This window comes from Apium graveolens, chromosome 9 (genome assembly GCF_009905375.1).
Source record: "Apium graveolens cultivar Ventura chromosome 9, ASM990537v1, whole genome shotgun sequence".
Lineage (NCBI taxonomy): Eukaryota > Viridiplantae > Streptophyta > Magnoliopsida > Apiales > Apiaceae > Apium > Apium graveolens.
In genome coordinates, this window is record NC_133655.1 from 287,270,927 (window position 1) to 287,340,222 (window position 69,296).

At 34.5% G+C, this 69,296-nt stretch overlaps 2 protein-coding genes across 12 annotated transcripts; both read right to left on the reverse strand.

Moving 5' to 3' along the window:
• Positions 1 to 31,460: 31,460 nt before the first annotated feature.
• On the reverse strand, positions 31,461 to 33,358 carry LOC141687124 (uncharacterized). Its single transcript, XM_074492291.1, has 2 exons — positions 32,155 to 33,358; positions 31,461 to 31,840 (listed from the first exon to the last, which is right to left on the reverse strand). The coding sequence occupies exons 1-2, from the start codon at positions 33,314 to 33,316 to the stop codon at positions 31,803 to 31,805; spliced, it is 1,200 nt and encodes a 399-aa protein (XP_074348392.1). The 5' UTR covers positions 33,317 to 33,358; the 3' UTR covers positions 31,461 to 31,802.
• Positions 33,359 to 33,934: 576 nt separating this feature from the next.
• LOC141684589 (uncharacterized) lies at positions 33,935 to 46,560 on the reverse strand. 11 transcript variants are annotated; one of them, XM_074489635.1, is made up of 20 exons: positions 46,451 to 46,550; positions 46,143 to 46,207; positions 45,993 to 46,070; positions 45,700 to 45,768; positions 45,566 to 45,623; positions 45,421 to 45,477; positions 45,252 to 45,336; positions 44,427 to 44,798; positions 43,893 to 44,068; positions 43,565 to 43,760; positions 43,345 to 43,484; positions 40,975 to 42,713; positions 40,463 to 40,676; positions 39,716 to 39,856; positions 38,283 to 39,103; positions 37,624 to 37,747; positions 35,815 to 36,502; positions 35,643 to 35,720; positions 34,538 to 34,707; positions 33,935 to 34,460 (listed from the first exon to the last, which is right to left on the reverse strand). In XM_074489635.1, the coding sequence occupies exons 15-20, from the start codon at positions 38,303 to 38,305 to the stop codon at positions 34,257 to 34,259; spliced, it is 1,287 nt and encodes a 428-aa protein (XP_074345736.1). In that variant the 5' UTR covers positions 38,306 to 39,103; positions 39,716 to 39,856; positions 40,463 to 40,676; positions 40,975 to 42,713; positions 43,345 to 43,484; positions 43,565 to 43,760; positions 43,893 to 44,068; positions 44,427 to 44,798; positions 45,252 to 45,336; positions 45,421 to 45,477; positions 45,566 to 45,623; positions 45,700 to 45,768; positions 45,993 to 46,070; positions 46,143 to 46,207; positions 46,451 to 46,550; the 3' UTR covers positions 33,935 to 34,256. The 11 variants fall into 11 exon arrangements, with proteins under 11 accessions (XP_074345736.1, XP_074345737.1, XP_074345738.1 ...); XM_074489636.1 differs by having other exon boundaries at positions 43,893 to 43,949; positions 46,143 to 46,560; XM_074489637.1 differs by having other exon boundaries at positions 43,565 to 43,778; positions 43,893 to 43,949; positions 46,143 to 46,560.
• Positions 46,561 to 69,296: the final 22,736 nt, after the last annotated feature.

Sequence of the window (69,296 nt, forward strand, 5' to 3'; positions counted from 1 at the left end):
TAGAATTGGATTTTAACCGTTGTAATTTGTTGAGGTTGTTTCAAACGTTAATGTGTGTTTAAATATGAGGTTTCTTGCAGTTTTTATGACTGGCGAATTGCAAGCAAGAACACTCACAACTCCTGAACTTATTGATTAACATATACTCTCTTGAGCTCTAATTATATACACGTTTTGTTATCTTAGAGAGTCTATAGTTTGAGTTGTAAATTCTATCATTGATTTGTATTGTTCAAATTGTATTGATTAGTTGCTGAATAAGTTGGATAAGGGAAACAAGGGTTTAGTGGTACTTGCTAGAGGAGTTTGTACTACGGGGTAGTATAGTACTCAGAGAGCAGGTTCTTAAACAGGGTTTCAGCAAGCCATTATCAGCAGCTCGGATAAATGGAGATATATTATTGTATCTTGTAATTGTTAACTTATTGTGATTCAATAATATATTCTCTTACCAAGTTGGTAAGGGACCAGGACTTAGACCATAGGGGATTAGGGGTCGAACCTGGCTAAAATTCTTGTGTGTTCTTATTACTTTTCTGCAAACTATTTTCTGCACTGCATTTAGTCATCTCAACTTACTATCATTGTCAGATTATTGAACTGTTTATAAAATCTCAGTAAGCTATTATCGGGTAATTTTTAAAACTAATCTTAGTTAGCCATATTCACCTATTTACCCCCCTCTAGGTGTATTTTCAGTTGGTATCAGAGCTTTGGTATACTAATCTTTCTGTAACAGAAATAGTATTCGATCGAAATGGCTGACAAATATCTCGAAGGAACCTCAGACTACCGAGCACCTCTTTTGCTCGGTACAGAAAACTACAACTGGTGGAAAGGCCACATGGAAGTGTATCTATCCAGGGAGCCGCTAGCTTTGAGAGTTGTTCAGAAGGGTCCATTTGAATTCAAGGACAAAGAAGGCAAAGTGAAAGACATTGATGATCTCACGGAGGCTGAACTACTCAAATACAGTTTCAATGGAAAGGCTAGGAATTCTCTCATGAATGGATTATGTCCCCGTGAATGTGATAAAGTCTCTTCATACAAAACAGCTAAAGAGATATGGGATAGTCTGGAATTGTATCACGAAGGATCCAAGAGCTTAAAGAAGGTGAAATTGAGCAAACAAATGAATGAGTTTGAAAATTTCAAGCTTCGAGATGAAGAAACTATTCCAGAAAGTCAAGCTAGATTCCAGACAAATCTGAATGCCTTAAAGCAACTTGGCAAACATATCCCTCAAGAGGAAATTAACATGAAGATACTTAGTGTTTTGCCATTTATCTATGAACCAAAGGTAACCGCTTTGGAATCCTCTCCAACCATAGATACTATGGATCAATTGGCTGTTTTTGCAGAATTAGAACAATTTGAAAGCAAAATCAAGGAAAGCCAATCAAGTTCTATGCAAGCTCCAGTTGCTCAGATGAAGCAGTTAGCTCTTCACACTAATGACAGCTTACCGGAATCTGAAGATGAATCAGATGAAGAACTAGCTTTAATATCCAGGAAGATCAGGAAGATGATCGAGAAGAAGAACAAGCTAAAAAGAGATAAAGGCAGATTTTCCAATAACAAAAAGGTCAACAAGGATTCTAAAGATCAGACATGCTTTGAATGTGGAAAGCCAGACCATTATAAGCGGGACTGCTACAAATTGAAGTCAAAACAACAAACTGTCTTCAAGGATAAGAAGAAAGCTAAAGCTCTAATGACTTGGAGTGATGATGACTCAGTTTTCAGTGATGATTCAAGTGGAGACATGGTTAATCTTGCCCTAGTTTGACTTGATGATGATTCTGTTCGAGGAAATTCAGAAAGTGGCTACATAGAAAGAGATTCAGAAGAAGATCAGAGTGAGGTAAACTCTTTTAAATATAATTTATCTTCTGAAAATATTATTTTGGAACCACTAACCATGCAGGAATGTGGAGATGTATCTATGGGAGAATATTATTCTCTTAAAGCTGAAAATAACAAGCTAAAAGAGAAGAATAATTATCTCAAGGCCATGGTTCAAGATTTGATGATCAAAGTGGATACCTGGATTGACAAGAAGGTACCTACACAAGCTGACAAAGAGGCTGAAATCAAGGATCTTCAAGCTAAAGTCAGTCATGTGGAAAACTTCAACAAAATTCTCCTCAAAAGAAACAAGACTCAATTAATGGAGATCATAGAGCTAAAGAAGGAGATTGAAGCAAGAGATGAATGTTTGGAGTTGTTCAAACTCAGAGAATCAATCAATGCAGAACCTACAAATCAAGCAGAAGAACCATCTCAGCAAGCTGAAATCATAAGTCAGGAAGCTGAAAAGATTGATCTGCTCACAAAGGAAGTTGAGGATCTGAAAAGGGGCATGAGATCTTTTGTTCAAGGAGAAGAGAGTCTCAAATCAATGATGAACAACACAAATATTCCATTGGTCAGAGAAGGAATTGGAATGAATGCAAACAAGGACAAAGCTCTAAGATATGAAGGAAAACATGGCATACCCTATGATTATGCTATGCCTTGGAAGATATGCAACAGATGTGGGAAGAAAGGGCATCTGGAAAAATATTACAGAGTTCAGAATGGACAGAAAATATACCATGGAGGAAACAAACAAAAAACAGCTTACTATGGTCAGAATGGCAGAAGAAAGACAACTTACTATCATCAGGGTGGCAGAGTTAAATCACCCATATTTATCCAAAAATGGATAAAGAAATATGATTTACATGTTTTATATGTTTTATCTGCTAACCATGTTGGACCCAACAAACTTTGGGTACCAAAAGGTTGAGTTGTTTTATTTATTTTGTAGATGTGTCTTGCCGCTCGAGTCAAATCAACACAATGGATCTTGGATAGCGGATGTACTAGACATATGAGTGGATACAAAGCACAGTTCTTGAGTCTTCAGATGAAAAAGGGTGGAAGAGTGACTATTGGTGATAACAAAACTCTTCAAATCCTTGGAAAAAGTAAAATAGGTAATAAACACATTTCAATTGATAAAGTTCAATATGTTAAAGGCCTAAAATATAATCTGCTTAGTATAAGTCAGTTATATGATGATGGTCATAAGGTTGATTTTGGTATTGAGAAGTGTATTATTACTATTGGTACTAACAAATTCCCCCTAGTTGCTAGAAGGGAAGGAAATATATATATATATATATATATTTTGGACTTTGAGTTGCAGAAAACAACTTGCTGTCTTGCTGCAATAGACACGGATCCTTATGTTTGGCAGAGAAGATTGGGTCATGCTCACATGGACTTGCTTAACAAGCTTTCAAAGAAGAAGCTAGTCATAGGTTTACCCAAAATCAAGTATGTCAAGACTGAGGTGTGTTCGGCATGCCAATTAGGCAAGCAAATTAGAAGTACTTACAAAGCAAAGAAGATGGTATCTACTTCTAAACCCTTAGAGCTTTTGCATTTAGACTTATTTGGTCCAGAAGCTTATAAAAGTATTGGAGGTAAGCAATATGGTTTTGTAATTGTTGATGATTATTCTCGTTTTACATGGGTATTGTTTCTTCGTACTAAAGATGCTGCTTTTATTGAGTTTGAGAAACTAATCAAGTTACTTGGGAATAAGCTCAATACAAAGCTTGTAGGTATAAGGAGTGATCGAGGTGGTGAATTCCAAAAAGACTTTATTTCTTATTGTGAAGAAAGAGGAATATCACATGAATTATCGGCTCCAAGGACTCCACAACAAAATGGTGTGGTAGAAAGAAAGAATAGGTCATTGCAAGAAACAGCAAGGACATTGTTACAAGAAAGCAAGCTACCTAGAAGTTTTTGGGCAGAAGCAGTCAACACAGCATGCTATGTTCTGAATAGAGTATTGATAAGACCTATTTTGGACAAGACTCCATATGTATTGCTAAAGAAAAAGAGGCCCAACATCAGTTACTTCAAGATTTTTGGCTCAAAGTGTTTTGTGCTCAAGTCAATCGGTAATGATGGTAAATTCGATGCTAAATCTTATGAAGCTATTTTTCTTGCTTATTCTATGAATAGTAAAGCCTATAGAGTTTATAATTTGTCTAAGCATATTGTTGAGGAATCTATAGATGTTACTTTTCAAGAACCTAACAATGATCTTCCAAGAGACGAGGAAGATGATGCAGGTGAAGTTGGACAACAGCAAGCTGAAACAGAGAAGGCTACTCCAAAATAGCAAGCTGAAACAGAGACTGATTCTGGAAAACAGCAAGCTGAAATTGAAACTGCTTCTGGAAATCAGCAAGCAGAATCTTCTACTCCAATTGATGATGCAATTGTAAAGATGGCAAAGATGACTCTTGATGGTCCTAGAGGAAATAGAGCAAATGATAAAATACCAATCTATGATGGTGAAGACTTAGCTCCTCCATCTAAGATAAGGAAGACCTCACATGAAGATATCCCAAAACATTCATTGCCAAAAGCTACACGGACAGTGAAGAATCACCCTCCAGAACAGGTTATTGGTGATATTTATGATGGACTCAAGACAAGAAAAGGCACTGCAAATGTTTGTGCTTATGCTGCATTTCTAGCACAAGAGGAACCCAAGAATGACAAAGAAGCACTCGAAGATGAAAATTGGATCACGGCTATGCAAGAAGAACTCAATCAATTCGAACGATGTGATGTTTGGGAACTTGTCAAGCCACCAAAGAATGCTTCAGTCTTTGGTACAAAATGGATTTTCAAGGATAAAGTGGATGAATTTGGTACTATTACTCGAAATAAAGCAAGGCTCGTGGCATAAGGGTACAATCAACAAGAAGGCATTGACTTTGATCAAACTTATGCTCCAGTAGCTAGATTGGAATCAATTAGGATGCTTCTTGCTTATGCATGCTACAAGAAGATCAAGCTATATCAAATGGACGTTAAAAGTGCTTTTCTTAATGGATTTCTGGAAGAGGAAGTTTATGTCAAGCAACCCCCTGATTTTGAACATGAACAACATTCGAACTATGTTTACAAGCTCAAGAAGGCATTATATGGCTTAAAGCAAGCACCAAGGGCTTGGTACAAGAGGCTTAGTAAGTTTTTGATAAAAAAATGGCTTCATTCGAGGTAAAATCGATCCTACTTTATTTACTAGGCAAAATGGTATTGATATTTTGATTGTTCAGATATATGTAGATGATATAATTTTTGGATACACTAACGATTCTATGTGTGAGTGGTTTTCTAAGTGTATGCACAGTGAATTTGACATGAGCATGATGGGTGAGCTCAATTACTTTTTGGGGCTCCAAATCAAGCAATCTAAAGATGGAATTTATGTGCATCAATCAAAATATGTCAAGAATTTGCTGACCAGGTTTGGTTTTGACAATGTGAAGCCAAAATCTACTCCAATGAACCAAAACAACAAGCTGACATCGGATGAGAAGGTAAAGATGTTGATATCAAGAAGTATAGAGGTATGATTGGTAGTCTTTTATATCTTACTGCTTCTCGACCTGATATCATGTATAGTGTATGTGTTTGTGGTCGTTTTCAAGCTAAACCTAAGGAATCACACTTAAATGTAGTCAAAAGAATATTTAGATATTTAAGTGGGACTATTAATCTTGGGTTATTTTATCCTATTACAAGCACATTTGATATTGTGGGGGTATAGTGATGCAGATTATGCAGGATGTCAAACTGATAGAAAGAGCACAAGTGGTGTGTGTACATACTAAGGACAAAGTCTCGTATCTTGGCAAAGTAAGAAACAAACTTCAGTTGCATTATCCACAACAGAAGGTGAGTATTTGGCAGCTGGTAGCTGTTGCTCTCAAATTTTGTGGATGATTCAGACTCTACGAAATTTTGGAATCAAGTGTGGCAAAGTTCCAATTTATTGTGACAACACTAGCACCATCAATATATCAAAGAATCCGGTTAATCACTCAAGAACAAAGCATATTGATGTTCGTCACCATTTCTTGAGAGATAATGCTGCTAAAGGTAAGATTGAATTAGTTTTTGTGCCTACTGAATATCAATTGGCAGATATTTTTACAAAACCCCTTGGCGAAGCAAGATTTTCTACCATTCGAAGGGAACTTGGCATGTGCAGTGTATAATGGCAAGCTATCTTTGGAAATTTGGTAATGTTAGCTTACTATCAATTTTCATGTTAGCTTACTTTGATTGTTTATTAAATGTCATAATTTGTGTTTAATTTGATTTATTAATTTTGACATGCCATTATCTGTTTATTGCTGCTTACTTGTTTGTGTGTTTTGATGCTCTATCTTATCATTTTTTTAAACTGATAACATGTGGTAGTTTTTAATAGATAGACATTATTTTATTTTATTTTTGGATAATTGTTAGATTTAGGATAACATCAGCCTTCAACCTAGATCTTTTTTATGCTTTAAGGAAGGAGAAATTTAGGAGAATTCTGTTTGGTTTTTAAAAGACTTGTTTATGATTTGGTTTCTGTGTTGATTTGGTTTCTGTTATCTTATGTCTGTGTTTGCTACTTTGTTTATAATGGTTGTTAAGGCTTGCTACTGATTGTTTTTGCTTTAATTGTTGATTTTTAAGACTTGGTGATATATGCTGGTTTGTTAGTTATGTTTGGATAGGCATGTGTGTCATTTATATTTTTTTAATTACAGTAACAGGTTATAAAATTTTGAGATATGCATAGATTTAGGGGGAGTTTTTATAATTCTCCTAAATGCGTGTAATCATCAAAAAGGGGGAGATTGTAACTCCTTAGTTTTGATGATCACAACACAGCAAGCCATCATGTTGTTATTTGAGAATGTTTGCAGGATATAACAGCTTAATGCCATTGCTGTATAAGTATCATGACAGCAAGCTGTCATTAGATAGTGATCTATTTCAGCAAGCTATGATCACAATTTTCAGAATAACAACAAGCCAGGATGCACAATCCAGATTCAACAAGGAAGTCGAATTTCATGGAGATATTATAGGAACTTCTTTTATATTAGTTGTAAGGACTTATCTAATATAATATACGTGCATTATATATATAGAGCTCAAGTATAAATCGTTTTAACTTATTCAAATTGATTTCCTAATTTATAGGAGTTGGTTTTCTATCAAACTCTATCTTCTTCTATCTGTTAAAACGTTTTATACTCTACAAAATAGAAGAGATGTTTTCTGAACGTTAAACTTCTTTGTTTCTCTTCTATCTAACGTATACATGAACGTTGGAAACCATCCCAATGATCTTAAACGGTAAAATTGGATTCTAGCCGTTGTAATTTGTTAAGGTTGTTTCAAACGTTAATGTGTGTTTAAATACGAGGTTTCTTGCAGTTTTTATGACTGATGAATTGCAAGCAAGAACACTCACAACTCGTAAACTTATTGATTAACATATACTCTCTTGAGCTCTAATTATATACACGTTTTGTTATCTTAGAGAGTCTATAGTTTGAGTTGTAAATTCTATCATTGATTTGTATTGTTCAAATTGTATTGATCATTTGCTGGATAAGTTGGCTGAGGGAAACAAGGGTTTAGTGGTACTTGATAGAGGAGTTTGTACTACGGGGTAGTATTGTACTTAGATAGCAGGTTCTTAAACTGGGGTTCAGCAAGCCATTATCAGTTGCTGGGATAAAGGGAGATATATTATTGTATCTTGTAATTGTTAACTTATTGTGATTCAATAATATATTATCTTACCAAGTTGGTAAGGGACCAGGACTTAGACCATAGGGGATTAGGGGTCGAACCTGGCTAAAATTCTTGTGTGTTCTTATTACTTTTTTGCATAGTATTTTCTGCACTGCATTTAGTCATCTCAGCTTACCATCATTGTCAGATTATTGAATTGTTTATAAAATCTCAGTAAGCTTTTATTGGGTAATTTTTAAAATTAACCTTAGTTAGCCATATTCACCTATTCACCCCCTCTAGGTGTATTTTCAGTATATAATTTCTTTTACATTTTCTGAAAAAATGACATATATATTTTTTGATTTCCTTTGAGTTTATATTTAGTTGCAAAATCGTATTTTTGGAAGAAGATTTGAAATATCGTATTTACAATTTAAAACATATAAAATTGCAGAAAAATCTTTAAAAATCGTACTATTTTTTAAAAAACCTTATAAACTTTTTACTCTTAAAACATCTTTAATAGGAATTGTCTAAGAAATTACTAAAGTTAACGTGATAAGCCATTATGGGTCACGTACGTGTTGGATTGGTGTTTTGTGTTCCAATGTTGGCCACTTTCAAAACTGTTAAATTATATGTACAAGTGTCGAAAAATATATCATTCATTATTTTTTAATTCAAGAATCATTTATAATTTAATTTATGAGTTCATACAATAATTTTTAAAGATTACTAATCATTAAAATATAATGTTAAAAAGTTTGATATGAAGTAGTGTCAAAATTAAAATTATTATATATAATAATATGATAAGGGTTGGGAAACATTTTAACATCCCCGAGCTTCTCTTATCTACTCTAATCAATCACCGTAACTTTTATTAAGTTGCAATTTAACCTTCAGCATAATTAAAACAATGTTCTAAATATCCCGATAAATTCCCGATTCAACCGATTAATCCCCGATTCAACCGATTAATCCCCTACAAAGTATCTGACCGATTCGATCCTTGAAATCCGATTTATTCTTATGATTTTTTTATTGGAGTATATATAATTATTTATTAAAATTAAAATACTAGATATTAATTTAAAAATAAATAATTATAAAAATTATGATATAATAAATATATATTTGTCAATAAATAACTAATATAATTATAATAATATATTAAATATAATTTAATATTATAATACATCCGATTTTTACTCCGATTAATCCCCGATTTTCAATTAATCCTAAATCGGTAGCTCGACCGATCTTCCCCGATTCCCGATTTTTACCGCACTAATTTAAAAAACGTGTAGCTCTAGCTCATACTATGACCCGAATTCGTTGTTTGCTATATTATCAAATTGATGTATGATTTTTTATATAAATGGAAATTCGCCTTTTTTCAAGATAAAAAAAGTCGGAAGCTAATCTGAATAAAGTTCAAATGTAATTTAATATTAAAATATTATTATAATTAAATTAGTTATTTATTAATAAATATATTTTTATTATATGATAAATTATATAATTATTTATTTTTAAATAAATAAAATATTTTAATTTTAATTACTTATTATATATGCATGACAAAGAAAAATTTATAAAATTTAATTGAATTTTAAAAACTGAATTGGTGAGATACCTTGTAAATTATTAATCAGGAATTAATCAAACGCTCACAAATCACTGAGGAATATAAATATAATACCTCTGCTTCACTAGACGATGGACATAAAATTTCTAACGTATTAATATGTATAGACAGTATGTTTTTTATATTTTGTTATTATTAAGAAAAAAAGTTTTTTTTTTACACCTCTTTTATAAAAAAAATTAAAGCATAAATTCTAACAATATTTAAACAATATTTTCCAACCCGTGGATTTGAAGAAATATCAGTTAAACAATTTTTTAATTACAATAAATATTTAAAACAAATTTTATGGGATGTCCATGGACACACAAGTATAAATTTTTTGATTGATTCCTGTATTCATATTAATTTCATCAATAGAAAATACTCCCGATTTATAACATAACGATTAACGAGACTCGAGAGTCCGAGGGTGCCATGAAAGCTTAGATAAGGATAAGCGTTGTTTGGCCGCAAATAATAAGTGGCTTATTCACTTTTAAGTTCGTAAGTAGTTATCGACGATTATCTGTCGCTTATAAGTTTATAACAACACATAAGTTAAATGTTAACAGTAACGTATTTTTTTCAATTTATTTTTATTTTTCATTTTTTATTAAATTTTATTTTAAGATTTATATTTTTACATGGCACTTTACTTCTGTTCAAATGCCGAAAGATAGGAATTTCTTATTCAACGTATAATGGAGCTTTCTTAATTTAATTATCTGCTTATGTAATAACCAGAGCTTTGACATTTTTTTTAGTCCGGTGCTAAACCAAGAACAATAAGTATATTATTAAATAATAAAAATTATTAATAATAATATTAGTAATAATTTATATTTATAAAATATTATAGTAAATTAGAGTTGGAAAAAAATCTTACAAGTACATAAATAGTAAGATATAATTATTATAAACAAAAAAAAAATCACATACAACCTAATTTATATGTAAACTTATATAAATTTATATATAAATATTAATTAATAGTCTTAAATAGCTCTTTTCATTGAATATGTAAATAATAAATATAAATATAATTTAAAATAAATTGATAACCTAGAAATTGAATTATTAAAAATTAATATATTGCACAAATTGTCAAAAAGAAAACTAATATTTATAATATTTTATAGTTAAGAATAGTGGTAGTCTAAACTAGTTATCAAAAAATTAATTTTTTATTAAATACATTTTAGTAATTTCTTTTTCTAAAATTTAATAACTTATTAAATTGTTAAAATTAATATAACATTTTTTTTGCTAAATAATATAACATTTTTACTTTAGCTAAAAAATAATTTATAATCATTTGACATTTACTAATAATTTACAATAACTTACCTTTTATTTGTACATTTTTTTCATTAAAAAATATATTATATTATTTTTACAAATAAATATATAATATAGGCATTTATTTAAAAAATGTGGCCTTATAAATTTTAGCATAATGTTCCATTTTAGTAAGTCGCAAAAATTAACAGAAGTCATTCCTCCACAAATTGAGCAACTAGAGTTTACCGTAAATATGTTGCAACAGGATGTAAAAACACAATAATTACCTTGCAGGTATGAACAAGGGCGGATATATGTATGAACGGACACGAACACGCAAGGGTTGGCTCGGCTGGTTAAAGAAAGGAAAACTATCCTCTTGGTCACAGGTTCGAGTCCCACGGGAGGAGAATTTATGATTATGCCTCCTGAGTCAGAGCCTGTCGCTTAAATGTGGTTTATCTTGGTTCACGTGTTTTGCAGGCTATTGCGTGAGCCCGTAGGATTTACCCAGTGCGCACCCGAAGGGTAGCGGCTGCGGGTTACCTATGATAAAAAAAAAATGCAACTAACATAAATCAAAAGGTCAATCTATTATGATACTAAGTTCTCGAACTACAATGTTATCAAAGTCAAATCCTGAATTAATTCTGAAATTTGTAAAAATGAGTTATATTACCTATCAATAAATCAATCGATTCAACTAGTAGGCCAATTAACATATACATGTATAATAAATTAAGATAATTTATACTATACGATATTCAAAACAAACACTTTCGATAAAGTTTCATTTTCTTATTCGATACACACAATACGAATAATCACACAGATGACAATAATTCATGTCACGACCACTACAACCCGATGATAACGATCCTAAATTTTTAGAAAACCGTCACTATAAACCGAAGACTACATTTCTAAGTTTTTATTCGATATTTTCATAAAATATGACATAAATCAGAGATTTGAATTTATCGTTTAGACACCAACATATACATAATATTTTCAAAATATATTATCACTTAGCCCATATTTTGATAATTAAATATACACACATAGCACATAATTTTGAAAACACTAATAACATCGATCGAAAACCTATATCAAAATCTGACCAGATCTGTTTTTAGGCTTTTGACCCTCTAAACGATATATTTTTTTGGGAAATTAAAAACATGAAAGTTGTAGTTAACGAAAAGACTTTTTCGAAAAATCCAGAATTAAAGTATTCCTATTTATGATGAATTTAATACAAATTTTACAAGACTGCTGATTTTTAGGTGAAAAAACTCAACAAATTTTAACAATAAATATGAGAAAAACGAATATGGTGTATTTATAACATTACAAAATCAAATTTTTTAACTTAAAAGTTATCTAGTTTTAAAATCTAATCCAAATTTTACTGCCACTTGTCTAACTAAAATTTTAAATCGTTATTTAAATCCAATTTTATTCATTTTTTCTATTATTCTTTAATTATTATTATTCCAAAAAATACGGGATATTATAAATATACTCTCAATTAAGTATACCCGAGAAGAAAAAAAATTGAATTCGTCATTATAGATAAAATATATATACCATACAAGTGTATTTTTAGAAAAAAAACACTATGCAAGCCAATTTATTTTCCCACAACAAAAATATTTTTTGCGAGAATCAAGGTACCTAATTATTAAATCAACGAAACCGGCCAAATGGACGATGACTAACGATTTCAACTCGGAACAGGTGGGCCTGTGGGCCATACCAGAACTTTGTATGCACGAAGTGGCCCACAGTCTCTTTAAATCTTTTGTTTGTCATTTAGAAATTCTAAATGGAGTCAATATCGAAGACAATGGCTTGGCAGCGCTGCAGCAGCCACCTTATTTTACATGTCATTTATTAATTAAATATAATAAAATTTAATAAATAATTATTATACTAATATACAGTGAACTTTAATATAAAATTAAAGTTAGTTGACAGTAACAACCAAATACCATCATAATACTTATTTACATTAGTAACTTTTTAGATATTAAAATATATGTAAATATTTTAAAATTATATTTGTTATTTATGGATATTTCCAATATTAAAATAATTATTAAAAAATAAAAAAAATAGTAAAAAAGCATGCCGAATCATAAAAAGGTGTGGCGAGTTAATTGACGTCATAACATGCCCATCTTGGCATACCCGTACCGCCGTGAAATGCACCATAATCGGCAGCCCTGCAGCAGCCACATTATTCCATTTTTGCTGCATCTACCAAACTTTTGATTTAAGTACTAATCCATTTTAACTTGTAGTTCAATCAAAAGTTAAATCAGAATAATTTATATGTTTAAATATATTTTGATATGAGGGTTTGGTGGCTATTTAGTACTCCCTCCGCCCATAAAACAATTCCTATTTTGACTCCTAACACTATTCATGGTAAACGATTGACTATTAATTTACGTCTAATCTATAAGATCAAATATAGTCATGAGTGATCTCGTTGGATTCGTATTTATGAGTATTTTAATACAATTAAGTTTTTATATTTAATACTAATACGAAATTAAAGATATTAACAATCAAAAGTGTGTATTGGCAAACGTGTCCAACACAAATAAGAAACGATTTTAGGGACGGAGGGAGTAAAAAACTAGCCCGTACTTTACCTACATCTCAATATACAATAATACTGGTATATAACTCGTGCGATACACGGTTATTTTTATCATTATATATTTGAGATTTTTTGAAAAATACCCAACAGTAAAAATATTTTTGCAAAAATACTGTCATTTTTTAAAAAAAAATGCAAAAATACTTTTAAATTTGCAAAAATACTATTTCAATTTTTTTTTTTGCAAAAATACATTTTTTTGGCATCTGGAATCAACTGGATGCAACTTTGACGGGTTTCTGCAACTACATGCAACCTCTAATCCACCAAAAAAAACTTTATTCAACTAGTTGCATATCTGGTTGATTTTTGGTTGATTCCGTATTTTTGCAAAAAAAAATCAAAAGATAGTAAAATCGCAAAAAAAAAATCAGAAAAGTTGGTATTTTTGGTAAATTCTCTATATATTTTAATTTATATTTTTAATATGTTATTGGTTGGTTTCGAACCTTATACCTCTTTAATAATGATTTTAAGACTATATCTAACAATTTTCATCAATTTAATATAACGGTTCTGAATTGAGTGAACAAGGACCAATAACCAAATTTTTAATGTTTCGTCTTTAATATAATAGTATAGATAACGAGGAAATTTCGGGATCAAAAATTGCTCTCCAATATAGGATAGTTTTTAATTCAGGAATGTGTATGTATGTTTGATATATATATATATATATATATATATATATATATTATTTTATTTAAAATTTTGAGATATAATTTCCATATTTTTGCATTGAAATTCCTTTGTAACATACTATGTTAGATATATTTGATAATGTCATGGTTAATATGATTTATGTTTAGTTTTCAGATCTTACTTAAACAGGATAAATCAGTATTTACTAGAAGTCAGGACTTAAGGATATCAGTACTTATATTATCAGGAGATAATCATCAGAAGATGGATATCAGAACTTAAGTGCTGAAGGACGTTCAGATAAGTATAGTAGCTGATTAAAGAAAAGAAGATCGAGATAAACATAAGAAGAGATATGCATGAAGAAGGAGTTCTATGAAGAATAGAATACTTGGAAGAAAAGATATCTGATTGATATATTTTAGGAAGCAGAATTATATTCCATATCAATTAGCGATTATCTTGTAACTGTGTAGTATATAAACACAGACATAGGGTTTACACTATAAGTGTTATCATATTCGAGAAGATTATTCATTGTAACTCTAGCAGCTCTCGTGATAATTATTCATCACTGAGAGGTAACAGTTCCATACTGTAACAGAGTTTATTATTTCAATAAAGTTTATTTTCCAGTTACTTGAGATATTAAAGTTCGATTTGATTGTACTTTACACTGTATTCACCCCCTCTACAGTGTGTGTGACCTAACAAGTGGTATCAGAGCAGATTTGTTAACGCACATACAGTTTAGGATCCAAACACAATCATGTCTGACACAGAAACTCCAACTAAGCCTACCAAAAATAAGAACCACCAAAGACACAAATTCAAAGTCGGTATGAGACCATCAGAATTCCCATACTGAGACCATCTGAATATCCCATATGGAAGGTGAGGATGACCATGTTCCTGGAAGCAACAGATCCAGAATATCTTGATAGAATCAAGGACGGGCCTCACAAACCAACCAAGCTCGCTGTTGCAGTTGCAGGTGAAGCAACAAAGACCGTACCAAAGGAGATGAGTGATTATACTGCTGAAGATATCGCATCAATTGCTAAAGATGTTAAGGTACGACACTTACTGCATAGTGCCATTGATAATGTAATGTCAAACAGGGTAATTAACTGCAAGACTGCTAAGGAGATATGGGATGCTCTGGAAACAAGGTGTCAGGGAACTGATACAATTAAGAAGAGCAGGAAGACAATACTCACTCAAGAGTATGAACACTTTGACTCAAAGTCTAATGAGTCATTGACTGATTTATATGATAGATTTGTCAAACTCTTGAATGATTTGTCATTGGTTGATAAGGAGTATGATCTTGAAGATTCAAACCTTAAATTCCTGTTAGCTCTTCCTGAATGATGGGATTTGAAGGCAACAACAATAAGAGACAACTACAATCTTGATGAAACAACTCTTGATGAAATTTATGGAATGCTCAAGACTCATGAACTTGAGATGGAACAAAGAAGCAAGAGGAAAGGAGGAAAGTCAAGGACAGTTGCTTTTAAGGCTGAAGAAGAATCCACCAAAGCAGCTACCTCAAGGAAAGACAATGGTAAAGCTCTTTTCACAAAGTCTGATACTGAGTCATCAAGTTCTGAAAGTGATGATGACTCATATTCTGAAAGCTTGCCTGAGACTGATGCTGATGAGGAGATGATGAAGCTGTGTGCTCTTATGGTGAAAGGGATCACAAAGATTGCATACAGAAAGTTCAGGAAGGGAAAGAAGTTTTCCAGGAAAGACACAAGTTCTGATAAGAAGAATTTCAGAAGATCTGAGGGCAGAGGAGGAAAGTCTGATAGAGGAGATTATACCAATGTCAAATGCTATAACTGTGGTGAGAAAGGCCACATATCTCCTGATTGCAAGAAAGTGAAGGGTGACAAAGGCAAGGCTCTTGTCACAAAGAAGAAAAGCTGGACAGACACCTCAGACTCTGAAAGTGAGGAGAATTATGCTTTGATGGCAAATGCTGATAAAGAAAGTGCTGAGAGCAGTTCTGAAGCTGCTGAAATAAAGGTACCTCAGACTACTTATGCTTTTCATACTGATGATATTAATGAGTTGAGAAGATATCTTAAAACCATGTTTGTTAGTTATAGAGATCAAACTTTAACATGTGAAAGATTAACTTCTGAAAATTTTGCTTTTAAGAAAAGAAATGATTTCTTAGAAAAAGAGTTAGTTATGTTCCATCAAACTCAGAAAAATAGAGATGATGCTTTTTATGTTAGGGATGAAGTGCTAAAAATGAATCTCTAAAAACTGAGTTAGAAAAGAAAAGAGAGATTATCAGGACTTGGACTAACTCTGGCAGAACAACTCAAAATTTGCTAAGTAGTGAAAATTGGAAAGAGGGCTTAGGTTATGGAGATGATAAGAATGATAAAGGAACTGTAGAAATTAAGCATGTTGTTGTTAAGCAAAAGCCAAAGTTAAAACCTGTTAAGTTTGTAACTGTAAAGTCTGATAATGAGAAATCAGAAGTTAAAGTGGAATTAACTTCTGATAAACTAAAACAGGAAAAGACAGCTGAAGTAAACATAGGCTTAATGACTAAGAAGCAGCTTAAGCATAAGCTGAAAGATGTTAAGAATGCAAACAAGGTAAAATCACCTAGGAAAAATAGGAATGGAAAGGAAGGTGTGAATAAAAGCAATGATTATAAGCCTGTTCCTGATGCTCCTAGGAAAACGTGTCATAACTGTGGAAGTTCTAATCATCTGGCTTATTTTTGCAAGAAGAATAAGAACATAAACTCCTTACCTTCAAAATCAGGAGTTAAGAGTCAGTCTGTTAGATATAAACCACAAAATCCTTGTTTTCATTGTGGTAGTTTATGGCATTCCATTTATACTTGTAAGGAATATCATAGTTTGTACTATGATTATTATCAAATAAAACCTTCTTTGAAGAAAGTTTCCATTGTTCCTTCTAGTGTAAATTCTGATTCAAAGTCTGACAGTGTAAGTTCTGATAAGAATAATGTTAACATAAACTCTGATGCTAAATCCGCTGCAAATGTTAACAAACTTGATAAGGCCAAAGGATCCTAGCAAGTCTGGGTCCTTAAAACTAATCATTAGTGGTCTTTGTGATTGCAAGGCAACATGAAAAATATTATAGTTCTGGACAGTGGATGTTCAGGACATATGACTGGAAATAAGGCCCTGCTATCAGACTTTGTGGAGAAAGCTGGCCCAAGTGTTTCTTATGGAGATGGCAACATTGGAAAAACATTGGGATATGGCAATATCAATTTTGGGAATGTCATCATTAAAGAAGTAGCTCTGGTCTCAGGACTTAAGCACAATCTGCCGAGTATAAGTCAAATCTGTGACAGAGGTTATCATGTTGATTTCTTTGAAGAACACTGTGAAGTTGTGAGTAAATCTAAAGGCAAAGTTGTTCTGAAAGGATACAGGCGTGGTAACATTTATGAAGCTAAGCTTTCAACAAGTACTGTGGTTCTGCAATCTGTCTGATGAGTAGAGCATCAATTGAAGAAAGCTGGAATTGGCACAAGAAACTCTCTCATTTAAATTTCAATAATATAAATGAACTGGTCAAGAAAGATCTTGTGAGATGACTGCCAAATTCAGTACTTGCTCCTGATGGCCTGTGTGATTCTTGTCAGAAGGCCAAACAAAGAAAATCTTCATTTAAGAGGAAGACTGAATCATCAATTCTTGAGCCTTATCATATACTACATGTTGATCTATTTGGTCCAGTGAATGTCATGTCTATTGCAAAGAAGAAATATGCGTTGGTCATAGTGGATGAGTTCACCAGATACACATGGGTGTATTTCTTGCACACAAAGAGTGAAACTGCATCTATCTTGATTGATCATGTCAAACATCTGGATAAATTGGTCAAAGATTCTGTGAAAATCATAAGGAGTGATAATGGCACTGAGTTCAAGAATTTGATAATGGAAGAGTTCTGCAAAAACCATGGAATTAAGCAGGAATTTTCTGCTCCTGGAACTCCACAGCAAAATGGAGTTGTTGAAAGGAAGAATAGAACTCTCATTGAAGCTGCACGAACAATGCTTGAAGAAGCAAAGCTTCCAACCTATTTCTGGGCTGAAGCTGTGCAGACTGCTTGTTTTACTCAAAATGCAACACTCATTAACAAGCAAGGAAAAACACCATATGAGATGGTGAAGAAAAAGAAGCCAAATCTGAAGTATTTTCATGTATTTGGATGCAAGTGTTTTGTTCTCAAGACTCATCCTGAACAGCTATCCAAATTTGATCTAAAAGCTGATAAAGGAATCTTTGTTGGATATCCACTTTCCACAAAAGCCTTCAGAGTCTATAATTTGAGAATAAGAGTGGTCATGGAATCTATCAACGTCTCTTTTGATGACAAGAAGATTACTGGTCTTGAAGATTTTTTTGATCATGATCAGCTGAGATTTGAAAATGAAGACTCAAATTCTGATACTGAAAATCCTGACAGTCTAAGTCCTGATACTGTAAACTCTGATGGATTAAACTCTGATGTTATTGAAACTATGGTAACTAAGCCAAAGGAAGATGCACCTATACAGGGGGAGCATACTCAAGAACATATCACATCTCAAGAAGCATCAGATACATCTGGCTCTTCAAGTTCTGATTCGTCAAGTTCTGATAAGCCAAGTTCTGATAGTTCTGAAAATCTAAATTCTGTAGAATCCAACTCAGAGAACATAGTTTCAGGGGGAGCATCAGAAAATGAAAATGAAGACAACATGGATCATGGGGGAGCATCCAGTTCTAGAAAAAACCTTCCATCTGCAAGGAAGTAGACTAAATCACATACACCTGATTTGATAATTGGAAATCCTGATGCGGGTGTCAGAACTAGAACAGGTACTTCAAACGAATGTCTTTACAATTCTTTTCTCTCTCAGACTGAGCCAAAGAAAGTGGAAGAAGCTCTTCAAGATGCTGATTGGGTGCATGCAATGCAGGAAGAGTTAAATGAATTTGAAAGAAACAAAGTCTGGACCCTAGTGCCAAGACCAAAGAATAGATCTGTTGTTGGTACAAAATGGGTATTCAGAAACAAAACTGACAGTGATGGCATAATTACAAGGAATAAGGCAAGGCTGGTTGTAAAAGGATATTCTCAATATGAGGGAATTGATTATGATGAAACATTTGCACCAGTTGCTAGGTTAGAAGCCATAAGGATATTTTTGGCTTATGCTGCTCACAAAAAGTTTACTGTCTTTCAAATGGATGTGAAAAGTGCTTTTCTCAATGGAGAATTGGAGGAGGAAGTATATGTTGAACAACCTCCAGGCTTTGTAGATTCCAAACATCCAGATTATGTCTACAGGATTGATAAAGCACTTTATGGACTTAAGCAAGCTCCTAGAGCATGGTATGAGACCTTAGCTCAGTTTCTTCTGGAAAGTGAATTTAACAGAGGAACTATAGACAAAACATTGTTCTACCTCAACCATGGGAAGGACTTACTTCTGGTCCAGATTTATGTTGATGATATCATTTTTGGGTCTACAAATGACAGACTTTACAAGAAATTTGCCAAACTGATGCAGTCAAGGTATCAGATGAGTATGATGGGGGAACTTAGCTATATTCTGGGCCTTCAAGTCAAGCAGAATGAAGAAGGCACTTTTATTTGTCAAACTAAGTACACCAGAAACTTGCTGAAGAAATTTGGAATGCAAGATTGTTCAAGTGCATCCACTCCCATGGCCACTGCAATAAATCTGGATAAGGATACTGGTAAATCAGTAGATATTACTGATTACAGAGGTATGATTGGCTCTCTACTCTATCTAACTGCTAGTAGACCTGATATCATGTATGCTACCTGTCTTTGTGCAAGATTTCAAGCAGATCCAAGAGAACCTCACCTAACAGCTGTGAAAAGAATTTTCAAATATCTTAAGGGAACAGCTGATATGGGATTATGGTATCCTAGAGAATCAGATTTTAAACTAGTAGGTTACTCAGATGCAGATTTTGCAGGTTGCAAAATTGACAGGAAAAGCACAAGTGGAAGCTACCAATTTCTTGGAGGCAGATTGGTTTCTTGGTTTAGCAAGAAACAAAAGTTAATTTCCACATCAACTGCAGAAGCAGAGTATATTGCTGCAGGAAGCTGTTGTGCACAGATTCTTTGGATGAAGAATCAGTTACTGGATTATGGGTTAACATATTTCAAAATCCCTATTTACTGTGATAATCAAAGTGCTATTGCTATGACAAGTAATCCAGTTCAACACTCTATGACAAAGCACATCAACATCAGGTACCACTTCATCAGGGAACATATGGATGAAGGTACAGTGGAATTACACTTTGTTCCAACAGATCAACAACTAGCAGATATCTTCACAAAACCATTGTGTGAAGCTACTTTAACAAGATTGGTAAATGAACTTGGAATGGTTTCAGGTTCTTTCTCTAAATCTGCTTAGTTTTGTTTTGATGCATCAGACTTTATGATCAGTATTTACATAATTTAATCTCTTTGTGTATTCTGTGATTAATTGAAAAATATGTTTAAGTACTGATTGTTGTCTGATATATGTTTCTAAACTCTGATAGTTATATGTCTATTTAGGTAACTATTCAATCCTATGAGGATAACTGTGCTAGATGCTGACCTAGTAGTCTTCAATAAACAAGGGATCCCATGTAAGAAGTAATTATTTCTGTGGAAATCTATTGACACAAGCAAATTCCGATAATTGAGCTTAGTTGAGTTTACTTTATCTATCTTATTACTAAGTCACAAACTAGAATATTGCTTCTCATCTGTTAAGTTCTGATGCTAGTAAATCTGTTGAATGTACTAAGTGCTGATAAACCTCTCTTATCAAAAGAAAAAGAAGGTAATCATGGATTAAAATCAGGTACTCCTTTGAGATCTAGAGTAAAAAATGTGGAAGGGACGATCCAAGTGCATTGCTGGTATTAAGTAAATATGCATTAGAAAAGCAAAATATTTTCTTGGTGACTTTTCACACTCTATGATTACTGGAGAAATACTCTGATAATAGCATAAATTCTGATAAGCAGTCGTGACTCACTTACACTGAGAAGCCACTGTAAAAAGGGAATTTAAAAAGATGCACAAAATTAGCACAAAATAGTTGAGGTGGACTCAGCATGAACTCATTCAACAGTAGGTTTCAGAATAATGACAGCTCTTTAACAAAGTCTTAGTTATGCCTTATTTCTAAGATGTACTGAAGTGAATCAGACTTTACTCCTTGTCTGATATTTAGCTTAATGCACACACTAACCACTCCATATGAATGATGAAAATCACTGTGGTGATCTATGTTGTTTTAGATGAACAGTCATTGTGTCACATTGCCCAAATTCTGAGGACAAGTTCTGATTGCATGTTCTGATGATTAAGTTCTGAAGAATATAAATCAGAATTTGTGTGAGGACTTACTAAGATATGCATTCCTTTTCGAGTTAAGAAGTTATGTTCTGATGACTGTTTAGTTCTGATATAAGTCTAAGTTCTGATATTAACGTATGATTCTTCACTTGACTTATTTGTGGATAAAATTTGGAAACAGTCTTAGTTTAAACCAGAATACGTTGAAGTGGAAGATTAACAGTCACTATATTTAGGGATAGTGGTACTCGTACATGAACAGTCAACTTTTACTTGCTTCTTGTGTGAATTAAATCATGTTTTCCCTTTCCAATGAATGTTTTTCTTTTTCCAAGTCTGGGGAGACGAGGTAGAATTAATTCTACCTGTAAGCATTAAATTTTTTTGCGTCTCCTGGCATTCTCTTGCCTATATAAGCAACCACTTCACATCAGCCTTCCCATCAAATCTTTTATCACAAACTCACCTTCATAATCCTTATATCAAAAACACCATGGTCAATTACAATTTGTTTTTGAACTACGAAACATTCAACATGGAGCTGAGTTGTGCCGATTGGCAGCAGGAATGGCACGTTACTGCCATTCCTGATGAGATATGGGACTCAGTTCCCCAGGAGGTACTCACCCACCTCCTGTTCTTCTACATGGACTACCATCGCCATCTGGAGCGATTGGAGGAGGAAAGGCTGGAAGCTCTCCACCAGCAAGAGCGAATCATTCGACTCGCTATTCTGTTTGTCGAGAGTAGGAAGAAGAAATGATTTATTTTTTTCTTCCTGTTTTTCTTCATCATCAGCCTTGCCCCGCTTCTTGAGCTAGGACAAAGGCTGTTGACGTTAGGTTTAACAGCTTAGGGAAATCTTGTACAAGTTCTGATGTAATTTAAATTTCATGAATGTAATCTCTTGATATATTAATGAAATTTGTTTTTGTTTCAAGATCTTGTCTCTGAGATATTTTGTAATGCATTGATAAATCCTGATACATATTCATATTCTGATGACCATATAAATTCTGTTTTAACTTAAGTTCTGATTTTATTTTATCAGTACTTGCTCATATGATTTATTATGGTCATTTTCACTCGAATTTTTTTCAGAATATTGATGTTGCAGTGAAAAATAATTAAATAAGTGGGAACGGTTTCAATTTTGAATTGAAACTGTTTCACCTTGATTAATGGAATAACTTGGTAAGTGGAACGGTTTTTTCCTTGAAAAACTGCAAGTGGGTAAGTAATGATTACTGTTTTCTCGTGCCCATTAACTATTCATTTTTACTGCATGTCTGATAGGTGTCCAACGGTTACATTTTTTTTCAAAAGTATAAGAAAGACAGAGAGAGGATTTTTTAATCTTTGATTTCCTTTCACACTTTTTCTCTCTATTTGCTTTTACTCTCTTTCTTCTTCTAACATTGGTTTTTCATATAAACATTCTATCAAACACCTAATAGGCACTTATACATCTCGATTAATTTCATGGCACCTAAGGATTTAATCATTGATGAAGCTAAATTTGTTCCAAACAACTATGCTGCAATTCTTGATAATGCTAAAGCTCCGTCTGAATTGTATTTTGTGCAAGATCTTCTTGCACACAGTGAAATCGGGTATGCATTGACCCAACCTTCAGTATTCTCAAGCCAACAAATTATGACACTTTGAAGGACTGGAAACTTTGATAATGGTGGTCAAAATGGTACTCCTAGTATTATTTTCGAAGTGGGTGATTCTCCTTATGCAGTCACTCCTGGTACAATACGCAAGGCTCTACATCTCCCAGAAGGATGTACTTTTTCAATTCCAGAGGAATCGGCTCTTCAGGAGTTAATGGCCAGTTTGGGGTATGAACAGAGTTTGGCAAAGCTTGGGCTGTTGAAACAGGCTCATATCAGAAGGGAATGGAGTTTCTTCTTCGATTGCATCACTAATGCTTTTGGGAACAAGTGTTCGAATTTTGATGCCATCCCCATAATGAGTCAGCACATCGGGTATGCCATTATAAACCAAACTCATTTTGATTTTGCAACGGCTATAATAGGTTTTATTGGGGATAGGATGACAGAGGATAGGAATGTTGTCTACTTTGCTAGATTCTGTTAACTTATATATACTTTTTGTACTGATGAACCTCACTTAGTCAGTACCTTAACTCCACCTTTTAAGGTTGCAAAATAATACTTTAATGACCTGGTAAATGCTGACACTAAGAAACCAGTGGTTAGACCTTTACAGATTCCTCAGTCTGTAAAACAGATTTTAGTAAATGCTGATCCTGATTCCTATAGATCTGTTTATCATGATGTCCAACCAACAACCACCTCCCATACACCACAACAACCATCAGAACATACCACTCATTCTACTCAACCAACCCTCAGGCAATATATCAAATCCTATCTCTCCACTTCACAGACAGTTCAACCCCCATCCTCAGCACTTACTGTGAAGCCTTCATCTTCCAAGCCTAAGAGGACAAAGACTGTTCCTCAAACACCTCAAAAGAGAAGGAGGATTGCTTTGAGAGATGAGTCAGACAGTGAGGAACATGTTTCTACATCAGAACCTGTTGTCAAAGAAGCTGAGAAAGTGACTTCTCAGAAGGATTCTGGAATTGGGGGATCTAGGCTTCTCAAGAGGCTTAGAAGAATGACTATTCCTGAAACTCCCAAGAAATCCATACCTACAAAGAGATACAAGAAACAGAGGGCAAAAAGGCCAGTTTCAGATGATGAAGAAGCTGCAGCTAAGGAAGGGGATCAGGAATCTCTGATCTCACAAGAAAAGGAATCTACTCCAGTCACTACTTCTCCATCAACTCTAACTCAGGAAGCTATTACTGAAAAGGCCAACACACCATATGTGTCTCCTGTTCAAAAATCTGTATCTCCTGTTAATACAGGCACAAGTGCTGATATTGATATTCAGACCTTGGTTGCGCCTGAAGTAATTCTCTTAGAAGCTCCAACAACAACTAATCCATCAATAACACCTGTTACTGATGCTGCTCAAACTCCAGAATTATCTACTACACCTTCTCTGCATCTAGATGCTGATGATCAGAATATAGGTGAGCATCAAGATATGGCTGTTGATCAGAACTTAGAACCAGATCAGCAATTAGAGGATGCAGAAGCCTCCATTGCTACTCACACTGTTGTTCTATCAGAAGATTCTGATTCTGTAAGTTCTGATGCTGCAAATGCTGGAGATACTGGTGATGCTGCTCCAAATGAAGATGCTGATGAAGCAGGTCCTTCAGGACATGCCCCTCAACAAAATGTTCTTAAAACTGAAATTGTTAGGAAGTTTGTTACAAGAGAAGCACCAGTGCCTTGGAGTGAAACTCCTGCAGGACAGGAGTGGACTAAGTAATGGAACTCAGTTACCTGTGCTCCTTCTGCACAGAATCTGGCTGAGCACTTGACAAAAGCTGATGAAATGTTAAATACTGATGATTTCAAAATACAGCTTAGAGTCACTGCATTGAGTACTAAACATTTACAAGGTCTTCATTCAAATACTCATGCAGAGTTACATCTCTTAAGGGAAGAATTAATGAAGCAAGAACAAGTTCAGAAGATTGACAAGAAAAAATTCTTTCAACCTACCTTTGACAGGATTGCTTATATTGAGAAGACTCAAGAGACACAACAAGCTCAGATTGATGATATTCTGAAAAATCAAGCTTCTCAGCAATCTCAACTTACTGAAATCCAAGCCTCAGTGGAATTGCTTGTCTCTCTTCTACTACCGGCTGATGCCAAAAAGGGGGAGAAAGTAATTAAGTCCAAATGCAAGACTGACAAGACACTGAATGGGAAGGATGATGAAAAGGATGATCAAGGAAACTTTGGAATGGGTAGAGGTCATAGTCAAGGTAGAGGTTTCTCATCAAGAAAAGCTGAAATCACAAGTCACAGGACAAGTTCTGATACTGGGAAGAGAATTAGTTCTGCTACTGGTAAAAGGATAAGTTCTGATGAACTTTAAGATCTTGATGAAGAAATGTCAAGACAGTTATTTCTTCAGGAAAATCCAGGAATGGACTTGGAGAGTTTAATGGAAGAAGAAGCCAGACTTAAATCAGAAAAAGTCACATCTAAATCTGAAACTTCTGGTAAAAAGACACTTCCAAAACTCAAAGGCATTGTGATAAAAGAAAGGACAAATACTGAAGCAACATTGGCTAAATCACAACCGCAGATAGATCCAAGATCCAAGGGTAAAGAAAAGGTTGGTGAACCTATCAAGGTTTATGTGCCTCCTGAGAATGAAGAAATCACTGATGAAAAGGATGATCTTGCTCTGGCTTCAAGAAAAGTTCTTAAAACAACCTCTGACATGACTCAAGTTGTTCAGAGTCAAGAGATAGTAAGTTCTGATATTCCAAAGAAGCAAGTAACCTCTGACACAGCTCAAGTTAACTTGATATCAGAAGATAGATCAAAGACACTCCTACCAGGATTCACTAAAGCAAAACAGACTCAACCTTTGAAGACTGCTGCAAGTGGTTTTGAAGCAAGAGTAGTTACTGGAAAGGAAGCAAGAGATAAAACTGGATTGGGAAGTGCTGATGAAAGAAGAATACAGAACACTACCAATGATCCAACTTCCTTGAGTGAACCAGGTATTGGAGCAACTCCTGAGAGATCGAATCAACTGGAATATGTACAAATGGTTTACCATACCTACTTGAAAGAACACATCTTGTTGTACTTCATGACAAATGGTAGGGTTTATCATATAAGGCAAAATTCCATTCCATTGAAGTATTTTGAAGAATCGGAGCATGTACTATTCTTACTTCAAGTGGATGACAGATTGACAGAAAGTGCTGCAAACTATTTGAAGGATCAGATTCAGAGACAGAAAAGACTTTATTCTGTTAAGTCTGATAGCACATATGTTCCAAAGTACAGAGATCACAAGGGTGATATAGTTGAAATGAAGCCCAACACTGCTCAAATTATAACTACCTTTCTGGGTTACAGGGCTGTGGAATTCAATCTTGAGTCTGATAAAGCTTATTTGATCAGACTGGATCAGGATATAAGAAAAGCAAATATTAATGATCTCAGGGCTGCAATCTTTCAAATTGGTGAAGATAATGCAAAGCTTAAAGATGCTAAAAGGAGGATGATTGATGAACTTAGATATGCTGAGAGATGATTGTTGAAGAACTATCTCAGAACAACTCCTGACATCAGAGAGATCAGAAGATGAAGCCAAGTCAAGATCTACAACTGCTTAAATTCTGATATTTGTACAGACTGAAGCTGTTATCAGAAGTTAAATATTGGTAAAGCTTTAAGGACTGTAAGTTGTAGTTATCTAGTCTAATTCTCATGCATTTGTACTTAATGTTTTTGACATCATCAAATATCTATTAAACTTGTATATTATGCTAATTTACAAGTTGGGGGAGATTGTTAGATATATTTGATAATGTCATGGCTAATATGATTTATGTTTAGTTTTCAGATCTTACTTAAACAGGATAAATCAGTACTTACTGGAAGTCAGGAAGGAGATAATCATCAGAAGATGGATATTAGAACTTAAGTGCTGAAGGACGTTCAGATAAGGATAGTAGCTGATTAAAGGAAAGAAGATCGAGATAAACATAAGAAGAGATATGTATGAAGAAGGAGTTCTATGAAGAATAGAATACTTGGAAGAAAAGATATCTGATTGATATATTTTAGGAAGCAGAATTATATTCCATATAAATTAGCGATTATCTTGTAACTGTGTAGTTTATAAACACAGACATAGGGTTTACACTATAAGTGTTATCATATTCGAGAAGATTATTCATTGTAACCCTAGCAGCTCTCGTGATAATTATTCATCACTGAGAGGTAACAGTTCCATACTGTAACAGAGTTTATTATTTCAATAAAGTTTATTTTCTGTTACTTGAGATATTAAAGTTCGATTTGATTGTACTTTACACTGTACTCACCCCCTCTACAGTGTGTGTGACCTAACATACTATATATTACTCCAAGTACCCGTAATTTTACCATGTAATATCCATCATGTTATGAATAGTTAAGTAATTTAAATATTAGAATATTATTAAATAACAACACTCGAAGTTCATTTAGGTAAATGTTATTTTCAGAATAAATATTTAATTTCTAGAGCAAAATGAACTGAAAAGGCTATAATATCATCATATATAGTGCTAATTTATGTGCTTCAAGAGGATAATTTTATCTTTTCGCATCAACTTTGCTATGAAAATTAAAATTCTGCTATGATGTTCCCTTCAGTTATCAATATCTTATATAAATAGTTAAATACTCTATTAAGCATGACATATACATATATTGGGAAACAATTTTGTTTTATGTTTTTTGAAATCTGAGATGGTCTATAAATTAATTTTAACTAAGCCCATGTATAATGCTTCAGGGTCCACCTGAAAAGCCCACGTAAATTTATCCTGATACAAACTCCCCCAGCCCACTGACAAATTTAAGAACCGAACTTTACTTTTGTTATATATAGAGTAATCTAATAAATCCACGTACAAACTTTTCTAACCCACTACAAAATAAATGACTGCTATCTACAATTTAAACCTGTTAATCTATTTTTTTATCTCTTAATTTTATTCGATCAATTAATCAACCGTACCTAATATATACGGCCTAGGGCAGTATTTGAGAGATATATTGTACGCAACTTTACCCTCATTTCAAAAAAAATGAAGGGACTATTTCCTTAAAAGATCTCGGCTTGTATGGGCACATATATGAGTATTTAAGGTACAAAGTGATATACAATAATACATAAAAGTACGTAAAAATAAATGAGATAATACATTGACCCATGATATTCTTCACATGAGACTTATCTATATTGTAAGAATCATCTTTCCTCAATTTTTATTGTCCTGACCAAAAACTCACTCGTTGACAACATTTTCTCTATAATTATAATTAATACCGGACACATGAATAAAAAATTCGCTCAACCCCTTGTGATATTTGGAATCAGCACCGAAACCGAGATGAAAATTGGGATAGGGCTAAAGGACCGACATTTATACATTCAAATTGAAGGGCGTATATGTCTCTATAATTAAAATTACCAATTAACAGAGAAGTCATTATATGTGATGTCCGCGAAACCCTAACCGTTGGTATAAGTTAATATCGAAGCAAAGGCTGCCAAGATTTGACGGCCAAATCCAGTCGATCGGTTCTTTTTTTATGAATCTAATCTAATCAGAGATATATTGATCTAATCTGCTAATTCAGAGATATATATATGATAATTGATACATCTAGCAAATCTCCGTGATGAGATGACAGACAAAAATTACTCGCAAGAGGCCACTATGTCATGGTATCTCTTAATCCTATTATTTAGCAATATGTCATGCTATATTTAGATACCGAGCCACTATCGGAATATTTAATGACATTGACAGGTATTAAACTTAGCTTTCTTCTTTACTAAGTAATGAAAATGCAGAGTTGAATGAAATGAATTGCAGAGAACAAGGACATGATTTAGAGAGAGAAGGTGTTTTGAAATGTTTAGAGCAGACTTCTGAAAAATTACATTACAGTTGTGGTACACAATGACTATATATATAGAAGTAGTGCTAAACTCTAACTAACTGATTAGCTGTCATTTCTGTTACTAGTAATGCCAACTGTTTAATCAGGTGATGCAACCTCCTTATGCTCAATATCCCCCCTCAAATTGGGAAGGGTAAACATGCCCAACTTGTGAAGCAAATCATTGAACTGAGGAGAAGGAGAAAGTTTGGTAAGCACATCAGCTAGCTGAGATCTGGCCGGCAAGTAATTGAGCTGCAGAAGACCTTCTAGAACCTTATCACGGGTGAAATGACAATCAAGCTCGATATGCTTGGTTCGTTCATGAAACACCGGGTTCTTAGCAATGTGTAGAGCCGATTGATAATCACAATGAAGCAGCACAGGTTTCAATTTAGATAAACCAAGTTCATCCAGCAAGCGGACAAACCATGTGACCTCTGTAGCTGCAGAAGCCATTGCACGATATTCGGCTTCTGCAGAAGATTTAGAAACTGTGTGTTGTTTCTTAGACTTCCATGAAACAGGTGAATCTCCTAACAACATAACGTAACCTGTGATAGAACGTCGAGAATCCAAACAAGAACCCCAATCAGCATCAGAAAAAGCCTGCAACTTGAGCTGGTCTGAAGCTTTTAGCATGATTCCTTGATGAACAGTACCAGCTAAATAACGCAAAGTGTGATGAAGAGCAGCCAAATGAGTGTCACGAGGGGCATGCATATATTGACTCAGTGTTTGAACAATATTGGAAAGATCTGGCCGAGTATTAGTTAGATAGTTGAGCTTACCAACAAGAGATCTGTACAACTCATGATTTGAAAGTAAAATCCCTTCAGCATTGGATAGTTTGAGATGGACTGGTAAAGGGGTACAAACAGGACGAGTAACATCAAATGCAGCTTCGGCTAGCAACTCAGTAGCAAACTTTCTTTGACACAGAACAATGCCATCAGGTGAATGAGTTACCTCAATTCCCAAAAAATAATGTAGCTGCCCAAGATCCTTAATTCTAAACAGGGCATCTAAATGAGATTTAAGACGAGAAATGGCCTGAACATCATCCCCAGTTAATATCACATCGTCAACATAGACGGCAACAATACAAATACGACCAAGTTGTTTCTTAATAAACAAACTGTAGTCATTACGAGATTGAGTAAAACCCTGACAAAGTAACTCTTCCACTAATTTCTCATGCCAATCCCGAGAGGCCTGTTTTAAACCATACAGAGATTTTCGAAGCAAACAAACAAAATTGCAAGGATTAGGAACCCCCTCTGGTACTTGCATATATACCTCTTCCTTCAAATTGCCATGGAGGAAAGCATTGTTCACATCTAACTGATGTAAATCCCATTGTTTAGAAGCTGCAACTGCCAGAAAAGAGTGCGATCAGTACTCATTTTAACAACGGGAGAAAACGTTTCAGCATAATCAATACCAAAACGTTGATTGTAGCCCTTAGCTACCAGACGAGCCTTGCAACGCTCAAGTGATCCATCAGATAATAGCTTTACCTTAAAAACCCATTTTGAAATGATAGGTTTCTTGTGAGGAGGAAGTGGAACTAAGTCCCATATATGATTAGCATGTAAAGCTTGAAGTTCAGTCTGCATTGCTTGAACCCAAACCGGTTGTAATGTTGCTTCTTTGTAAGTTCGAGGTTCAACAATAGCACAAGATGATGAAGATGGAAGGAGAGGTGCACGCTAAACAAGATTGCACCGATGTTTTGGTGTGGACACAGTATTACAGTGATAAGAACTAAGATAGGCAGTAGACTTCTGAACACAAGTGGATCTTCTCAATGGAACAGAAATACTAGGTGTAATATGGGGAGAAACACTAAGATCAAGTAAGTCAGAATCAGAAGAAGCCACATGACTAGAATCAGATTCACTGGTTGAGTCAGATCTAGGTGTCATAATAGAATCATCAGTTGGTGATATTGTGGAACTGGTTGAATCAAAAAATTCATTAAAACAAGAAGAGGTGACAGATGGAAGGTATATATGTGTTAGAAAAGAAGTAGGAGCATCATATGAATGAAAAGGAACATGAGATTCATGAAAGACAACATCCCTAGAAACAGAAATTTGATGAGTACTAAGGTTCAAAACTTTATAACCTTTCTGAGATACTGAATATCCAAGAAAAACACAAGCAGCAGATCTTTGATCAAATTTGCTTCTATGATCAGCAATTGTAGAGACAAAACAAAGACTACCAACAACTCTTAAATGATCACGGGAAGGTTCTTTACTAGTTAATTTGTAGAAAGGTGTTGCATTTTGAATGCTTTGGAGAGGAAGTCTATTAATCAAGTAAGTAGCACATAACACACTCTCATTCCAATATTGTTGTGGAAGTTTAGACTGGAAGAACAAAGCCCTTGAAGTTTCAAGCAGATGCCTATGCTTCCGTTCCACCACTCCATTTTGCTGAGGAGTGTGACTACAACTTGTCTGATGAAAAATGCCCTTGCTAAAAAATAATTTATGCATTAAGCCTTGACATAATTCTGTTGCATTATCAGATCTGTTGAACTTTGGTTTTATATTGAGTTTCAACATAAGTGAAAAAATCAGCCATAATATGAACATAATCAGTTTTGGATTTGAGCATATGAACCCAAGTAAAACGACTGAAATCATCTACTATAGTAAGAAATTGATTACATCCATTATGTGATTTAACTTTGTAGGGTCCCCATACATCAATATGTAGCAATTCAAATGGAGACTTAGTCTGAATGCTGCTATGAGGAAAGACTAATCTAGTTTGTTTAGCTAGAGGACACACTTGACAAATAAGGTCTGAACATGAAGACTTCAGACTTGATAAAGCTGGTATGAGCTTGAGTCTATGAAAAGGAACATGACCCAATCTGAGATGCCAAATGCTAGCATCCTCCTTAACACTGAGAATACTGGATCTGGTAACTGAATCTTGAGTAAAAGAAGTCCTGTAAAGCCCACTTTGATACTTACCAAGAAGAATTGGATTCCTTTTCTGCAAAGAGTCCTGTAGCAAACAGTCAGTTCCAGTAAAAGTGACTGAACATTTCTTATCAGTACATAACTTGTGAACTGAAATCAAATTGTACTGAAATAAAGGAATATGCAAGACATTATGCAGAACCATGTCCTGTATTTTGACAGATCCAATATACATTATGGGAATCTTTCTTCCATCTGGAATTATAATGAATTCAGAGGGACCGGTAACTGGTTTATAGGTAAGAAACATGCTCAAGTTTGAAAAAATGTGGTCAGTTGCACCACTATCAAGCAACCATTCAGTATTAAAGATGTTGTCAGCTAGCAAACAAATCTTACCAGCTAACATAGCGTGATGAGAAGAATCCTGTGATTCTGTAGAAATAGTCTGTTTATTAAGAAGCTCCATAAGCTGTTCATACTGAGCCACAGTAATGGTAGGATTAGCAGAAGAGGATAGAGATGCATTTGATGGGTCAGCACCAGGATGAGTATGAGAAACTGCAACAAATTTTCTATCCTTATTGTTCTCGAAGTTTGGAGGATATCCATGTACTTTAAAACACCTTTCAATACTGTGTCCAACAATGTTGCAATGAGTGCAAAAGTAATTGTTTCCCTTCTTAAATCCAGAATTAGGGCCATTTCCAGTTGAACCAGTACCACCAGCAGAGTTGATGTGTGCTTTTCTTGTATAAGTTGACATTTGAGAATAAGGTACTCCTGGCCTAGAATTCCTTTTATTATCAGCAACAAAAGCCAGAGATTCAGTTTGTGCACTTAGAGTAGACAACTCTTGATGCCTTTCTTCTTGAGAGAACATTTTAAAGGCATTTGAGAGGCTAGGCAATGGTTGCTGCATTAAGATATTGCCTCTTACAGTAGCAAATCTATCAGTAAGTTTCATCATAAATTGCAATAACCTTTGATCCTGTTGCATTTGCAGCACTTTTTGTGACACATTACAGGTGCATTTATTGCAAGTGCAGCAAGATATAGGACTAATATCATTCATAGCATCCCACAAAGCCTTAATTTTTGTAAAAAAATCTGAAACACTCTTAGATCCTTGACTGAGATCAGCAAGTTGTTGTTCAATAGAGAAGATTTGTGTCATAGATGCATAACCAAATCTTTCTTCCAAGTCAAGCCAAATCTCTCGAGCTGTTTTGAAAAACATAACACTGCGAGATATAGATTCATCTAAGCCGTTCAGTAACCATAAACAAACCAAATCATTACAGTGTTCCCAGGCTTTAAACTCAGCAGTTCCAACATTAGGTTTCATGACTGTTCTATCAACAAAACAAAGCTTATTTTTAGCAGATAATCTTAGCATGATAGAACGTTTCCAATTACTATAGCCTGTTCCATTAAACTTGACAGACACGAGTTGTGAAGTGTTTGCATCCGAAGGATGAATGTAAAGAACACTAGACAGATCTGGACCTGAAGATGACACAAGGGGTCTTGTCCATGGATTAATGCTACTTGACGCCATTGAATCAATCGATTTAGAGATAAAAATTGACGTGATTCACTCAAACAATGAACAAAACTATCAATCAACTGATGTAGATGAAACTATATCTCAACACGCAACAATTTAGGGAGATTTAGGAACGATTACAGAGATATTAATAGTAAATCTCTATTGATGATGAAACAAATCAACTTCAATTAGAATCAATAGAGCAACAACAAAACAAGTATAGATTCATGATTCAATTGATTAGAATACACCTGAATCTGTAAGATGTAAATGCGTTTGAAGATGCGGAACAATCGTCATTGAAGAAGTTACGCTCTGATACCATATTAAACTTAGCTTTCTTCTTTACTAAGTAATGAAAATGCGAATGAAATGAATTGCAGAGAACAAGGACATGATTTAGAGAGAGAAAGTGTATTGAAATGTTTAGAGCAAAGTTGTGAAAAATTACATTACAGTTGTGATACACAATGACTATATATATAGAAGTAGTGCTAAAGTCTAACTAACTGATTAGCTGTCATTTCTGTTACTAGTGTCATTTCTGTTACTAGTAATGCCAGTTGTATGCTCAATACAGAGGAACTATCTGATTACGTAATGATAAGTATACAGAACACCAGCATGATAACAGATTAACCGGGTTTTTCGCAACAGAGATTAAATATGCTTGCCAACAAGGCTCGGTAATATTACCATTTATGTTTAGTAGCAGTTCACGGAATTAGATTTTTCCGCTACCGTCCAACTTATGCCTTTTACATATCAGCTGAAATGCCAGGACCATTCAGCTTTGTACCAATGTATAGTACTTGTTACATACAGATTATATAGCTAATATGTATGTATAACATTCAACAAGTCAATGCATCATTTCATTCTTTAATCAGCCGTTGAAGAGAGTAGCTCATCTTAGCAGATTACCTATTTAGAAGACATTGATATGACATTACAGAAGTTCCCAGTCTGACTCGCAATACTCACCAGTTCGCAACTCTGGTTTGTTCGACTCTGGGGAGACGGTATGTGTGACTGTATCAACACATGTTAGGCTTGAACTCATATTCGCGTTTCCGTACTGTGTTACGAGTTTTTTATACTCTTGCCTTCTCGACAATTTCTTTTTTAATGAGAAAGCGTCTCTCATCTTTTTCTGCAACCAATTATCATATTCTTTTTCAAATACTTTTCTGATCACAAATACAAGAAGCATACAAGTATATTGCATACCTTGTACGACCAGGGTTGCTTATCCTTGTAGGAAGCAAAAGAAACGTTGTTATCATTCACGAAGACACATGTTTCCTCCAACTTTATCTCATCATCATCAGTGGTGTCCGCCTCTAGATCTGTTTTATCACTATTTTCAATCACATCTTCGTTTCCTGCATTTTTCTTTCCTGCAGAAGTTTTACATATTACTAGGAATTGTGTGAAATTGACAATAAGACATTCAAGTAAAATTAGCATAATTGTACCCTTTAATAAATAACTGTTGCTATGATTAATTAATTATCAAAAAATGGTGCATGACCTGTCAACTCTTCATTACTTGAGGGTTCTTTGGCTTGTTTGAGCTAAAGTTCTCTCAGTCTATAGCAAGTAATGCACAAGATTTTCCATTTAAAGTTACTATGAAAATACAGTTTATCATTCGACTCTTTCATCAGTTTGGGACTAATTGATTAATTCCTTTTCCTACTATAGTTATCCAGCTCTCTGATTCCTTCTGCAATTTTCCTTTTACACCTTTGAACTCTGTCATCTTATCCCTCTACGATTTGCACTTCAATAAATTTTATAACTACATAATAGCTTCAAATATATACACATGGATAATAATAACAAGATAAATTAATAATAAAAGATTGAGTGCGGTGGTGATGGACTTGTTGATAGTGAATGCTAAGGTACAGGAGCAGTGATTCCTAAGGTAGAGAGGGTAGTATTTCCATGACATGATGCTGATACTACTTTTTAAGGGAGACATCAGAGTACAGGATGTAACCGAGGTTATAGCTTTGTGACCTAGAAGGAGCGCAAACAAAGACGAGCAAGTGGAGGAAATATGCTTCATTAATGTGGGAATTTTCTAGTAGGCTAGTACAATAAGCATTAGTACATTACCATAAACCAAGCTCATTACAGAATCATGACCATGCAAGCTGTAATTGTACAAGTTCTATGCTAAATTAAAGGGAACTCGGACTTGAAACTTCATGAAGTGGATTGAACAATAATAGAATCAAACCCAGGAAGAACTTCTGACGGTTAACAAGAGTTAATACTTGTTACTGAACATTACTATGATTATAAAGAGTAATTGTCTATGTACCTGAATAAACCAGCTCACCAGTCAATTGACAAGTTTTTGAATCACCTAATACGTCTAGTTTTACCGAAGAATCCGTCTCTGCGTTGTCAATTATTAAATTTCAGCTAAGAACAAGTGTAGCTTAAACAAAAAATAATATATATGTAGAAGATTATCGCTCTTATATAATTACCTATAAAATCTCGAGCCAAGCCTTCACCAGTACGCGATGACAGCACATCAGTAGATAGTGGACCATGAACTGTGAAGTCATCAACGTCAAAACCCTCGCAACTACCTATTTCTTTCTCTTCTTCTCTGGAATCCCATTCCCATCCTACTACTTCAACTGAAGCTTGTGGTGATGCTAAAACCATATGCTCATTAGTTGCATGCTCATGTATAATTTCAGACACCGATGATGCTTCATCCTGGTTCTGCAGCACCTGATTCTTTGAGGTTATCTTTTGGCAGCAGTCCTTGTTAGGAACCTTCTTGCAACCGACAGTTGTACCTTCATGTTGTTCTCCTTTTGTGTCTTGCATCGAGAATGATATTTTACTGGAACCTCTAGAGCATGAGTTTCCCCCTAGTTTGACGTGTTCATCAAGTGATGACACCTGATCTCCATCTTCTCGGTCAATTACTTTATGATCATTAGTAAATAGATTAACAACCTTATTACTATCTTTTTTGTTGCTTGCTTTCTTATCCTCATCAATTTTAGCATCAGCATGAGAGTCCAGAGGCAAATTAGCGACAGGTAGTTTTACAGGAGCTGTAGAATCTGTGGAAGCCAAATCTTGCATGACATCAGTATAGAATTTTTTCATATTTGATCCCACATTGTGCACCTGACTTTCTACAAACTTAACAGCATCCTGTTCACAAAGAATAACAAATGTGAATAGTATAAATATGATGTTTTACAAAGACCACGTTCATTCCAAGGAAAATTGGATATGTACAATGAATGTACATAATTAAAGAACAAACTTGAAAGTTGAAACCATCCAACATATTATATACGACCTCCGAATAGACAAGAGAAATAGAAGTGAAGGTTTACCCTACATCATTAATGATAAACCCCTTGTGTACCAGAAGAAAAACTACACAAATGGAACATGTAGAAGGCAAAGCAAAGTGCTACTTACTAACATTAGCATCTAATTACCGCTACTAACATCATTTCTAGGTAAAGCACAAATGTCTAACCAGCAAATAGTGGTCACACAAGGCAAACTTTATAGACACATAAGTAACAATCTAAGAACTATTATTATAAAAGTCAAATTACTCCGAACAAAAAATACATTACTACAACATATACAAGTGGATATTAATAAACTCAAGCAATATTATTAGTCAAGCTAATGTTACATAGTTAATTTAAATAGCATTTTTTGGTTTTTTTGCTTACACATAAAATTTCCAGTAACAATCACTTCCTCCAACTAAAACATACCCACTGGCTTAAAAATGACTAAAAATAGATTAATTGATGATAAATATGTATAATAGATTAATAGTTAGGTAGTTAGAGAGAAATTGAACTTTAGCTGTAACTAGTTCTATCTAGCTTAGTCTGAAACACGGCAAATTAAAAGTTCAGTTGTTTATTCATAAGGTAGAGAAACATACAAAGTACAAAAATTTTCATCAACCAATTCTGAAATCAAGCTTACTAATTAACCTATGTATATTTTACCTTGTATAATTTTTAGGTAATGAGTTTGTAATGAAAGAGTTTCTACTACCACGACTTAATTTTTTTAATAAATTAACATTAGAATAATCCAACCGTACGGATGTTGATATCATACAAAAATACTATACTGTTAACAATATATTTAATTTAATTACAGAGACAATTTATATTAATAACCATATATTGTCAACAAAAAACAGAATCTTTTGCATGTATTAGGACAATGACAATAGTTTAGGACCAAGACACCATCAATGCAAGACATAGAAATGGCCAAAGGAAGATACTTACTTCACAAATTGTTTCTTCAACCTCCATACACATAGCTTCAAACTTCTGATAAATGTCTCCAACCCAAGAGGCACCTCTAAAGTCCATCATGCTAATGTACTTTTTACCCAAGGAGCCACCACTACTGCACAAAGGTCACAAACAACGATCAGAGTACACATATATGAATCACCTATCGGTAAGTGTAAAAGAACATATTAGAGAAATTGATGCACCATACAAAATTAGAAAACATGTCTCGGCCATAGAGTTCTGAAAACCTAAAAAAGAATGATAATTTTAACTGCAGTAAATGCCACAACTCAACCTAATCTGGCAATGTAAAAACATCATGTTTTGTCCAATTATTATGATCGTCATCTATCAAGCATAGGTCTGACTTATAAAAACGAGATGTGGCATCATACGGATGCCACCAATAATGTGCACAAACAAGTGTATAAGCTATAAAAGGCATGCCACAGACAAAGTTAAGAATTGGCCTCCAAGTTCTGAGAAAATTTGAGCCAATAATTATGGGCTACTGGAATAGGTGAATGCAGTGCACAACGTCATTACTACATTATCTCAAAGTTCCGAATATCACGTAATCTTACTCAACTCAAATAAACTATACAAGTCAACAAACTCAAACACACAACCACGATACTATCACATACGATATGAGCCAATCCTGGAGCATAGTTACTGAGCCGAGCCGTATAAAACCAAGACAAGCTCCTGCGTACAATTGATCTACAGCTTTACTTATTTCTAAAACTATATCTACACATATGCTGAATTCTTATAATCATTTCTTGCACACGTAAACGAGGAGTACAAGATTCTCCCTTCCATCGCTAGCGAGTGCGTAAAAAACTCACTTAAAGGCAAAACCTTTCGATTGCTGATGCAACCAATTTGATTCTTTGTCAACAGTAAAGGATAATTAAGGTCTCAAAACAAGTCTTTCAAAGACTTTCATCTAACAAAGTATCATCTCAACACTTTTGGAATAATTATTTGATGCTTCCCATAACTGAAAGTCATTTATGATTTTGCAAATTTCATCACAAAAATACCAAACCAACTAAATATCTCAACAATTTATTCTACTAGTATCTATTCTCGGTAAGTCTACTAGTATCTATTCTCGGTATAGAAACAGAGGAACCATCCCATGGCCGGACCATTGACGACAAGCTCCTTGCTCCCAGGCTCTCTCCAGAGAACATAGACAATGGTGTTTGTCTGTCCAGTGTAATATTCTCGAAGCCTTTAAACTCAGTATAGTCACAAGTTGTGTTGCTTGCAAAAAGGGGTGCTTCTACTTTCCTTTTCCCCTGAAGCATACTTACAATGGCGGACATGCATGGCCTGAGAGAAGGTGATGGGATGGTGCATAGTAGAGCTATGTCCAGCACACTTATTGCCTCTTGTTTGTGCCAAGTACCAGGTCGACAATTTCCAGAAGATTTCCCTACTCTTGAAGGATGTACGCCTTCAAAACATTTAAGAAGGAATTGGTTAAAGACTATATTGAACATTATGAATATTTAGGATTCCAAACACAATGAATTAGAAATAGTACAGGCCTGATATCTTTCAGAGCTGGATACAGGAACTGTAGGTCTCCCTAGTTACACCTCAGTAGAACTACATTGCACAAACATTTAGGTTTCTATAAATGGCTGAAGAATTGACAGCTAAATTCAATTCATTCATATCAATAATGTTTCGTCTCCTTGTCAAAACTACTAAGATATTCCACTAAAAATGCCAACTGTTTCCACAATAATTCAGAGATCTATTATTTATCTGGTTTCCTTCAGCTTTCCCTTCTATTATCACTTACACTTGCAATTTAAACTGACACCAACCAACTATTAACTGTAACTAACTATTTTACAACTTATAATATTTACAACAAAATTTTATTTGGCTCAATAGTCATATGTGGGCAGATTTTCACCTGGAAACCAAGAACATTAACACCATGATTATACACCATGATTATGCATGCTGAGGCTTATGCTCGGGCTTTGTGCGACTGAGTTTAACAGAAACATAACAAAACATGGGAAACATCGTGGTCAGTGAAGCACACTCTTACCCGATCAAGAAGATGCACAAACTCCTCTTCTAATATGTAAATTGTGTTGCTTCTCCCGCTGACAGTCTCGAATACAAAAATACCAAAGCTGCTTTAGCTGTCAAGTGACCCAGCATTGCATATTCTGGAGCCATATATCCTCTGGCAAGGGGAATTTCAAATAATTACTTAAAGTTGTATTGTAAATAGACAAAAACCTACTGCCTTTAATAATCAAAGGAGCTCACTTTCAGTTACAGACTATTAACCACCAAATAAGTGGTGTGTATTGCAGACAAAAACCTATATTACTTATGGTTGAGGAATGCTGGACAAGAAAGCAGACAGGAAGTTTCTTCTGTGAAAAATCTCTTTAAAATCCTTCAAATTATGTACAGAGAAGAAGTTCAAAACCCATTCGCATTTAGAACTGGAAAACAGGTATCTATTTTATATCTTATTGTCTCCCAGTCTATGCTAGCAGGAATGACATGTAACTGTAGCTTTAGAAACTTCAAGGACAGTGGTCATTTAAACATAATCAAGGTTTTAATATCTAACAAAACCCCCCGGTAAAAAAAAATACCCAAATTATAGAGAAGTGTTCGTCTATGATTCTGATTTAAATGGATGCGAACAAAATTTGGACTGGATTTAAATTTGTAATGAGTAAATGGTTAGAACAACTATTTAACCTGCACAATATTCCGCCAAAACTACAAAGAGATAAGAGGAGAAACATCGTAAATACTAAGCATGAAAACTCACAATGTCCCAGCAACTCGTGTGCTGAATGGGTGTTCTCTTCTTCATCAAGCTTGGCCAAACCAAAGTCTGACATCATTGCATGAGATCTCTATCAAGCAGTACATTGGTAGACTTTTATGTCTCTATGAACTATCTTTAACCTTGATTCCTAGTGAAGATAAGTTAAGCCTCTTGCTATCCCCAATATAATAGGTTTAGTTGTTGCCATCAAGTCCTATACGATAAAAGATAAATAAACTGAGACATAGTTAAATAGTGTTTAGAACAGGTACTCAGACTTTAATATAACTGAAGTAGCTATCAAGCTTAATTATTAATCTGCTAAAAGGCTTATATATAGCCAACACAAAATACAAGATATCTCATATGGATATCATGGAGAAGTCTAAACTACATCCTACAAACCAGGAACTTATTCAACTGTAAGGAAAAAAGTAAAACAACTTATTAAGACCTAGTCAATAATTTAATTAATCCAACAAACCCTCCCTTAAACTGTACTGTATTCTTACAGTCAGTTTAATTCATGAAAGCTGCACACACCAAGTTGCTCTCTCATCCTCAAAAACAATTCCAGCTTCAAAGGTTTTGTCATTATATCTGCCAACTGATCCTTTGAACCACAATGCACCAATTCCACTTTTTCATTATTACTAAATCTCGAAGAAAATGAAACCGCACATCGATATGTTTGCGTCTGCCATGCATAACAGGATTCTTATCCAGTTTGATAGCTGAACTGTTGTCACAAAATATGATACACTTACACTGCTTAATACCAAGCCTTTTAAGAACCCGCTGCATCCACACACTTTAACAAGAACAAGCAGCAGCTGCAATGAACTCTGCTTCAGTAGTGGAAAGTGATACTACTGGTTGCTTCTTTCAACTCCATGCTACAGCTACTGAACTCGGTTTAAATATATAACCTGAGGTGCTTTTACGACTATCAAGATCTCCAGCATAATCGCTGTCTGAATAACCAATCAAACTTTCATTTCCAGATCTCTTATATAATATGGCCAGCTCAGTTGTTCCCTTCAAGTATCTGAACACTCTTTTTATAGCTTGCTGATGTACCACAGTTGGACTCTCCATGAAACGAGCTAACAGACTTACAACATACATGAGATCTGGTCGGGTTGCTGTCAAATACATAAGACTGCCGATCATCTGCTTAAAAACAGTGGAATCAATTTTAGTTCCTCCTTCTTTGCTCAACTTACTTCCTGGAACCATAGGATTTTTTACTGAATTACAATGCTCCATTTTGAACCTTTCAAGTATCTCCTTAGCATACTTTCTTTGACATATGAATATTCCAGTTGGGCCTTAAATCACCTCTACTCCAAGAAAATATTTCATGTGCCCGAGATCAGTCATTTCAAACCTTTCCTTCATTGATTTTCTGAACCACTCAAACATATGTTCTTGTTTCCGGTAAAGACAAGATCATCAACGTATACACTGACAACAAGAAAGCTCCTGTCTCCGCTTCCTTTGGTGAAAAGCGTAGAATCACTTAGGCATCTTTCAAACCCCTCACTCATAAAGTAAGACCCAATTTTACTGAACCAAGCTCGTGATGCCTGCCTAAGCCCATAAATTGCCTTCTTTAGCTTGTATACCTTGTGTTCCTGACCTTGAACTTCATAACCTCGTGGTTGCTCCAGATATACCTCTTCGATTATTTCTCCGTATAAGAACGCACTTTTAACATGGAGTTGATGGACTATCCAACCTTGATTAGCTGCAAGTGCAATTATTAAGCGAATAGTATCCCAGCGAGCAACAGGTGCAAATACCTCAGTGTAGTCAACGCCAGCCTGTTGTGTATATCCCTTTGCTACAAGTCGCGCCTTATATTTATCCACTTCTCCTTTTTCATTTAGCTTAGTTTTAAATACCCATTTAACACCTATCTTTTTCGTTCCTTTTGGAAACTCAGTCAGTTCCCATGTACCGGCCTTCTGAATAGCTTCAATTTCACAATCCATATCTTTCCTCCAACATTGACTTTGAGCAGCCTCATCAAAGGTTGTTGGATCCCTTGATGTAAAGTGTGCAAGTTGCTGCATCTCCAAAGCCTCGTGTGTGATTTTCATCATCTTCCTCGGACAATCCTTCCCCGCTTACATAGTCATTCATCCATATTGGTTCCTTTCTTAACCTTCCGCACTGAAGAGCATCACATTCAGCTTTATCATTTGTACCCCAGTTCCATTTATTTTCCTCCTCAAAAATCTCGTCCCTGCTCACAACAATTTTGTTAGATACTAAATCATACATACAATATGCTTTAGTTTCTTCAGACATCCCCAAAAACACACACTCTGAACTCTTATCATCAAGTTTTTTTTTTTGACATCAGGCATATGAACATAACCAATACAGCCAAATATTTTAAAATGCTCTACTAAAGGCTTGATTCCATTCCATGCTTCATCAGGAGTTTTATCCTGTACAGCTGATGTGGGACATTTATTAAGCACATGAACCGCCCAATTCACTGAAACTACAGGTACACAGTGTGCAATTTACTCTTTTAATTAATATGTGATTGTTTGATACTCCATATCTTTGTGAATGCTCTACATGTCACCTTGCAGAAACAGAGAAAAAGCATTGCAACCCTTAAGAAAATGAAATCAGATGGTCTAAATACTACAACAGATGTAATTTTTAATCTTGTAGGTTTGAAAATGACTTAAAGTCATTAATTTAGCATTCTTGACCACACTGATTTAGAGGTATTTCCTCACGAAATTTGCACTCGCAAATAATATATCTGACATCCTCAAATAAACATCACAACAGTTTTTTAAAACAAGCTATGAGCTTGAAACAACATGCACACGCAATATCATGATAAGACATCCCACCTTCAACATATTTTCCTCCTAGGAAACTTTTCATCCAGAAGATATATAATGTCAAGGCAAGGCTCACAATCGAATCAAACACAGTGCCAGCAATAATTGGAATTGATAGTCCCCAGACTGCCCTCGTTTGATAACATAGTCTATCAAGATAAAGCAATTTAAGTTACACGCTAGGTGGTAAATACATAGGTGGAAATTTTAGAATTAAGCATTTACTCACCTGGTATTACAGAAATTGCTGATATTAGAGGTCAGTATACACCTCTATCAGGAACTGCAGTAGTCCCCTTCCCTGACCAGTACAAATGAATCTCCAGATTGCAGCTATTAACAGTAACATCCTTCGCCAAGGTGATACCATTTCCAATTCCTCCAGCTTTCTCTACAATGTTAAAATCTTTCCAAACAATATTCCCCTATTCGGAGAAAAAGAACTCAAATTTGGAAAGACGGATATATTCGCCTTACTTAAATGGCATACAGATAAAAGTAATAGAATTTATAAAAGTCCAGTTGATCTGCACTAGTATACCTAACCTCTTACTCACCTGAATACCAAAAAAAATGCACCTTCCAATGCTCCCATGTGTCTCATCACTAGAAAACTGCATTTCGGCAAAATGGAGCCGAACTTTATAACTACCATTCTGCAAGCAAAGTCCATAGTACTTTGGGTGAGGAAGGGAAAAGGGGTTACCATTCCATTCTCAACCTCATTCTATTCCTAACAAAATACATTCATCCCAACCAAACGTAATGAAAGAGTTGTGAGGATATCAGCTGTTTGTAATGCAGTTTTGATACAAAAAATGTTAATCAACTTTCAACTGACCAACTGCCTAATGAAATGGCAATATACCCTCAAATGTTGTGCTCTCTCTTGCAGAATGTTATACAAACAATGAATGGGACATAATAGCCCGACAGATTCAGAAGATTGATTAAAAATATATCTACTATTTTATGTTGTGTGAAAGTTATTATAAACATTAGCTAGCACTTAGCAGTCCGTAAACTTGGTGAATGACTTGTATTTTAAATTGGTGGTAAATAGATAGATTTATTTGACTCTAGACAGTCACAGTATTTGCGACCAACCACAAGATCCCTGAAACCCCTCCATTTCTTCCCCTTGGTCCTCCTGCACCGCCCTAGCTCCCACTCCATACCACCTCTTCCCCTATACCCCCCCCCAACTGAAATCTGAATGCAAAAAGGCTGTTGACTAACCATAAGAATGCAAACATCTGCATATCAAAAAAAAGTTGCAATCCTAATAAGTACCCATCAATAACATTACATGGTTTGAGGCTCCGAGCATCCAACTGAAATGAAAATTACTAACTGGTCCTAATGTGAAATTAAAAATAGAAAATACAAATCACTGTCTGCAGCATGAAACTTAAGCCTTCTGAGATAGCAACTTTGTTTCATGATTCCTCTGATGCTGGCATCTGCAAAAGATTTAGTAGACCATATAAATAAAGAGGGAGTGCACAAAGATTGGCAAATACTAGAATTATAGTTACAATCCCTGTAATAATAGCTCAAAAGATAAGTATGTAATAAAATAAATAAAAACATAAATATGTCAGATCTTTAAGAAACTAATATTATATGACAGGCTATAAATCAATGCAAGAACAGATCAATAATAAAAAAATGCTGGATTAGAAGCCATCAGTTATTTGATTTAAAGCATGAAGCCATCGGCTGTTGATGCATTTGTAACCGACAATATTTAGTTAAACAATTAGCGATATATACAAACACCAACAGGTTGATTATCAAGACCAGAAGATCTATTTGTACAAAACAAATCTTATCTGCTAATTAATGCAAGAACCAGAGAGAGAGAGCAAATCGTTTAAGATTGTTTATTATCTTACGATGCATGGGCTACTTACCAATATAGGCAACAGCCTAAAAACTAAAAAAGCTACGTCCTTCAGCCCTCATTTCCCTGGCCAATTTAAGAAACGGAGCTTTCTCCTAAAAAAGAATAAAATAGTAAGAAACATTAAGTCTCATCTTACTTGATTGAAACGTGCAGCATATTTCAGCAAAATTACTTACTTTAGCACTCATGCCTCTCCATTCTAATTGTCCAGCACAGGAGACCTCAAATGGTGTCTTTGATGAAAAGAGCATGGAAATAAATTAACACTGAAGTAGAAGCAAATTGATGCTAAAAAAACCTGTGTAGAAAAAGAGATCATACTATTCCATAGGTTGGTGGGGGACGATTCTCATAATATTTTTTCAGATAGTCATTTCTCCTGTAATTAAAAAAAATCAGATCATAACCTATAATGAAAATACTGAATAGGGAAAAATAATGAAGGAAAAAGTTACATGAATATGGTAAAAGCATCCATCTTTAATGGCCAGCCGTCCTTAATTACGCAGGTTTTCCCATAAAACCTAAATCATAATAAGTATATATTATACACATACGTACATATGATATAAAATAACACCCTTATGTTGAAGTTTACAGTTAGGCATTTAATTGTTTAATAAAACTGCAAAAAGATACATTTTCAGACAATTAAATTACAATTTACTCATATATCTATATATCTATATATAATTTGAAACCGAATTAATATGAATATATTAAGTAACAAAAACTGATCAAAACTTACTCGACATCAACTTTCTCAGTCCTTGGAGACTTTGCTCTTTTGCTTGGTCTCTTAGCAGCTTTGTGATTCACAGAAATCCTTCATCAAAATAATAATAATCAGTCTAGAAACCAAATTTAGATCAAGTTAATAACAACATAAAAAACTTACTTGGTATTGGTATCAGCTGTCTTAGTTGTTCCAGATATTGATCTGGTGACAACCATGATGAATTCCTATATTGTAATTGATTAATTAGTTAGGAAAACCAATTAATCAATTCCAATATAATGAGAGGGAGAGAGATTACAATGTATTTGTATAAACAGAGAGGAGAGAGGGGGGAGGGGGAGACGGAGATAGAGAACGGTGTTTTTTCAACTTCAATTCGTATTAATCCCTAATTCGAAATCATATTAAAACTCAAGTTTTATCAATACTGAGAGAGAGATAATTTATCGATCCAGAGAGAGATTGACCTGAAGATTCTTGAAAAAAAGAATTTGGGAGAGAACAGACAGATGAAAAAAATTTGGGGGAGAAGACAGATTCAAAATCAGCGTTTCAAATTTCTTCAATTTTGGAGCACGGGTAGCGCGGGCAAAAAATCCCAGTAATAAAAATAATGTATAGTTATCTTCAATTTTTAATTTTTTTCTCGAAATTTGTAATTTTTATAACATAAACGGTTATCTTCTATTTTTATTTAATTTATTTATTATAGTTATTTAGGTACCGTTTATTTTGAAATATAAAATTGATATTATAGTTTAACTTTAAATCTCAATTTTTTATTTTAGTTTTCTTTCTCTCACATTTAACCAATTAAAAGTCTCTTGACTCATATTTTAACATTTCTCTTTTACGTTTTTAGTAGTCAATGTTTTAATAATTTTTACAACAAAACTGAGTATATATTTTTTTTAATTAAATATTTTTTAAAAAATACAGTAAATATTTTTTTTGTCCGCTAACACAAAAAATTCGTCCATAACTTATATAATTTTAACTATATTATGAAAACTGCCAAAGTCTTACTTAAAAAAATGCTAAAGTCTTAACTTTTAAAGTTGTAAATATTTACGTATTATATTCAAAAATGATGTAATATATTATAATTATAAAATTAGTAATCACTATTTTTTCTCCGTTAACACAACATTCCGTCCACAACTCAATAAACAAATAATTAAATTCAAATAATTATGCTTTTAAATTTATTCTAATAATTATGTAAAATTCAAATATTTTCAACATATCTCATTTGATTCATTACGTAATTAAATTAAATTATTTTTAAATTGTTTAGTCATGCAATAAAAATTTATTTATTGTTGATAAAAAGGATATATAGGTCAAAAGTAGTTGAATTTATTACTTCTGTCTAATGTACAAAAGGGGTTGCATGCAGATATAGGACCATCTCGATTCCTGCTCAAATCCCCGGGGTAGAAGGTCTATTAATTCTCATACCAAGCTCAATCCTCAGATAATCTACACTACGGTACTAATTCCTCAATCCTCTATTATTGTTTCTTTAATTTGAAGTTCGGTTGTATGCTTCAATTTCTCCCAATCGGTTGTTATAGTAGTTTATCTAACTTATCTGGTCTGATCTGTATGATCATTGAGAATGTAATTCAAGTTATATTGATCTTAATTGATGCATGTAAAGACTTAATCCGATTGGGATATGAATAATAGTATCCGCATAATTTGAGAAGCAGAGCAAATTGATGTTTTATTTTATGAGTAGTAAACATGTAGGTATGTTCTATTTGATATATGCATTCACAATTATAGTTTTTCCTTTTGTTTAAAATCATGGTAAGGAATTTGATATGGGGAACTCTTCCTCAATTGTACATTATCTGTTATACTCGGTGCGCTATTTATCATTTTTTTAGTAGTCTCCGCACAATGTGAGAAACAGAGAAAATTGATGTTTAATTTTAGCAGTAATAAACATCAAGGTATGTAGAATTCGATATATGAATTCACAATTGTAGTTTTTTATTTTGTTTAAAGTCATGACCAAGTCATTGGTTATGCGATATTCTGCTGTAATTGTACAGTACTTGGTGTTATACTCGGTGTAGAATTTCGATAATTTAGTAATGGTGAATACAATGGCCTTTAGTAATAGTAAATACTTGTTGTTCTACTCTGTTTTTTCAGTCGTGATACCATAGACAGATTTCCAAAGTTTTGTTTGTTGCAATGGGTATAATGATTCGAATGTGTTCCTCATTCTTGTTACTTAATTGATAGTTGATTTAGTACAATTTTTCTGGCAAGTAAACATCGGAACAGTCTTGCTACTTTTTAGATGTATTAGGAGATGATAGTGTTACAGAGGCTCCGATATACAATCATTGTCATTTAATATGAGCTATATTGCCTCTTTATATTGCATATATGAGTGGAAATACTGATTTCCGTAGTGCAAACATGCAAACCTTGAAAGATTCAGAGATGGTAAACTAACATTCACTATCAATCCTTGTAATGTACTATAGTATATTCATAATTTTTAACTCTACATATTATGTGTGCTCTTTATCGAACACTACATCAGCTTAGGTACTTTAGCGAGGAAAATCCATCATTCTTTGTAACTCTTCCACGTGATGACAGAGACCTTCGTGAAATGGTATATTTCACTAATATTATACTAGTGTGCATTCTACAATCATTTGATCTTATTGCATACCTGAAGAGTTTAATGATATTATATGATTTAAAAGTACTAATGTGAAAACAAATTTGTCAATTTCCAGAAACTACCTGATAACTTTGTCAATAGTCTTCGAGAATCTATTCCTAGTAAAGTAATTCTTGTACTTGCTAATGGACATGAAACCTATGTGAATTTCAAGAAGTCGGAACAGTCTCTCTGTCACATGAAAGAGTTCAACATTGATTGTCGAGGTTTGTTCGGTTCCACTTTGATTTACTCTTATAAGGGAAACGGGAAATTCTTTGTAAATTGTTTGAAGGATGACCTCTGCGAGGTTATATACTTCAAGAATAGGACAATTCCATGCGGCACTTTCTATGATCAAGGTACTATACAAAAAACTTCATAAAAATCTTGTTGGACTACAATGATAAAAATAAAGTGTCTTATGAATGATATGTTTTTCAGATGTAATGACTGGTATAGGATGGAAGTTCCTGGTGTTTCTTAACAATCCTGCATTTCAAAATGGAGAAATTGTAAGAACACTATTTCCTGTCGGAGTCGGTTATTTTATGTTTCTGATATTTAGGTAAAAAAAAGTAGATTACAGTGTTATCGGCCATATCCACTTGTACAGAGCCTATAATTCTGTGCACTTTAGTAATTTATTCATTTATTAGTAAAATGTAAAAGCTGGTACTTTATTAATCTTTGATCTTTGATAGCCAATTCCTGCACATTTCTGGAGAGCCTTTGGGAAGCTGCTACCACCTAAAGTCCAGTTCTACATGAGAAATGGAAGTCGATATGAAGGAACGTGTTCCAAAACTGAGAGAAAGATGTATGGCCTTGACGATCTTGTGCGAGAATATGGTTTGAGCGAGACTGACAAAGTTTTGCGAGAATATGGTTTGAGCGAGACTCAAATGTGGAAGTAATGATGCTTGACCAAGATTCCCAAAGTTCAGGTTATATATACTATACAAAGCATGTAATTAATTTTAAACTTACATATTCGTTCTTTTTTGAATTTAATGTTATTTATACTAAAGAGTCAGAGATGGAGATTGCTGATGAACCTGTTCAACTTCCTGTTAACCTGGAAGTTGATGTTCACAACAATGAGAACATGACTTTTACCCTTGTCATGACAGCATCCAATGTGGACAACACATCTCATGGAGTGGTACGAAAATATTTTATTAAATTTTATAACAAAGTTGCCCTATTTTTTTAATACTTTGACTTGTACTTATTTTTTACATCTGTATTGTAGTATATCCCGAGCTACATTGAATCACCAAATGGACAATGGATAGCTGGTGACATGGTAAATTTGAGAACTGCTGCTGGGAGTTGGTATGTCGGTGTCGTCAAATCGGGGAAGATGTTTAGGTTTTCAAGTGGCTGGAATCAGTTTGTTAGAGAAAATGAGATCTCATTACATGAAACAGTTGTATTTCAATTGTTGGAAGAAGATCAGGCTGTAGTTTTTCTGGTGACTTTCCCACACAGGCCTTGAGATGTTTTTCCCATATAAGCAGCTTTAAGACTATGTTTTTTCAGTTCTGTTAATTCTCAGACTATTGCTTCTCGTTCTCATCATGTTTTTCTAACATGTTACTTTATTATGGTTGTGTAACTACTTATTTGATTCGGGAAGGTTTTGTTGGAATCTAATTACACATATGTGGCAATTAATTTTTAGAAGAAGTAATAGGAGATTTTGGACATGACTTTTTTCCTGCTAAATGTGGTGGAAGTTACCTGCACTTACCATATTTTATGGTAACTAACTTGCGGGTACTTAACTACACATTCTACAACATGGAAACTGCTATATTTTATGTGCTTATATAAGGGTTATTGTACTCACCTCAAACATACAAACAAACACAGAGGAAAAAATTATTATTGGCGGATCAGAAATGGCTTCATCCAGCGCAAAGAGGAAACGATGGTTAGGGATGCAAAATGTGGCAATGCAAGAGTTGCAGACATTGGCTGTCACTTGCGCAGATTTTAACACTGATTTGGAAGACGCAAATGTTTTCTTCTCAGAGTTGTATGCATCCATGGAAAGTAGGCAATCAGATTTGTTTGCTCACTCGGTTGGCCTGGAAGAACAGATCAAGTATTGTGTATATGTTTATATATTTTAATGTTTTACCAATGCTTAGTAACTGTCTTTATTAATTTTACATCTCTCCTTTACAGCAACATAGAAGATATTTTGCAGAATGGATCAAGAAAAAAGCGTGGAGAATCATCCCAAAGCAATGAAGAAATACCAACATCATATATCAAAAATCAACCAAAATTCCTAAGTGATACGTCTTCATCTCTGCGTGGGCATGAGACAACCTTGAAATTGACTGCTGCAGAAATGATGAGTGCCTTTCAAAAGTTTGACGACGGGTGGAAGGAACATCTTGCTAATTTCAATGCTCAGGCTGATAAGTTGATTGAGTCAATTGGTAGAATTCGTATATTAATGGATTATTATAGTCGCAATATATGATAAAATTCATTTGATTATTAGAAGAATTTTAGTATGTTATTCTGTAATCAGGTTTAGTATAAATTAGTAACAAAGTTGTTATTCTGGAAACAGTGTTTGTAACATTATTGGATCAAAGTGAACATTGTTGTTATCTATAATCAAATGATATCATTGTTGGATTACATATTGTTTCATGGTAACATCATTGCTTTATTGGATTTCTACTTAAATCATGGCTACATAACAACATGGATGGTTTATAGATTTATAACATGTCATAAGATAACATTAAAATGGCAGCGACATATAACAGATTGAATAAAACATCCATACAACTCAATATTCAGAAAAGAAATATTGGCTAAATACTTAAGTTTCAAAATAATCCTCTTTAAATTCATATTAAGCTATTATAATGCAAAATAGCAAACATTAAAACATTGCAATGCCATATGTAAAACTTCACGCGAATAGTCATTTATTTAGACCAATCCAGCAAGTATCCTGTAAACACAATAGTGCAAGGAATGTTCATTAGAGTTTATACCTCTCAAATTAATGTTAATGACACATATATACTAATAATTGACATCTCTGAAAGAGTGTTAATACCTTTGCCTCAATACTTCAATAGCAGGATGATTAATATTGAAATAAATCCGCGAACATGATGAACTTCTTATCTGCAGTGAACCTGTTAGAAGCAATTCAGCGATAAGCTTTAGTTGACACCATGAAAAATTATTATATTTTGTAGTAAAGATATGTAGATTAGCAGAAAATGGAACCATTGTGGATTAGTGGCCTCATGGTTGTCAAGATAACAATTGGAGGATACCCAACATATCCCTGAAGTGCATTTGCTACATCAACAGTAAATTCATCCCAAGCAAAAATCTTAACCACATTGCTGAAATGGAAAGAAAGATAATGAGACTATCAGATAAACATTGTTCAACACTGATCGACACTACATTTATTACTGAAATGATGGTCTTACCTGCCATCAAATAACTCAAATCGAAGAAACTTTTTATCACCAAATCGTGTATAAACTTGCTTTATTGGATCAATATTCTGAGGCATGCCAACAATATCTACTAAATAGTTACTATTTAGCTTTTTTCAATCATGGATTAAATTAAAAAGAAATATGTGATAATATTCAAAAATACTTATAGCATGTACAGGAAGCACTTGTTGAGAGAGTGACATTGCAAGATCAGAAATCTCATGAATGGTTTTAAGCTCAAACTTGTGCCTTGGAATGGTATTTACTTCAAACGGAATAGGATGGACAATGGTATCATGTGAAAAAATAATTATCTTATCAGTAGATACAAGCCTCATAAGTCCTGCAGGCTCCATTACTACAAAGTTGTGAATAGCATATATGTTTCCTTCAAGTATGATATTGCTAACATCATGCCAAATCACACGATTTATAAATGCAATGACATGACAATCCTGCATAACAAAAGCTCATTGGAAACTCTTCTATACAAACAATAATCATATACTACTACTACACAAAGCGCAAGACATTACCTCTGAATCAAGCACAATTAGATTAACACCTCGGAATTGTTGAGTGCGAGAAAATGAAGGTCACATCCTAGTAATACGTACACGAACCCTCCAATCAGTCCTAGTGCTATTAACCAATGCAAGGTTGTCTTCCATGGCAGAAATCACAAAAGGTTAACTAACAAATTTTTTTTCTTAAAGGGTTATTACTTTATGATATTCATATAACACATGAAAACTATATATATATATATATATATGAGGATTAGTACGTCAGCCATGGATTTAGGTACATGATTGATGTTAACATAGTTGGCGTGATCTTTAGATAAGAGTTTGTTAGGATTTTACTTCTTCATTACAAATGCAATATTCTGCAAATAATTTTAGTAAGTTAACGTGATATCAACATGACCTTAAATGTAGGTTAGATTGTCTTATACAATATTTACATAAATTATTTCATGAGAATTATCATTTTCGTACATAAAAACTCGATTCGTACGTTAATTGTGACGAACTATGGGTATTATTAATTTTAATTGTGATGATATTATGGCGTAAAATAGAAATATAAAAGTTTATAACAACTAAATTTAAAAAAAAATAGTACAAATAAGTCATAATGTTTGAAAATGTCATATTTTTTTTTAAGACTGTAGCATGCGGTTAAAAAATAATACACTATAATAAATAATAAAGACATTTATTCTTATCTGTAGTTGAGATTTTTAATATTTACCCAACATTTGATAACAATTGTTCGAATTACTTTGTTCGTAAAAACTTTTTTGAAATATCTATTTTCTTTATAAGTCTACTATTATTTTTATTCCAACTACAATTACAAACCATATTATTGCAAAAAGATATTTAATAAAGGTCCATAAAATCTTATCAGATATAAAATGTATTTTGAAAACTGTTGCAAATTTTACATGGAGATATGAGAGAACATGTATAAAACATGACACAAAATCTATTAAAATCAATCGTTATTAGTTTTGTGTATTTTGATGATATATTAGCGTGAATTGCCTAATATAAAACCTCATGCAAAACTATTTATAAATTAATTATCTTACATAAATAGTAAAATTTATAATCCAACGAACAACATATTCGGACAAATAAACTATTTGAAATATAGGAAAAATAATTTGTAGTATTATTCTGTTCAAACTTTGGCATAATATTTTACAAATTAATTTTTTTTATTTGAAAAAAAATAATAAATATTCTTCTGAAATGTAAGTTTGTACATTAACTATTTCATGGGTGTTATAATTTCCCCACACCTAAACTGGATTGTTACATTAATTATGAAAAACTATTTGTTAATTTCTTTTAACAAATTGTACTTACAGTAATCATTTCCTACATAAGCAATTTTAAAACCTCAAAAGAATATAATTTGAAATTAATTATCTCGATCCGGTTGGAATAAGTATGATGATATTATCTTGATCAATGGAAACATTTATTCTCATCAAATATGATATTGCAATAGTTTATTTTATATTGAATTCTCTTCCAAATTATATGAATGTGAAAAAATATTGGAATAACAAATGGAATATCTATTACAAATTTTTCATGGGAAGATGATTAAACTGTTAGGAATATATGTGCATTAGTTTGATGATATGTTTAACAAAACACTTAAGTAGAAATTTAGTGTCTGTAGCCTCAACGGATAAGACCACTTTGGCTATCCGTTGATGGTGTAGCTTTACTTAGAAATAAGTCTAGTATTGTAGCATATTTCAGTCTCTGTATTTAAAATTGTAATTCTTAGAAGTTGAGAGAAACTATGAGTCATGTTGACTACTAGATGATATGCAGATAGGAAGGCCAATTGTAAATATTTCATGCCTTGTAATTTTGTATAAATGAAGTGGTATCAACGGATGACTTAAAAGACCTTCAACGGATGAGAAGCTAAGCTTCAACGGATGTCTCTAAAGCTTCAACGGATAACATCCTTCAACGGATGAGAGCATCAACGGATGAAAGCTTCAACGGATAACATCCTTCAACGGATGAGAGCATCAACGGATGAAAGCTTCAACGGATAACATCCTTCAACGGATGAGAGCATCAACGGATGAAAGCTTCAACGGATAACATCCTTCAACGGATGAAGTCATCAACGGATGAAAGCTTCAACGGATGTTCTGCTAATCAGCCGTTGATAAGTGGTAGTTGTACCTACAAGCAGAGGCACGTGGGTTGACAGAGAAAACTGAGATGTGGTAGCCGAATTTCAGGATCAACAGAAAAAGCAGCCGTTCTTCTTTTGTACAAAGTTGCAATAGTCAACAAAGTACTTGAGTGAACAGGAAAAGAAGCAAGTGAAGAACTTATTTTACTATTGTAATTTTATATTGTTTTTCACTTGTACACTTGGTAATATATATGAACCAAGAAGAAGCTAGTAATTAGAGAGATTTTTCCAGAGCTGTTAAGAAATATCTTGAGAGAAAATTCATCTAGTTTGTACTAGGATGCAGCTGTGATCAACATTGTTGAACACAGATTTTCTAATATACCATCTCTGGTGGAACAACAAATCCACCAGAAAAGTTTTTAAGGTCTGTTGTGTTCTTTACATTTGTGCTTGAATATATATCTGTCTGTATTAGCTTAAAGCAATTCACACACTTGTTCTTCTTGAACACACAACTTTATAAACTGCTCAAAACTTGAAAAAGTTTTGAGATTTACATTCAACCCCCCTTCTGTAAATCTCATTGTTAGTCTTCTAGGAATAACAATTGGTATCAGAGCAGGCTCTTGACACACAAAGAGTTTAAAGATCTTGGAATCTAACAAAGATGAGTAAGAAGGATATTGGAGTAAAGATCCCAGTTCTTGACAAAGACAGTTATCACCACTGGAAGGTGAAAATGCACCTTCATCTACTCTCCCAAGATGAAGGTTATGTAAACTGCATTGAGAATGGTCCTCACATTCCCCACAAAGTAGCCACAGTTGCTACGGCCACAATTGCTGTTGGTCAATCCATTCCAAAACCCAGAGCAGAATGGACAATGGAAGACACAGAAGAAGTCCACAAGGATAAGAAGGCTATGAACATTTTGTTTAATGGTCTTGACAAGGATATGTTTGATAATGTGATAAATTGTTCAACTGCCAAAGAGGTTTGGGACACAGTTCAGCTGCTGTGTGAAGGTACAGAACAAGTAAGAGAGAACAAAATGCAGCTTCTCATTCAACAGTATGAGCACTTTCATTTTGAAGAAAATGAATCTTTAAATGACACATTCAATAGATTCCAAAAACTGTTGAATGGACTGAAGCTGTATGGTAGAGTGTACCAGGTGAAGGATTCAAATCTTAAATTTTTGAGATCCTTACCAAAGGAATGGAAACCCATGACTGTTTCCTTAAGAAACTCTCAAGATTATAAGGACTTTACTCTTGAAAGATTATATGGAATCTTGAAGACTTATGAACTAGAGTTGGAACAGGATGAGGTATTGGAGAGGGGGAGAAAGAAAGGAGGTTCAGTTGCATTGGTAGCTGAAAATGAGAAAGAATGCAGAAAAGAAACTGTGAGATCTACATCAAGCTCCAAAGATGGTGTAAGAAATCCAGAATCAGACAAGGGTAAAGGGCAAGTTGCTGAAAATGAAGACAACTCCAGTCAAGATGACTCTGATGGTATTGATGAGCATCTTGCATTTCTGTCCAGGAGATTTGCAAAGATGAAGTTCAGGAAAAACACTAGAGCCACTAAACCCCATAAGAACATGGTGGACAAATCCAAGTTCAAGTGTTTTAATTGTGGTATGAGTGGACACTTTGCAAGTGAGTGCAGAAAGCCAACCTCTGAAAAGAAGAAATTTGAACAAGTAGATTACAAAAAGAAATATTTTGATCTGCTCAAACAGAAGGAAAGGGCTTTCATTACTCAAGAAAGAGACTGGGCAGCTGATGGAGAAGAAGAGGATGAAGACATGGAATATGTTAACTTGGCTCTCATGGCTGATTCTGAGGAGAATGAAGTTAGTTCATCAAGCAACCAGGTAATTACTACTGATATAACACAGCTTACTAAAGAAGAGTGCAATGATGCTTTTAATGACATGTCTACTGAACTGTATCATTTGCGTGTATCTCTTAAATCTCTTGCTAAAGAAAATAGTAGGATTAAAGAGAACAATCTGTTTTTAAGTAATAGAAATGCTGTGTTAGAAGATAAGTTAATTGACCTAGAAAAGACTAAGCTGCATTGTGTATCTGTTGAAAATGAACTAGCTGAATCTATTAAGAAAGTAGAAATACTTTCCAATCAATTAGAGAAAGAGCAAGAGGTGATTAAAGCCTGGAAAACATCTAGGGATGTAAGTGCTCAAATTGCCAAAGTCCAAGGAATTGAATCATTCTGTGAAACTGCCTGGGATAAAAATAAAAAGAAACTGGAATTAATTGATGGACTGTCAACGGATGTGGAATCAACGGATGATGAAAGTTATCCGTTGAAGGAAGAAAAGGAACATCCGTTGAAGGTTCCTCAATTAAAACAGGCAGATGTTTCTAAAAGAGAAAATCTAAAGAAACTCAACAAAAAGTTTGGTTCAACTTCAAAGAACTTTGTCAAAGAAGGAGCAAGCACATCCAAAGATGTCAGAAAGGTGAATGTAGGGCACATGACCTTAGAACAGTTAAACAATAGGCTCAAGATGGTTGAGGATAAAAAGGAATCCAAAAGGAAATCCAACAGAAATGGGAAGGTAGGAGTTAACAAACATAACAATTACACACCTGACAAGTATGCTCCTAGAAAAAGCTGTGTGCATTGTAGTAGTGTTAATCATCTATCTGCTAACTGTAAATCTATTAAGAAATCTCCCATAACTGTACCCTCTTCCATGCCTAACATGTCTGTATCACCTCTACATGCTCTGCCTGTTATGTCTCAACAAAATCCTTATGCACATTTTGCAAACATGCCATATTTTAACAATTCTTATCTTGCTGCATTCAGTATGCCTCAATTTCCATACAATATGCCAATGTGGAATAACATGTATGCACAATCCATGCCTAATAATACTATAAATGTGCTGGATAATGTTGTGACTAACCCTACACCTCAACCAACCACATCTAAGACCAAGGTTGACTCAAACTCACCTAAGTCTAAAGATGCAGGAGGAATGAAGTCTAGGAGAAAGGCTAACAAGAATGGACCCAAGGAAACTTGGGTACCAAAATCAAATTGATTGATTTTGTGGTGTGCAGGAAAATAGAAGAAATCTATGGTACTTGGACAGTGGCTGTTCAAGACACATGACTGGAGATTTCTCCCTGCTCACAGAGTTTAAAGAGAGAGCTGGCCCCAGCATAACCTTTGGAGATGACAGCAAAGGGTTTACTATGGGATATGGCTTGATTTCAACAAGGAATGTCATCATTGAAGAAGTTGCATTAGTTGATGGTCTCAAGCACAACTTACTGAGTATCAGTCAACTATGTGATAGAGGGAATACAGTTTCCTTCAATTCTGAAGCCTGTGTTGTCACTAGTAAGAAAGACAACAAAGTGGTTCTAACTGGAGTTAGAAAAGGAAATGTGTACTTAGCTGACTTCAACTCTACAGATGCAGAATCTATTACTTGTCTTTTCAGCAAAGCAAGTTCAGTTGAGAGTTGGCTATGGCACAAGAAGCTATCCCATTTGAATTTCAAGACAATGAATGATCTAGTCAAAAAGGACTTAGTAAGAGGAATTCCTCTTGTTGAATTCTCAAGGGATGGTCTGTGTGATGCTTGTCAGAAAGGCAAACAAAGGAAAGCATCATTTCAGAAGAAGCTTGAAACAACAATTGATGAACCATTACAGCTGTTACATATGGATTTGTTTGGACCAGTCAATGTATTGTCAATAGCAAGAAAAAGATATTGTTTAGTGATTGTAGATGATTTCTCAAAGTTCACATGGGTCTATTTTCTTGGATCAAAGGATGAAGCAAGTGAAATCATTATCAATCACATCAGGCAAGTCAATAATCATCCTGACTTAAAAGTAAGAAACATCAGGAGTGACAATGGAACTGAATTCAAGAATTTGACATTAAGGCTGTTCTGTGAAGAAAATGGAATCATGCATGAGTTCTCAGCTCCAAGAACACCTCAGCAAAATGGGGTAGTTGAAAGAAAGAACAGATCTTTAATTGAGGCTGCCAGAACAATGCTTGAAGAATCAAAGTTACCAACATATTTTTGGGCTGAAGCTGTTAATTGTGCCTGTTTCACTCAAAATATTTCTCTGATCAATCAAGCTAAAGGCATGACTCCTTATCAGTTGTTCAAGAAAAGAAAACCAACTCTAAACTTTCTTCATGTCTTTGGATGTAAATGTTTTATACTAAGGAATCAATCTGACCATAAAGGGAAGTTTGATGCAAAGGCTGATGAAGGAATATTTGTTGGTTATTCAGCTGGAAAATCTTATAGGGTCTACAATCTAAGAACCAACATTGTTATGGAATCTGTGCATGTTGTGTTTGATGATAAAAAGATTGATGGACTAACAGATGAGGAACATTATGAGAGACTCAAATTTGACAATATTGAAATATATTGTGATGATAGTGAAGAAGAGATTGATGGAGACGACACTTCAAAAGGAATACAAAATTTGCTCCTGGATAATGCACAAAATTCAGCATCCGTTGAAAGACATTGTGCATCATCCGTTGAAGTACTTAATGAAACATCCGTTGATCATAGCTCATCAACTGATAATCAATTTACATCATTAATTGATGGAACTCCAAGTTCCCTGCAAAGGACCAACAACTCAGGGGGAGTTTCAACTAATCAAAACTCTATCTCACATCATGACAATACTGAGATCACCTCATCTAGAGCTCATCTTCCACCTCAAAGGAAATGGACCAAGAATCATCCCTTTGAACTGATCATTGGTGATGCATCATCTAAAGTGCAAACAAGAAGAGCTACTCAAGATGAATGTCTGTATAGTAGTTTTCTATCTCAGGAGGAACCTAAGAAAGTGGAAGAAGCCTTATTGGATCCAGATTGGATATTAGCTATGCAGGAAGAGCTAAACCAATTTGAGAGAAACCAAGTTTGGAAGCTGGTACCCAAACCAAAGAACAAGAGTCCTATTGATACAAAATGGGTATTCAGAAATAAGATGGATGAAAATGGCATTATCATAAGGAATAAAGCCAGATTGGTTGCTAAAGGCTATTCTCAGCAAGAGGGAATAGATTTTGATGAGACATATGCTCCTGTTGCAAGACTTGAAGCTATCAGAATCTTTCTAGCCTATGCAGCCCATGCCAATTTCAAAGTCTATCAAATGGATGTCAAGAGTGCATTTCTAAATGGGAAATTAGAGGAAGAAGTCTATGTAAGTCAACCTCCAGGATTTGAAGATCCAAATTTTCCAGACTATGTGTATTATCTGTTGAAAGCACTCTATGGACTGAAGCAAGCACCTAGAGCCTGGTATGAAACATTATCAAAATTTCTTTTGGAGAATCACTTCACTAGAGGTACTGTTGATAAAACTCTCTTCTTTAGAAATGTTAATGGCTCTAGTATACTTGTTCAAATTTATGTAGATGACATAATATTTGGTTCTAAAGATAATAATCTTTGTAAGAAGTTTGCTAAGCTAATGCAAAGCAATTATGAAATGAGCCTAATGGGAGAACTAACCTATTTTCTTGGTTTACAAATTAAACAAGTTAGTAATGGAATTTTCATTAGTCAAACTAAATATATTCATGATCTTTTAAAGAAGTTTGACTTAATGGAATGTTCATCTGCAAAAACTCCCATGGCCACTGCCACCAAACTTGAATTAAATAAGACTGAAAGGTCTGTGGACATTACAAGTTATAGAGGCATGGTTGGTTCACTTTTATATTTAACTGCTAGCAGACCAGATATAATGTTTGCTACATGTCTGTGTGCGAGATTTCAAGCTGATCCTAGGGAGTCTCACTTAATTGCTATCAAGAGAATTTTCAGATATCTCAAGGGTACACCAAATTTAGGAATTTGGTATCCTAGAGAATCTGGCTTTGATCTAATTGGTTATTCAGATGCAGACTATGCAGGTTGCAAAATAGACAGGAAAAGTACAACAGGCTCCTGTCAATTCCTGGGAAACAAGCTTGTATCATGGTTTAGCAAAAAGCAAAATTCAGTCTCTACTTCTACAGCTGAGGCTGAATACATTGCTGCTGGAAGTTGCTGTTCTCAAATGTTATGGATGAGGAATCAACTCCTTGATTATGGACTTCATGTTGATAGAGTACCTATCTTTTGTGACAACACAAGTGCCATAGCCATAACAGAGAATCCTGTGCAGCACTCAAGGACCAAGCACATTGATATTAAGTACCACTTCATCAGGGAGCATGTCATGAATGGTACAGTAGAACTACATTTTGTTCCAAGTGAACAACAAATTGCTGACATATTTACCAAGCCACTTGATGAATCAACATTCACAAGATTGGTAAGTGAGCTAGGTATGCTTAATTACTCTTAAAATTCATGTCTTCTTTGCAATTTGATGTGGAGCCTGAAATATATTAGTTGCTAGAACAAATTTGACTTTTAACAAAGTTTATTCCATCAACGGATGTTCCCTATCCGTTGAAAGTCAAAATTGCTCTATCAACGGATATTCATTATCCGTTGAAAGACAAGTATATCTCTGGAACTTTTATCCGTCAACGGATAAAGCTGAAGTACCTTTCAACGGATGACAATTTACATTATCCGTTGAAATGTCACATCAGACGTTTGAGGTGTTTCACAGCCGTTGATTCTATTTTCTTAACCGTTGATACCATACATACATCTGTATGTATTGGTTTTAAAGGTAGTTATTAGAATACTTACAGTTTATTCTTAAACGGCTGAAATTCACTAACACCTATTTATTGATTAATCCTTTATTTATTTTTTTTTTGAAAGCATATAAGCCCTTCTGATTGTTCATTATTACTTTACGCTTTCTTAGAATTTCAAGCATTTACCATTTTCTCTCTGCAAAACCCTCAAGTTATTCTCTGCAATTTCTACTCACAACAATGGCACCAGTCGTGAAGATTATGTCTCAATCTGGGTTCATCTACGAGAAGAATAATTTCATAGCTCTGGTAGAGAAGAATGAAGCCCACTCAGATTATCACAAAATGATGGACTTCATCAAAAACTGTAAACTTAGCTATGCAATGCTGGAAGCCCCAACGATTTTCTGTGAAGTAGTTGAGGAGATTTGGACAACTGCTGAGTTCAACTCCATGGATATGACTATCTCCTTCACTCTCAAAGGTAAAAATCACTGTATAAACTGTGATGACTTACAAGCATGTTTTAAATTACCTGAGAACAATGACATGACACCACACACTGATAGTGATGTATCCAGCATGTTAGATTCCATAGGTTACTCTCTTAACTCTGCTAATTTAGGGGGTATTAGACGAAAAGGCCTTAGGAAAGAATGGAGTTTTCTTGGGGATGCCTTCATAAAGGTTTTCTCTGGGAAAATTAGTAATTTTGATGCCATAACTTCATCTCTTGTTAACATGTTCTATATGCTTGTTTCTGATAGGTACTTTAACTTTAGCAACTATGTGATGCTAGAATTAGGTACTAGATTAGGTAACAAAGCTAATAGACCTAATAACATCTATTATGCTAGATTCTTTATGTTATTGGCTAACCATGTTGCTGAAGGTTTAGTCATAATCAATGAGAATAATAAACTCAAGTGCTGGGCACAAGAGAAAAGAGTTCTTGCAGACTTGAAGAGAATGGATCTTAACAGCAGTGTGCAATTGGTATATTTACCAATCATGAATGCACCCCAGGTAGGTGAGGTAATTGCTTCTACAACTCCTACTTCTTCCAACCCCTCTATTTCTTTATCTTCTAGTGTGGCCATGAAATCTGTGTCAATGCCCCAACAGATTTCTACCAAAGTCACCAAATCCAAACTTTCAAAATCCAAGACAAAGAAAACCACCTCTGTTGTTTCTCAAAAGACAACAGTTGTAACAACAACCATTAACCCTGAGGGAAGTGATCAGGGTGTGAGTGGTGAGGGGAGGGGTGAACATCAAAGAAACCCCCAGGATAAGGAAGGAGAGTTGAGTGCTTCCCAAGCTAGCCAAGCCCCAGTTTCTCAAAAAGCTGTGGTGGTTGAAAAGGTCTCTAGCACATCCCTAGTAGCATCCTCCCAAAAGGATGTTACTATTGAAAAGAGTTCCCATCCAGGAACACAGAACAAAAGAGGGAGGGACACTAAAGCCAAACACTCACCTACAAAAGCCTTTATTAGAAGAAAGAAGGCTAGAACCCAATCTTCTACACAGGGTGCACACACTGCACAGAAACATCCATCTGTCTCTGTGCCTTCTCAAACTCAGTTTGATGTGACTCCAATAAATGTGGAGTCACAGCCCCATTCTCTCACAATAACTACACATCAATCACCAAATGCTTCTTCACCATCTCTGGATGTGGATATGCTATTCCCATCAATTCCTGATTCTCCCTCTTTACAACTCAGGGAGGAGCCCCACTCAAATACAGGTGATCATCATCTTTTAGATGATTTGTTGGATCACCCGCAAATTCTTTCAGATATAATTGAAGGATCTGTATCAACACATATCAAATCAATCTATACAGATTCAACAGTTATATCACTTTCAATTTCATCTTCTTTTCCTTCTTCAATGGATATCACTCATCCGTTGACAAGTGGTTGCTCTTCAACGGATAAGCTTAACAGCAGTTATCCGTTGATAACAACAGTTTCAACTTCAACGGATATTCCACATCCGTTGATAGTCTCTACACAAACAACTGAAATGATTCCAAGTGTAGAAGACATGAATACTGTGCAATCACTTTTAGGATTGAGGGCAGGGAGTGAAAATTTGAGTGAGAGGCTGGGTTGCTCCCAGGCAAAAGGAGAGATTGAGAGCACAAAAATGCATGCTATTTCTTCCAGCATGGCAAAAGTCAGTGAGTGGAGTACCACCTTAGAAGGTGAAGGTGAGGGAGTGAGATGTGTGAGCCAGGGGGAGCCCCTGATGCAAGAACATAGAGAAAAAGAGAGAAAAGCAGGTACAGTTGATACAAGGGTGGAACCAGCCATTGCTCATGAGTCAATGATTGTGGATGATGCTGAAAAGGAAAGACAATTTCAGCAACATTACAAAGCTGTAATTGATAACATTTCCTTGGATGCTGACACTTTTACTCATCCTGTGACAGCCTATCAACTGTTGGCTGCTCAGGGCAATGAGGAGGCAGAGAGGACACTACATCTAGTGCACTCAACAGAATCTCTTCAAAGGGATAAAGCTGCTATTAACAGGATGCCTTCTACAGCTGGTGAGCCATCTGAGGAATTTGGAGTAAATTCTGATGATGATGACTCTATTTCTTCTGATGGAAGCATGAACATAGGGGGAGATGAAGACCCTAGTTCCATTTCTAATCTACCTGAATGGGCCCTGACTAAGGAGCATAGAACAGGTGAATTCAATGTCCACCTGGTCAAACAAATCATCACTATTCAACAGGCCATTCAGAACACTTCAAATGCAAATATCAAGGCTATCCTCCAAGCTCACCTGGACTCACTGCATCTCATGAAGTTGCAGAAAGTAAAGCAAGATATGAGTCTAAATGATCTCAGGAAAGATATTGCTGACTTGAAATCCTTCACTTCAGAAAAATTGGATTCAGTCATGCCCTATGGTACTTTGCAGGACTTGGTTTCGAGATTGAAAAAGGAATCAGTTACTGAACAAAGGCTGGCCAAGTTGGAAGACAGAGTTCAAGGAATTGAAGATTCTGTGGCCACCCTTCTTCTCAACCAACAATCTCAAACCAATCTCCTAATGCAGCTGGCAAAAGCACAAGGCTTGACCCCTCTCCTTGATGATAACAAAAAGGGGGAGAATAACAGGGAAGGGGAAGGAGAGCCCTCTACAAAGATTCAGATATCTAAAGTGCTAGTTCCTGCCATCACTACCTCTCCAATCATTCAAATCAAGGGAAAATCTGATGGAATTGATTTGATTCAGCTAGCAGCAGCTGAAATACAAATGAAAGAACAATGGAGGAGAATTGATGAAAGGTTGCAATTGGTGTTTGGTTCTACACAAAACAAATCAACATCTGTGAAATTTAGCACAAAGATTGAACCAATCAACATGGAGCTCATGCCAGTAGGGAGTCTTAAGGATGGAGAAGCTTCTTCCAAAGAGCTACAAGCTATAATCCTCAAGCCCAATGAAAGATCCAATAAGGACTCAACAAAGAATCCTTTAAAAGAAGTGGACTTTCCTCCTTCAAAAGATGATGAGAACAAGATCTTAGGCAGGAGTATTGCCTATCTCAAAAAGTCCATGGATGAGGCTGTAAGGAGAAATAGAGCTATTATCATTAGAGAGGGAAAGAGCATATGTGTGATGCAAGGACATCCCAAATTCTCAATAGCTAAGAAAGAAGAAGCCAAGCAATTAAAGGCTGACAAAAGAGCACAAGCAAAGCTTGAAAAACAGCTAAAGTCAAGCCAAGTTGAAGAAATGAAAGGAATTGAAGTCAGGGGTGAAGAAAAGATTGCTAACTTAGATGAGGTTCTTGGGAGCATATTTGGTGAAAATATGGAGGAAAGAGAGGAATGGCAGAAGGGAAACAGAAGAAAGGCCAAGGCACACAGAAGGAGTGAAGATAACCCTGAAGATACCAAATCTACATCTAAACCACTACCTTCCATACCTGAACCTTTTGTTACTGATCCCTCTATAAATATCCATGGTGAACCAATCATTCCAAAAGAGGAACCTATTGATTGGGACAACATCACATTGCCTACCTTTCTAACCACTCTTCCACCACCAAAGAAACAGAAAAGAAAACCAAAATCTACACCTCCCACAACCTCTAAGAAATTCACTCAAAAACAAAAACCTAAACCTAAGTCACCCATTTCTAAAGATGATTATGTTCACATCTGTGACATAAAAGAAATTTCAGACATTGAACTCTATCTGGATGAGCTGGAGGATGTAAGGGGAATAGCTGCCTACAGACAGTTACCAGAAAGATTAGTGTTCAGATATAAAGGAGCTGGGGAAAGAACATGGCCTCTCCACAGGATTCTAAATGAAGGCTACTCTACCTTGATCAGAGTCTTTTCAGCCATCAAAAAGGATTCTGGCTTTACCAGAACAGCCAAGACTGAAATTCTCAACAAGATTGCCAACATAAGGAAGACTTGGAGGGAACCAAATGCTTTGCCCAGAACCTTACTCATACAAGAAAGGGGAACTAAAATTCACAAATCACCTCATTGGTTGATGGAATTTAGAGATGACAGAGGAGTCAGAAGATTTTTCAGACTTGAAGACCAACTCAAGATTGCCAGCAATGAAACTCTCAAGGAAATGCAATCTAAGTTGGATATCAGTGATGAAGATGAAGCTGAATTCTTCAGAAAACTCCAACTCCAAATTGAGGGAAATGACAAAGGGCTAGGAAAGAAAACCAGGGAACAAAGAAGAAAATGATGTTTTGCTCAGGCTAGAGGAGCACCCTTGGAAATACTGTAAATCTTCAATTACCTCCTAGTACATACACTTTTGCAGCACTTTTTATATTTCTACTTAGTTTCAATTCAAATATTTGTTAAGTGTTTTGTTATCATCAAGTTAACTCTGAATTTATGCCTACAGTTCTTATAGACATAAATAGGGGGAGATTGTTAGGAATATATGTGCATTAGTTTGATGATATGTTTAACAAAACACTTAAGTAGAAATTTAGTGTCTGTAGCCTCAACGGATAAGACCACTTTGGCTATCCGTTGATGGTGTAGCTTTACTTAGAAATAAGTCTAGTATTGTAGCATATTTCAGTCTCTGTATTTAAAATTGTAATTCTTAGAAGTTGAGAGAAACTATGAGTCATGTTGACTACTAGATGATATGCAGATAGGAAGGCCAATTGTAAATATTTCATGCCTTGTAATTTTGTATAAATGAAGTGGTATCAACGGATGACTTAAAAGACCTTCAACGGATGAGAAGCTAAGCTTCAACGGATGTCTCTAAAGCTTCAACGGATAACATCCTTCAACGGATGAGAGCATCAACGGATGAAAGCTTCAACGGATAACATCCTTCAACGGATGAGAGCATCAACGGATGAAAGCTTCAACGGATAACATCCTTCAACGGATGAGAGCATCAACGGATGAAAGCTTCAACGGATAACATCCTTCAACGGATGAAGTCATCAACGGATGAAAGCTTCAACGGATGTTCTGCTAATCAGCCGTTGATAAGTGGTAGTTGTACCTACAAGCAGAGGCACGTGGGTTGACAGAGAAAACTGAGATGTGGTAGCCGAATTTCAGGATCAACAGAAAAAGCAGCCGTTCTTCTTTTGTACAAAGTTGCAATAGTCAACAAAGTACTTGAGTGAACAGGAAAAGAAGCAAGTGAAGAACTTATTTTACTATTGTAATTTTATATTGTTTTTCACTTGTACACTTGGTAATATATATGAACCAAGAAGAAGCTAGTAATTAGAGAGATTTTTCCAGAGCTGTTAAGAAATATCTTGAGAGAAAATTCATCTAGTTTGTACTAGGATGCAGCTGTGATCAACATTGTTGAACACAGATTTTCTAATATACCATCTCTGGTGGAACAACAAATCCACCAGAAAAGTTTTTAAGGTCTGTTGTGTTCTTTACATTTGTGCTTGAATATATATCTGTCTGTATTAGCTTAAAGCAATTCACACACTTGTTCTTCTTGAACACACAACTTTATAAACTGCTCAAAACTTGAAAAAGTTTTGAGATTTACATTCAACCCCCCTTCTGTAAATCTCATTGTTAGTCTTCTAGGAATAACATAAACATGGATTCCAAAATAAGACATAATCTATTAAATACAACGGTTATTAGAAATTTTCCCTTGTGATGATATTATAGCGTAAAATACAAAACTAAACGTTCATAAGAAAAAACTTTGTGATAAATTAGCTCGAATAAGTCTTAATGTTTCAAAATCAAATGTTTTGGCATTAAATTTAAGCCTTTACCATAGGGTTATAAAATTAATACTATAAAATCAATAATAAATATATTTATTATATTCTGTAGTTGACATGTTTAATAATTAATAGACATTTTATAACGAATGTTCGAATTACTTTCTTCGTCATAACTTTAGACATAAATATAATAAGTCTATAAGCCTATTATTATTTTAATTCAAATTACAATTACAAAACATCTTATTACAATAACATATATAATACACCTCCAAAGATTTACAAAATATACCAAATACTTTTTTAAACTATTGAATGCTCATACATGAAGATATGAGAGAACATGTATAAAAAATATGGCACATAATATATTAAAAAAAATTATTAATGCTGTGTATTTTAATAATATAAATAGTAATTTTATAATCCGTAATCAGGGCATATTCAGACAAATAAACTTCTTGAAAATTATTCAAAAATATTTTATAGTACAATTCTGTTAAAACTGCGGCATAATGTTTTCTAACTTAAATTTTAATATTGGAAAAATAAAATAACTTAATATTCTTCTCGATTGTAAGTTTGTAAAATTAATTTTTTTTTTCAAATACGTAATTTGAATGCATACTTAAAATATGTAATCTTACTTAATATTCATAATTATGTACCTAACATGTAAATTTTATTACATCTTTTCCATTAAATAAGCAGTTATCGTAATTACACATAGAGAACCGTGTTGATTGACTTTTGTTCACTGGATCAAAATAAACCCTGCATGCAAAAGACCATTCTCATCAATACTAACACCGAACAAAACTCCAAACTCGGCACAAACAATCGTCAGGGGACCTTTGATTTTCATCATTCTACTCAAGTCATGGAGGTATGTATACTCTGTCATTCAATTAGTAATCTGATGAATGTTGATAAATCTACGTTTTGTGTTAATTGAATTTGATTTGATCAATCTTGCTCATCTCTGTTTACATATAAGTATTCTGAATAGTCTACATTCATGGTGCTATGAAATTAGTTATTGACATTAAATAGATTTGTCATTGTAATCTGATGAAAAGATTGTGTATTGATTCATATTGGGTATTTTTGTATACAGTATTGCCATATTATATATTGACTTATATGTTGCAAAATTATTGTAAAGTGTTTAAGTATGTGGTTTATACAATGAAACCGTTCTGGGTCGAAGTGTATGTTGTGATCTTGGGATAGTTGGTTATGTGTTGGGAAAGTCAGTAGCATATTACACATATGTATATTGATTTCTAATCCTTTATGTTGCAATGAAAAAGTATTGCCATCTGTATATTGACTTACATGGTGCAAAAAACCTTGTAAATGTTTTAAGTACTTGGTTGATAGTCACAATACGTTTTGTCTGGAAGGGATTGTTGTGATTTTTGTCTAAAGCTGTTATGTCCCGGGACAGTCGTTAAACAATGTTGAGTCTGGTTTTTTGATTTCTAATCGTATCCCCATGA

Bases quoted from the DNA above. Each gene is read 5' to 3' on its own strand.
- LOC141684589 (XM_074489638.1), bottom strand. From the start codon at position 38,305: ATGCTCCAGGATTGGCTCATATC. The intron at 37,748-38,282 runs GTATGTGATAGT...ACCTTTGTGCAG, and splicing joins CTCCAGGATTGGCTCATATC to TAGTGGTGGCTCCTTGGGTA. The intron at 34,461-34,537 runs GTATGCAATATA...AATTGGTTGCAG, and splicing joins AGCAACCCTGGTCGTACAAG to AAAAAGATGAGAGACGCTTT.
- LOC141687124 (XM_074492291.1), bottom strand. From the start codon at position 33,316: ATGGCGTCAAGTAGCATTAATCCATGGACAAGACCCCTTGTGTCATCT. The intron at 31,841-32,154 runs GTAAGATTTGTT...TGTTTGCTACAG, and splicing joins TCATCACGCTATGTTAGCTG to GACTCTTTGCAGAAAAGGAA.